Source organism: Pseudoliparis swirei, chromosome 3 (assembly GCF_029220125.1).
Source record: "Pseudoliparis swirei isolate HS2019 ecotype Mariana Trench chromosome 3, NWPU_hadal_v1, whole genome shotgun sequence".
Lineage (NCBI taxonomy): Eukaryota > Metazoa > Chordata > Actinopteri > Perciformes > Liparidae > Pseudoliparis > Pseudoliparis swirei.
The window spans coordinates 1,933,077-1,990,436 of NC_079390.1; the positions used below are offsets into that span (position 1 = coordinate 1,933,077).

The 57,360-nt window shown below is 41.7% G+C and overlaps 3 protein-coding genes across 7 annotated transcripts in view; 2 read left to right on the plus strand and 1 right to left on the minus strand.

Annotated features, from left to right (window-relative positions):
- LOC130191947 (neuronal migration protein doublecortin-like) overlaps positions 1 to 18 on the plus strand; it is a 21,579-nt gene extending 21,561 nt beyond the window's left edge. Inside the window, exon 7 of the mRNA XM_056411714.1 lies at positions 1 to 18. This exon is cut by the window's left edge and continues 2,343 nt beyond it. The gene's annotated coding sequence lies outside the window, so the exon portion shown is untranslated.
- A 3,166-nt stretch (positions 19 to 3,184) lies between these two features.
- On the plus strand, positions 3,185 to 18,894 carry LOC130191944 (calpain-5-like). Of its 2 annotated transcripts, none has more exons than XM_056411706.1 (14): positions 3,185 to 3,729; positions 7,441 to 7,629; positions 7,707 to 7,838; positions 9,733 to 9,941; positions 11,252 to 11,444; positions 11,534 to 11,724; positions 12,034 to 12,111; positions 12,197 to 12,392; positions 13,537 to 13,659; positions 15,778 to 15,872; positions 16,082 to 16,189; positions 17,124 to 17,245; positions 17,336 to 17,472; positions 18,120 to 18,894. In XM_056411706.1, exons 2-14 carry the CDS (start codon positions 7,465 to 7,467, stop codon positions 18,300 to 18,302), a joined length of 1,932 nt encoding a protein of 643 aa, XP_056267681.1. In that variant the 5' UTR covers positions 3,185 to 3,729; positions 7,441 to 7,464; the 3' UTR covers positions 18,303 to 18,894. The 2 variants fall into 2 exon arrangements, with proteins under 2 accessions (XP_056267681.1, XP_056267682.1); XM_056411707.1 differs by lacking the exon at positions 3,185 to 3,729 and adding an exon at positions 4,383 to 4,476.
- LOC130191945 (serine/threonine-protein kinase PAK 3) lies at positions 18,740 to 47,982 on the minus strand. Of its 4 annotated transcripts, XM_056411708.1 has the most exons (17): positions 47,791 to 47,982; positions 37,908 to 38,101; positions 37,716 to 37,816; positions 34,797 to 34,950; positions 34,670 to 34,707; positions 31,481 to 31,543; positions 30,560 to 30,628; positions 29,388 to 29,561; positions 29,129 to 29,300; positions 27,959 to 28,022; positions 26,231 to 26,279; positions 24,734 to 24,846; positions 23,798 to 23,915; positions 23,625 to 23,724; positions 22,361 to 22,557; positions 22,142 to 22,279; positions 18,740 to 21,802 (listed from the first exon to the last, which is right to left on the minus strand). In XM_056411708.1, the coding sequence occupies exons 2-17, from the start codon at positions 38,077 to 38,079 to the stop codon at positions 21,713 to 21,715; spliced, it is 1,812 nt and encodes a 603-aa protein (XP_056267683.1). In that variant the 5' UTR covers positions 38,080 to 38,101; positions 47,791 to 47,982; the 3' UTR covers positions 18,740 to 21,712. The 4 variants fall into 4 exon arrangements, with proteins under 4 accessions (XP_056267683.1, XP_056267685.1, XP_056267684.1 ...); XM_056411710.1 differs by lacking the exon at positions 30,560 to 30,628; XM_056411709.1 differs by lacking the exon at positions 30,560 to 30,628 and having other exon boundaries at positions 29,388 to 29,597.
- Between the last annotated feature and the right edge of the window lie 9,378 nt (positions 47,983 to 57,360).

Here is a 57,360-nt window from a genome sequence, read left to right on the forward strand (position 1 = left end):
TTCAGACATTGTGTTTCATCTCCTGGTCTCCAGATGTTTGTTTTTACATCTTCTGCTTCAATTTATTCACGTTTCAGTTTCTCACCGAGTCTGAAGTCTCTGCAACACCGACGCGCACCAGGCCGTCCAGTCCAGTGTGTGTGTGGGCATTGTGTGTGCGTGTGCGTGCGCACGTGTGCATATATTGAATGTGTGTTAGCTCATTGAATGTGTGTATTCAGTGTGTGCCCATATTCAACGTGTTCAGCCAATGTTGAGCTACAAATAGATGAAAGATTGAGTTAAAAATATCTTCGCGTTCGTGGAGATCATTACGTCACCGTCTCAGTCGCCATGGCAACAGGGACTCCAGCTCTCACACGGCCAGACATGACAAACTGTTGATACTTATTCATTAATCAGGACAACAATAATAAGACTGAAAGATGAGGATGAAATGTGCTTCACGCCCTTTTGTCTAATATTAAAGTTTCTAAGAATTAGCGAGAAAATTAAAATTACTTTTAAATTATTGAGGGATATAAGCAGTTATTAATAATTGACTAAATGATATGGATCATGTAAACGATGCTCCAGTAAATACAATATATTATTATTAAACAACTATTATTACCACATGGCAGAACACTTTTACAGCCTCCCAATTATCCATAAAAGTATCTTAAGATGTGGATATTAGAGTAAAGTTCATCTATAATCAAACATCCACATATACGTTAATAATAAGATAAATATGCAACACCTTAAATATAGATGTATGACGACATTATTTATTTATTAGTGTTTTATTTCTCTGTCGGCCTCTGCAGGGTTCATACGTTCACCTCACGGAGTGTGGCGCCATCTGGTGGCTGCGGTGTGTAAGTGCATGCTGTGACTTCTCCCTCATGAAAACAGTTGAGGGTGAAAATTATATATATTTTAGATCTGCTTCCTGCAGAAACATAAAAGAAAGAATCAAGAACTAAACGGAGTCACTATCACATGACGTAAATGCACAATGGACTGTACACCATACAAGGTCATGAAAGGTCAAACTGCTCCCAGATATTGGCTCATTATTACAGGAACAGGTTGAACGTGGCATTAATTAGATCTCATCTCTATCATCAACCAATAAGAATGAAGTATGTGTAGTTTGTCCCGCCCTGAGACGTCAATCAACTCGTCTTTACCAGATTAAATCACCTTTATTAGCCTTATTATCCTTTTATTTTTTTGTTTATTAGCCATTCTGCCCAAAATAATAATTTATGAGAAATATGACAGGAGAAAGGAACATTTCTAGAACATATAATACTTCTTATTTGTAATTCCCGAGGTATAGTTTAGTTATTAAAATTCCCCGAGCAGCTCATTTGACATTGTGGAATATTATTATTACATCATAGCCACATTTAGGGTTAAAGGTCACAATTGGCTTTGAGATAAATAGTTTTGTGTTCTCTAGTCGTTCATATTGTCTGCCGGGCTGGACGGGCGGTTCTGTTGGGCCTCGTCCTGATCCAGGATAAATAAAACACCATCATGCATCCCACAGGTTTGTCTCTTTAGGAAGATGACAAAGTAATAGTGTAACCATGGCGACGGGCCTCAGCTGCTGCTTCTCCAACAGCAACGTGACCCTGGAGTGGACAGCTCCGCCCTCTGGGTGGCGCTAGAGGGCGAGACGTGAGGTTACGGTCTCTGTGGGAAGCTTTCACAGTTTATGACATATTTTAAGTGTAATTTTGGCTTTAAAGAAATCAAATCCTCAAGGGAGAACGTTGTTGCATTTTGATTTATTTCATAAACATTTGGCAAGAAGACGATGAGACAGGAAGTCTGAAGTCAAATGAATGAATACACCATTATGAAATGAATAACCACATGAATATATTGTGTAAAACTCGAATTTAAAGTAACACAAATATTAAATTTGACCATTAATAACAGTGTTTTTATTGAATTATGTGTTTTATTTCATAATTTTCATCATGCAGTTTCTTTATTTCATAATCGTTATCAACATAACTGTGTTGTCACCAGGTAACGCTGACTCAGCATTTAACGATAAAAAAATACCCCCAAATTAAAAACAACAGAATACAATTGTTACTTGGAATAATGGTATTATGAAATATAAAATATAATATTTTATTAATATTTCATGTGATATTTTGCTGTATAAATAAATTGACGAGGGATTTAATGAACATCAGATAAATTGAAAGTTGTTTTTAAATATTTAGAATAAAGACAAATGTACATAATTTGCCCAACATGAGAGGGATTTAACTTTATTTTGTAATCGCCGTGACATTTTTTGTAAATATACACAGTGCCACAAGGAAGAGGCCTTTTGACCCTTGACCTCGTGGCCCTATCAGACCACACCTCTGTAACTACTCCATGTAATGTGCACCTTTAAAGGCCCTGCTGACCGTATTCTTCTTAAATAGTTTCATAAACTTTGTGATTGTTTATTTTCCTCCTCGCTCACAAGACTTCTCTCAGGAAGCCGTGATCTGAACCTTCCCACTGCTCCTCTCCCTCACATCGCAAATCCAAACGATTAACTTTAACCCCGTGACTTTCTTCGGTTTCTACTCCTTCTTTTCTACGTAGATCTCGCGTGGATCGACTTTATTACTGTTGGCTCCAAGCTTACATTCTTCTTCAGAGTTTCAAAGCTGGAATCATCTGGACGAGATTTGTCCTTCTGAAGGAGTCAAAGTGTCTCTCGTGCTCTTTCAAGGTGCGAGAGACCAGATGGCGAGCTAACAGCGCTAACTGTGCTAACAGCAGTAACTGTACTAATAGCAGTAACTTTGCTAACAGCGCTAACTGTGCTAACAGCAGTAATGGTGCTAATAGCAGTAACTGTGCTAACAGCGCTAACTGTTCTAACAGCGCGAACTGTGCTAACAGCCCTAGCTGTGAAAACAGCAACAGCTGCCCTAACAGAGCTAACTGTACTAACAGCGCTAACTGAACTAACAATTCTAACAGCGCTAACTGTGATAACAGCTCTAACTGTGAAAACAACGCTAACTGTTTAAACAGCGCTAACTGTGCTAACAGCGCTAACTGTACTAACAATTATAACAGCGCTAACTGTGAAAGCAGCGCTAACTGTGAAAACAGTGCTAACTATGGTAACATTGTTAACGGTGCTAACTGTGAAAACAGCGCTAACTATGCTAACAGCGGTGAAAGAGCTAAGGGGTTACATTAATGACCTGAGTACCACTATTTATTGACATAGTAAATATGTTTGCTGCTATAATAACATCCAGAATGTGAAATGCAGCCTTCAAACCGCGGAGCGCTGCCGGCCCGATCACCTCATCACTCAGTTTCCGGCTCATTCGGCGTGTTTGCTCAGTTTGACCTACGAACCGACCGAGAGCCAGATTTATTTTTGATGGGTGAGGCGAAGCGAATGATTTCACAAAACTCAACACGATGTGAATTCTGCGATGTGAGAAGAAGTGGAAAGAACAAGTCCCATCTCGTTCCACTCCGAGTGGCTGAGTGGAGTTTGATTTCAGCAGCTCCTGGTCGGACCCGTTTTCAGGCTGTCTGTGTTCAGCGTGTTGGAGGAAGCCCTCGGAGCCAGGAGGTCGAAACTAAAGAAGCTGCATTCTGGGTGAGAAGAGAAGCGTGTCGTCGTCGACGTGGACACATCGAACGGGACAAGACGACCGCGTTGAGCTCATCGCCGCAGAGGGAACCCGACACACACAGGTGAGCGTTGCCTTGACGTTGTGACACGTGCCGGTTTGTGCTCACGAGTTTCCACAGGTACCGACTCCTCTTCAAAATGTGAAATATTTAAACGTGGCCGCGGCCGGATGGTATCGTCTGAGCCGATCTGTTTGTCTTCTTGCTCTGACAGCACTGGAAAAAAAACCTTTAAATAAACGTTGCTGAACATCAGCACAGAGTGGCAGTGAAGGAATGTGACCTGCTGCGACCTCTCGATGGTCTCACACTCATTAGACCACAATCCTGTCCTTGAATGTCGTCGATGTAATAACCTGTCACACTTTACAATCCACGAAAAAAAGAGCGAATACCAAACCAAAAATAACCTGCCGGACCAGGATCTCGCAGACAGATAACACACACTCACAACCTCGTGCACGACACACTGAGTTACGCTCTCAATCACAATATAAGGCTTTTTCTTAGGACATCTTGAAAGTATCTCGCTGCTTCTGCCAAACGGCACGTTAAACAATAACACCGGCAGGAAGTAAAAGCCAATATTGCAGTGAGCAAACAGTCTGGGTGCGGCTGTCTCACAATGTGCATGTCATGCAGTAGCAGCGTGTGCATAGGAGGGCGATTACAGGTGAAGCATCTGAAAACTTCTTCATTGTGGAGCAACGAGGAACCGGACGGCTGACTGAGCGGTGCAGCAGTTACTCACTGTTCCTTCTTCTTCTTCTTCTTCTTCTTTATTATCGTGGACTTTGTGCTTCGTTTCAGGTGCAGACATTACATTTCCTCTCTGGTGATTTTTAATTATTTTGTACCACTAAATGGGACTTCTCAATATAAATATTTGTAAATATATATATATATATATAAATATATTTATTTATTTATATGTATATATATATTTATATATGTATATTTGTATAGATATATTTATATATATTTATGTGTATATATGTTATATTTATATATATATGTACTGTATATACAGGACTGTCTCAGAAAATTAGAATATTGTGATAAAGTTCTTTAATGCAATTTAAAAAACAAAAATGTCATGCATTCTGGATTCATTACAAATCAACTGAAATATTGCAAGCCTTTTATTCTTTTAATATTGCTGTATATTTACAGCTTAAATAACATCCTATCTCTAAATATTAGAATATCATGAAAAAGTATACTAGTAGGGTATTAAACAAATCACTTGAAACCCTGGAAACACATTTTCAAATGTTTGATTTTGTTTTGCTGTTATAAATCTTTTTTAACTTGGTCTGAGGAAATATTCAAATTTTATGAGATAGGATTTTAGAGTTTTCTTAAGCTGTAAGCCATAATCAGCAATATTAAAAGAATAAAAGGTTGCAATATTTCAGTTGATAATATCCAGAATTGACATTTTTGTTTTAATTGCATTACAGAAAATAAAGAACTTTATCACAATATTCTAATTTTCTGAGACAGTCCTGTATACATGCATATGTATATATATATGTTATATTTATATATATATATATATATTTATATATTTATTTATTTATATGTATATATTTATTTATATATGTATACAGGACTGTCTCAGAAAATTAGAATATTGTGATGAAGTTCTTTATTTTCTGTAATGCAATTAAAAAAACAAAAATGTCATGCATTCTGGATTCATTACAAATCAACTGAAATATTGCAAGCCTTTTATTCTGATTTATTGCTGATTATGGCTTACAGCTTAAGAAAACTCAAATATCCTATTTCTAAATATTAGAATATCATGAAAAAGTATACTAGTAGGGTATTAAACAAATCACTTGAATTGTCGAATTAACTCGAAACACCTGCAAGGGTTTCCTGAGCCTTGCAAACACTCAGCTGTTATAAATCTTTTTTTTACTTGGTCTGAGGAAATATTAAAATTTTATGAGATATGATTTTAGAGTTTTCTTAAGCTGTAAGCCATAATCAGCAATATAAAAAAAAATAAAAGGCTTGCAATATTTCAGTTGATTTGTAATGAATCCAGAATGCATGACATTTTTGTTTTTTAAATTGCATTACAGAAAATAAAGAACTTTATCAAAATATTCTAATTTTCTGAGACAGTCCTGTATATGTCTATATATATTTATATATATTTGTGTGTATATATATGTTATATTTATATATATATGTATATGTATATATATATTTATATATATTTATTTATATGTATATATATATATGTATATTTGTATATACAGGACTGTCTCAGAAAATTAGAATATTGTGATAAAGTTCTTTATTTTCTGTAATGCAATTAAAAAAACAAAAATGTCATGCATTCTGGATTCATTACAAATCAACTGAAATATTGCAAGCCTTTTATTCTTTTAATATTGCTGATTATGGCTTAAGAAAACTCTAAAATCCTATCTCATAAAATTTTAATATTTCCTCAGACCAAGTAAAAAAAGATTTATAACAGCTGAGTGTTTGTCAAGGCTCAGGAAACCCTTGCAGGTGTTTCGAGTTAATTAGACAATTCAAGTGATTTGTTTAATACCCTACTAGTATACTTTTTCATGATATTCTAATATTTAGAGATAGGATATTTGAGTTTTCTTAAGCTGTAAACCATAATCAGCAATAAATCAGAATAAAAGGCTTGCAATATTTCAGTTGATTTGTAATGAATCCAGAATGCATGACATTTTTGTTTTTTTAATTGCATTACAGAAAATAAAGAACTTCATCACAATATTCTAATTTTCTGAGACAGTCCTGTATATATATTTGTGTGTATATATATATATATGTATATATACATGGATATGTATATATGTTATATTTATATATATTTATTTATTTATATGTATATATATATTTATATATGTATATTTGTATATATATATTTATATATAATTGTGTGTATATATATATGTTATATTTATATGTATATGTATATATATGTTATATTTAGATATATATGTATATATATTTATATATATATATATATATTTATATATACATATATGTATATGTATTTATTTGTATATACATATATTTATATATATATGTTATATAAATATATTCATTCATATATATATATATATACATGTGGTTTTGGATCTTCATGTGAAGACCAATAACCTCTTCATTCTGTGTACTTTAATGTGTTATTCTTGGCAAATGTAAAATATCAAGATTACAGCAAAAAAGGATTATATTGGAGCGCATTGTCCAAATGCAGCCCCGAGGGGTCGGTGTGACCGTACGAAAAAGGTCACGAGTTAAAATATCGAAATCCTCTAGAGAACGCAGCTGTGTTATGTTAAAAAAAAGCGTCCGATTTTTTTTTTTGAGCCACAAAAACATCCTTTAAGTATATTCCTTGTTATTCTTGACAATTTATGTCAATGCCAATCATGCCGACTGTGACATGAACTAACCTTTACCCCACTGTCAGTCTTTATGGATAAAAAGAAAGAACAATTTAAAAAGACATCTCCCATCTGTGGGCTATTCATTGAGCTTTTTATTGCAGATATATTACATTTGATTGTTTCCATAAATGCTGTAACTATCTTTTTACGTGATTCTGCTCATCCTGTGGTCTCTCTGGAGAGACTCTGCCGTTGATGCGAGAATAATGAAGCAGTAAAGATCTCCACTGGCTGCACGTCAGCTCGCCCTAAATAAGTTTCCAGACAGACTCTATTTAAAGTCTGACGACCTCCGCCGTCTGTCGTCACGCTGCAGCTGTGAAGCTTCAGCATCTGGACCATGTTCTCCTCCGCTACCCCGTACAAGAACCAGCACTACTCCCAGCTGAAGAACGACCGCATCAACGACAAGACGCTCTTCGAGGACCCCGAGTTCCCGGCCACCGATGCCTCGCTGTACTTCAAGAGACCCCCTCCCGGAATGGTGGAGTGGAAACGACCGGCGGTGAGCGGCGATGAGAAGACGTGTTGCGTACTGCACCGGGTGGAATGTACAATTTAAATTCACCTTTTCTGTGGTAGGAGATAAGCAACGATCCCTATCTGTTCGTGAAGGGCATCAGCTCCCACGACCTGAACCAGGGAGTGGTGGGGAACTGCTGGTTCGTTGCCGCCTGCTCCTGCCTGGCTCTGAAGCCGGACCTCTGGAAGAAGGTGAGTCCATTTCGAATTATTGGTAATTAAATTTAAAAAAGGCTTAAAGCTCCATTACTGCAGTTATAGCAGCAAGGAGTTAAATGAGGTCAGTAAAACCAAAACAACCTATATGACACCTGTGTCTGTGCAGCTAGATCCCATCATCTGTCTTCCTTTGTTAATTACCTTTTTCTTGCCATTATAAGAGCAATAAACGACTTCCCGCAGAACAATACGGTCCACATGAAGCTTCAGAGGGTGTAGTAACAGTCTGTCACCACACGGCTTTATACAGTAATCAACTAAAGTCGAGACACCTGGAGGAGTCGTTAGCATCAACTTTCAAGGCTTCATTAACAGCTGCGAGTCGTTAACCCTTAATTACTTGTTCCCTGAAAAAAGCCTCCTGGTATAACTCTGAAATGTACATTATTTTTCAGTTTTTGGTAACCTAAACGTTTTTTTATAACCTCTGGCAGTTTGACGCTGATTTTTGTACCATATCAGGTTTTCACTTGAACTGCTTAAGTAAAAACTGGAAAAATTGGGGTGTTCTAAAACTTCTGACCAGTAGCGTCTGTATATTTAACATAACATATACTTATACTCTCAAGTCTCTTAAGGAAATGCCTTGTTGGACCCTCAAGCAGATAAACAGATGAGGAGGCAGCAGCAGGAAAAGTGATTGAACAAACTTAAAAAGGTCCAAATGGAACGAGGCAGGAAACAGGACATTAAAAAAAACAATGAGCGGCGAGCAAAGGGAGAACCAGGAAGAAAGGCTGGCGAAAAGGTGAACCAGGCTAGAGAATAAGGACTGATTGTGGAAGTGAGAACAATTTGGAGGAAAGGTGTGTGTGTGTGTGTGTGTGTGTGTGTGTGTGTGTGTGTGTGTGTGTGTGTGTGTGTGTGTGTGTGTGTGTGTGTGTGTGTGTGTGTGTGTGTGTGTGTGTGTGTGTGTGTGTGTGTGTGTGTGTGTGTGTGTGTGTGTGTGTGTGTGGGTGGGGCTCGATTGACTACGCAAATGCCTCGAAAGTCGTTTCCCCGGTTTGAATCTTGGCCGGCCGGACCGATCGCTGCATGTCACTCCCCCGCTGTCTTTTTCCCACATTTCTTCTCTCTCTCTCTCTCTCTATTAGCACTATCAAAAAGTTCAAAGGTCACCCCAAAAAAAGGGCCTAAGTGTGCAACACTTGTTTACAATAGGGTGAGCTTTAATAGGGGTCATACACATGTTGACCGATGGACTTCCAGGATTTTAAACAACATTTTCATGACTAAACATTTTGTGAAATCTCGGCGTATACACGAGTATAACCTTAAATGAGAGACAATAGTTTGATTCAAAGAATAAATATGTATATAAATGTTTATTCTTTTCGTCAAACTGCGTAATTAAACATATGAATATAACACATTTCCATGACTTTTCTAAGACTTTTGAAAACATATATTTCAAGGACTTTTCCAGGCCAGGAAATGACCATTTTAAAATTCCATGACTTTTCCAGGTTTTCCATGACCGTACGAACCCTGTTAAAGCAAGAACGTCTTCGATCCAGAGCTTTTAAAGCCATCGCTCCTGATTGGATTAACATTATTGACAATATTTTGATATCTGAACTGCAACAGGGAGTTTATGAAGTTGTATTGCGTAACAAAAGTACGTTGTTTCCCTTCCGTAACATCGGAAACATTTCATGGTAAAGGTTCTGATATTGGTGTTTTTCTGCTTTGCTCTACACTCAATACTTTGTCGTAAATAATGTGCAAAGATATAATGAAATAGCTTTCATTAACTTTATGACGTGTTTATTAGGGACCCTGTGGCACTTAACTGACCTGTAAAAACCACCGGAAAAAGGACTCTCATTAGCCAGACGGGTATTGGTTGCATTGTGTTTGTTTCCAGGTCATTCCCGATCACATGGCCCAGGAGTGGGATCACAAACACCCGGAGAAGTATGCTGGAATTTTCCACTTTCAGTTCTGGGTGTTTGGAGAGTGGGTGGACGTGGTGGTGGACGACCGGCTGCCGACAATCAACGGCGAACTCATCTACTGTCACTCGAAAGACAACAACGAATTCTGGAGCGCTCTGCTGGAGAAGGCCTACGCCAAGTCAGTGAACCGAGAGCTGCAGGGGCCAGTGCACAACAATAGACTCTCTTGTCTTGGTTTGAAATATAACTCGTTTACACACTTCAATGCGTGTGTTGCATCAACTCATCGACCTGGAGCGTGCACCTCCCTATGAGTGAATTGTATAAAACTGTCGCGCTGTGCATTATGGGTAAATTAGACTTCACCGAAGAGAACAACAGCGCCAACACGGAAAGAAATAAAATGTAAAATGCATAAATCTATCGGCACAAACAATTAAAGAACAGGCTACAAGAATACCCCCAACAATTGGACAGACAGTTGAAATAGTTAGGGAAAAGTAACGTTTATGTTAGCTAACAGTTGAAATACAATAGATATATAACGTTAGCTAAAATATGCTGAAAGTAATGGATAAATAGTTGAAATTGTTTGCTAAAACTTTTTAAAAGTATTTGTTTGCTCCAGTAAGCTAAAGTAACATTAATGTTAGTTAACAGTTGAAACACAATTTTTTCTCTAACGTTAGCTCAAATATGCTCAAAGTAATGGATAAATAGATGAAATTGTTTGCTAAAAAATAGTTTAACGTAATTAGGGTCAGTTAACAAATATTCAACTCTAGCTGTGGTTAAAAGTTAATTAATAGTAGTTTAAAGTAACGTTAATTTTAGCTAACAGTTGAAATACAATTGTTATCTAACGTTAGCTAAAATATGCTCAAAGTAATGGATACATAGTTGAAATTGTTTGCTAAAAATGTGTTAAACGTAATGGGTTATGTAATAGTAAGCTAAAAGGAATTGTTAAACAGCTAACTTTAAAAAGTAAAGGTTAACGTTAACACTAGAATAAAAAAACTTTAGTAATAACTTTTGTCATATAACATTACGTACACGTACATAAGCTCACGTTACATTAGATTTTACCCAACAACAACGTGGGGTGCACGACTCAAGTTCAGTACGAGCCGGGGGTCGATAACAGTAAACACTGAACCGCCAACCTCGTGGTTAAAGGATTAATCCGCAGCTTCTACGAATAGTTAACGAACACAAACTGGCCTTCACACATTGTCACCAAAGCTCTCGCTTCAGGGGGAGAGGTGGATTACTGTCATTGCGCAAATTAAGTCAGTCTTAATATTTATAGCAACAGAAAGGTCAGGTTTAATCAATTCGACAATCCAAGTACAAAACCAGTGTTTAACACATTCCATGCAACTGGCCCTGAAACATTGTGTTCAACTGCAGATACGTTACCATTTCTGAACCACGTCAAACCTCTGACTAAACGCTGGATTCCTTTGCACCTTTTTCCACCTTCAGGCTCTCCGGCTGCTACGAGTCTTTGGATGGGGGAAACACCGGAGACGCCGTGGTGGATTTCAGTGGCGCCGTGGCTGAAGCCATCGACCTGGAGAAAGAAGCTTACTACAAGGACCAGAAAAAACAAGACCAGCTGTTAGAGGATCTGCTCAAGGTCTACGACCGCGGAGGAATCATAAGCTGCTCAATTAAGGTCCGTGCTCGTCCTTCCTGCATGTGTGCTTCTTCTCGTTCTCTCTAGGCTTCAGAGAAACTCACCGCTCGTCTTTATAATCTCATCAGGCAAGTCCGAATGAGATTGAAATGGAGATGGCCAACGGGCTGGTGAAAGGCCACGCGTACTCTGTGACCGCGGTGAAGAAGGTGCGCGTGGGTCACGGGCTGCTGGCCTACGTCAAGAACGAAACCATTCCTCTGATCCGCATGAGGAACCCCTGGGGCAAGACCGAGTGGAAAGGGGCCTGGAGTGACAGGTGAGAAGTGCTTTTTGAGTCCATTTCTTCTCCACTGGTGTCGTCGTGACCAGAGAACGAGCAGAAAGCGAGAGCTGTGCAAACCGATCGCTCGAGGGTCACGTAGAAGGATCGCGACGGGAATTTGCCATATTTGGTCAATCTTCTCTTCTGTCGGGAGAAGTTGTCATATTCAAAATCTGATGTGACCTTTGTAACCTGACTGGAGGACCAACAACAATATGTCATGACTCAAAAAGGTGGATCTAAAAATATATATCTAGAAGTAATTCATAATCTACTTAATTTGCTCTGCTCGCTGTTCCTCAGCTCCGAGGAATGGTCGACGGTCGGCGACATGGAGAGGGCCAATCTCGGCATCACGGTGGAGGACGATGGGGAGTTCTGGTGAGCGAAGAAGTTCCTTGAATCGATGAGCTCATCTCATTCTCTCTCGTATAATGATTAATCTTTTCTCCATTTGTTTTGACAGGATGGAGTTCACGGACTGGTGCAAGTTGTTTTCGAACGCCGACATCTGCCGCCTCATCAACACGTCTGTGATCAGCGTCTACAAGACGTGGAACGAGGTCGTGCACTTTGGCAGCTGGACCAAGAACGCAGAGCCGCTCTTGAACCGCTGCGGCGGCTGTGCTAACCACAAGCTAACGTTCCTGCAGAACCCTCAGGTACCCTCAGAACCCTCAGGTACCATTAGGTACCCGTAGGTACCCTCAGAACCCTCAGTTACCCTTAGGTACCCTCAAGTACCATTAGGAACCCTCAGTTACCTGTAGGTACCCTCAGGTACCCTCAGAACCCTCAGTTACCCTTAGGTACCCATAGAACCCTCAGTTACCCTTAGGTACCCTCAGAACCCTCAGGTACACTTAGGTACCCTCAGAACCCTCAGATACCCTTAGGTACCCTCAAGTACCATTAGGAACCCTCAGTTACATGTAGGTACCCTCAGAACCCTCAGTTACCCTTAGGTACCCATAGAACCCTCAGTTACACTTAGGTACCCATAGAACCCTCAGTTACCCTTAGGTACCCTCAGAACCCTCAGTTACCCTTAGGTACCCATAGAACCCTCAGTTACACTTAGGTACCCTCAGAACCCTCAGATACCCTCAGGTACCTGCAGAACCCTCAGGTACCCTTAGGTACCCTCAGAACCCTCAGGTACACTTAGGTACCCTCAGAACCCTCAGTTACCCTTAGGTACCCTCAGTTACCCTCAGGTACCCTCAGTTACCCTTAGGTACCCTCAGTTACACTTAGGTAACCTCAGGTACCCTCAGAACCCTCAGATACCCTCAGGTACCTGCAGAACCCTCAGGTACCCTTAGGTACCCTCAGTTACCCGTAGGTACCCTTAGGTACCCTCAGAACCCTCAGTTACCTGTAGGTACCCTCAGGTACCCTCAGAACCCTCAGTTACCCTTAGGTACCCTCAGGTACCATTAGGTACCCTCAGAACCCTCAGTTACCCTTAGGTACCCATAGAACCCTCAGTTACCCTCAGGTACCCTCAGATACCCTCAGGTACCTGCAGAACCCTCAGGTACCCTTAGGTACACTTAGGTACCCTCAGGTACCTGCAGAACCCTCAGGTACCCTTAGGTACCCTCAGTTATCCATAGGTACCCTCAGAACCCTCAGGTACCCTCAGGTACACTTAGGTACCCTCAGGTACCCTCAGAACCCTCAGTTACCCGTAGGTACCCTCAGAACCCTCAGGTACCCTCAGGTACCCTCGGGCCTCTGAGCGGATAGCGTCACATCGTCTGCGTACGTGCGCATTATTTTCAACTTTTTCTCTTTTCGCAGTTCTTGTTCGATGTGACGAAGGAGGCCGACGAGGTCCTGATTTCTTTGCAACAGAAGGACATGAAGAGCCACAGGAAATATGGACGGGGGGAGAATCTCAGCATCGGCTTCGCTATCTTCAAGGTGACACTTCTACGTTATTCATCTCTTCGTCAACGGTTGATCGCTGATCCACGACTGCTCGTTTCAGGGTGAATCAGAGGTTAAGTAACATTCAAAGAAGTGACGGATTTGTGTCCAGCGATGAGTTCATTGCGGGGGAAACGGTGTTTGTCCAGACGTTCGTCAGAGGCCGGTTAATTCCGGGGGGAAACAGGCTCTTTCCATCAGAGTTTGGCTTTCGTTCTGCTCTCAGAATTTGGCATCTTTGTACTTTTCGACTCATTTGTTGCGCAAATAGTGAACAGTTGTTCTGGGATTTTAATGACAGGCAGACATGATTTTATAGGTTTATCAAAACCAAAACAGAGCTTTTCAACAAGATCCTAAATCATGATTAAACACAACAAATGACCGTTTCTTTGAGCTGATCGTCAAGTGGAGCCAAACACAGTTAGTGAACCTTTTCTTCCGAACTCCTGAGAGTTCGCTGCCATTTTAGAAAGCTCATGCATTACGGGTCACGTCTGGTTCTTGGCGCGTCACGATATATACTGTACCAAACCAAAACGTTGACTTTGTATGGAGAGCTCTAGAGATAATTATGTCGTAAACTTTTACAGAGACGTATAAAACTCAGCAGTGTGTTTCAGAGGAGTGTGAAACTGCAAAGTCGATGCCAAACTAGATTGTATATATACTGGGATAAGAGTGTCACGATTAAATGAGGTAATGTGACCGAAGGCAGCACATTACCCATAATACTTGTGAGAGACCTGGCTTAATTAAAACACACACACACACACACACACACTTATCACTCTGGCTGAAGTGTTCAGTCCTGGCCTGCAGTAAACGTCGGTGCCACTGGGAGCACGTGACGAAGAGAGAAAGCCGTGTGCATGAGGCCCGTTGAGCCTGAACCTGAAGGTGACCCTAAACATCTATGGTCATCATACCAGTGATGTGTCCTCCTCCTCCTCCTCCTCCTCTTCCTGCTCCTTCATCTGACGGAGTCCAGACACTGTTTCCACATTCTCTACTTTCTTTTAAGTTGTCGTCCAGAACACTTTGTGTTTCTCCTGTTTGAATGTCAGAGGTTGAAGAAGGACTTTCAGTCAGTTGTGAACCAGAATAAACATCAACATGCATTAGTGGTCATCTGAGGGCAACTCAGTGACGTGTGGAGTTAATGGCTGTTCACTCCTGAAAGAAAGAAAACATGCAGAATAGGCCTTTTTCATTCCTGCCTAATTGACACACCATGTATCTCACCAGTGGAATAATTACATTATTCTGTCCATAGAACACACACTTTTGTTAAATTCAAGTTGTATATGTTGTTCTACCACCAGGGGGCATAATCTGTGCAAGCATTTTATAATCACTCCTTCAGACACTGTTTAATCCATCCCATGCAAACCACTCATCCGATTGAGGGTCACTACAACCTGTTTAAAACATTCACAATTCATTTGACATCTATAAAGATTAGATCGACTTCAGTGAAAATGTGTCTTTGCTTCCCAAAATAAAACAAAGCGACACACAATGCACACAACACACACACACATGCAGAATGTAGCCGACAGTAATATACAATAAAGCAGATAAACAATAAAAAAAGAGCAATCCTATACAATGAGGTGTTCTCTCATACAGTCAAAGACTTCTTTACTCTGTATTACATATATACATATATATATGTATATATATATTTATATATGTATATATATACATATATATATATATATATGTATATATATACATATATATACATATATTTATATATATATGTATATACATATATACATATATGTATATATATATATGTGTGTATATATATACATATATATATATATATATATATACATATATATATATATATATTGTATATCATACTCACATTGCACACTACATTTTGGGAGTGTTCGGATGTGGTCCATAGTTTTTCATCTCCCTTACATCATGCAAACAGAATCAAAGTTTGCGATCATCATTGAGCCCCAGAGGATCCCTCAAAGACACGATCACAACCAGGATACCCTCCTCGCTGTGGATACGATCACGAGTCAGACTTCACATCCGATGAGTGAAGGAAACCATCCGCTCAGTGATTTTTCTTCTTCTTTCCTTTTCCAGGTGGAGCTGAACAGGAAGTATCGGATGCACGACATCCTGACCCAGGGCTGCGTGGAGACGTCCACCTACATCAACGCCCGCACGGTGTTCATGAGGTGAGAGTCTCTCGCATTCCCCTCCCCCTCTCCACAGATAGGGGGAGGGGAGACAGGCCACTCGCATACGAACTTTCAACACACTGACATGCATTCACTACCCCCCCCCCCCCCCATCCCACGCCTTCGCCTCCAATGTGTTGTACGGTGGCCTTGAGTGCCTTGAAAGGCGCCTTATAAAATAAATGTATTATCATTATTATTATTAGGTGCACGCTGCAGCAGGGCCGCTACGTCATCATCCCCACCACCTTCGAGCCGCTCACGCTGGGCGACTACATGATCCGAGTGTACACCGACGTGGACTCGGGCTGCAGGTATGGAGGACGGTGGAGGAGGTCAAGGGGTCGGGCCGGAGACAGCGGCACGGCTGCGTGTGTTCCATGTCGTCCGGACAGAAACGGGTGGATTGCGTCCAAGGAAAGCTCTCGACGCGAAGAGAATCTGTAATTGTGTTCTCAAAGTAACGCTCCGGCTGCTTTGCTTGGCCCGAGGATTTTGTTTTATCAGATTTGGACGCCGACGTTCTTGTCGGCAGATTTTAACACCAGATCACATTAACTCCAGAGGGATGATACTCCAACATGCTGCAGTGGTTATTGGTGTCAGAGGCACGGCTCTATTCAATTCAGCTCTGTACTTTATTCACACGAGGTCCCGGAGTTTGAGTTTTGACTATTTCTGTTGCTGCGTTTAAAAAAGTTTTTCACTTGATTTGTAATTCATGTTCATTTTGAAGACAAATTTACAACGTATTCAATATTCGTGATTGTCGTTTTCATTACATACGTACATTTGCATGTTGGAAACAGAACTTAAAATAAAGGTTCTTAAATGGTTCTTTGAAAGGCTTTGTGGTTTTACGAAAAACCATCACCGACTGAGGAACCATTTTGGAAATGGTGCCTTCAAGAACCATTTTCTGAAGGTTCTTTGAGACGCCGTTATAGGTTCTTTGAAGGACTCTTTAAGGAAATTGTTCTTTAAAGAACCCTGGTTTGAAAGGTTCTTTGAGGAACCACAAATGGGGCCTTAAAGAACCATGTTTTGAAGGTTCTTTGAGACACCTTTACAGGTTCTTTGAAGAACTCTTTAAGGAAATGGTTCGTTAGAGAACCCTGGTTTGAAAGGTTCTCTGTGGAACCAGATATGGTTCTTCTATGGCATCACTCTGGAGAACCATTTTCGGTTCCAGATGGCACCTCCATGTTTCTGTGTGTGGTCCCTATAAGTTCTCCTCCACCCTCGCAGGGAGCTGACGGAGGACAAGCCCAAAATCAACTGCTGGAGCTCCTTCGTCGGGTACCCACAAGCTGTGACTCACGTCTACGTCCACGGAGCCGAGGAGCTGCAGAACCAGGACCGCGCAGGAGGTCGGAGGACTCGACCCACATCGACTGGTCTGTGAGAGTCCACCAAGCTGTTTTTGCTGAGGTGGCTCTTTCCCCATGTGCTCCATGCAGGTGCCGACCCCTACGTCATCATTTCCTGTGAGGGCCGGTCCGTCCGGTCCACCGTCAAGACGGACACCCTGCAGCCCGAGTTCCTCACCAGCGCCATTTTCTACAGGAAGAAACCCAGGAAGCCCGTCACCGTGCAGGTAGGACGGCATTAATAATTAATTAATGTAATTAAGCTCAGCGACTGGCGGTGGAAGAAAGGCATTGTGGGTCACGGACTCACTCAGTTTACGCAATGATCGAATATGTTTGGAAGAGTTGGAGAATGTTGCTCAGCCTATTGAGAAACATGATCATTAAATGTATATAAGACATTTAAAATCATAAAATGTATATTAACAACCAACTAACTTGTTATTCTGCCCTTGATATACTTCTTAAAATCATATTTCAGTGTTTTTATATTGGAAAAATAAGATAATAATGGAGCTTTTGCAGGTCTTGTTGGTCCATATTTACACTGAAAAGCAAACAAACCCGACTTTTAATAAAGTTATTGTTATATGAACATATTAGTTTCAATGGTGTGGCAATGATTTCAAAATTGAATAAGAAAATCCCAGTTTCTCCATTTTTTCTCTCATTTTTTTTCATTTTCAAATATCTTTTCGGTGCTCACAAAGTATAATAAAAAAGAGAAAATAAACCGACTGAATCCGTGAACCAGAGAAGCCGACAGTGGTCAACCGATGATATAATATAGCAACTGATAAGAGTCACCGACTCCGCCCCCCCGTCGTCGTACCGTGTGATGTCGTCCGTGTGATGTCATCCGTTTCTTCCTCAGGTGTGGAACAGCAACGGCGTGAAGGACGAGTTCATGGGCCAGGTGGTGCTGTCCGGCTCGGTGAAGGACACCTACGAGCCGCAGCGGCTGCAGCTGAGGAAGCGAGGCCGGCAGTCGGCCGACGAGATGCCCGGCAGCATCAGCCTGAGGATCGCCACCTCCACTCAGCTGACCGCCATGTGACCTCTGACCTCGGCGAGGCCTCCATCACCTCCGAGGACCACGCGGCGAACGTCTTCGTCCGCGATTGTGACTCATTTTTTATCCTTTTCTAATGTTTACTTTTTATATATCATCGTGTAACTTGTAAAGTATTTTTATATATTGGCATTTTTTAAATTGCGTGTAAAGATATCATTCCTTTTTTTATTTTACACTCGATGCTGTGAGTGTAATTTGTCAAGTCTTAACATATACTTTATTATTTTATCTTTTATGTTCACCTTTTATGCAGAAAAAAAAACTCATCGAAGATGTAATAATGCGTTATATATTTCTTTTAATGCACCTTCTGCTCCTTCCATCATCATCGTGGTGTAAACTCGTGATTATTAAATGAAATGCAAAACACTAAATGGCATTTAAAGAAATTTAACCTAGAATCACAACTAACACACAACTCTGGTTTTCTTCCTCTTTTTTTAATTTCAGTCCAGTTCCCAAAACTGCAATATTTTGTTTGTTTTACAACTCAAGACACAGCCATGCACAATTCAAAGTTCAAAAAAGTCTATTGCTTCAACCACAATTAAAAATACTTTTATCCAAAACCCCATTTCCCCGTCTCTCCTTTGTCCTTTTTTTTCAAAGATGGGGGAGGGGAGGTCTGCTGAGGTACGCCCGATGGATCAGCAGGTTTACAAAGCTAGACAATAATAATAAGAGTAGTAATAATAATAATGATAATAATTTAAAAAGTAAAAATTTTCGTCTTTGTTCCATTCTCTTGATACATTTATAATAAGAGGAATTATTTTCACACCACGTGTACAGGTTCAGAAGAAAGGAATGAGCGACCGCAGCCACGGGGGCCGCAGAGTCCTCTTGGCCCACCTTTGTGCTCATGGACCTGTACATGGGGGCGGGGGGCGTCGTCCAGGGCCCCACCTCACCTACCGCGCAGGCACACACACACACACACACACACACACGTACGGACGCTCAGCAGTGGTACTCGGGGCGGGCTGTGTGGGCCGGCACACAGAGATGGAGGAGGGTCCAATAAAGTCCAGACTGGAGAGACGGATCCAGGAGAGACGGATCCAGGAGGGTGCTTTCGTTTTTTCCTTTTTTGTGTGTGTTGTTGTTGTTGATTTTTCAGGGTGCAAAACATTTATTGATACATACCATAGAGCAACCTGAATATCGTCATTTTAAGTTACATAATCCTGGGGATAAAGGGGTGTGGGGAGGAGGAGGGTGGTGGTTGGTGGGGGGGTCCCCGTCATATTTACATATGTACATATCCTAACGATCTTATAACCTATGACCTTTAATCTGAAGATGACAAACAGTGTATAGGTTTTTTTTTCTTTCATGCATGAATCCCGTCCGCCGCCGTCTTCTGTACAAATGGAGGTATGATACGACTCCAGCAGCTACCCGGCACACCTCAAGGTCAAAGGTCAAACACGAGTGAGGCGTCTTCTAGTGCAGATTGAGGTAACACACACACACACACACACACAGTCACATGACCTCCGTACAGGAACCAGTTTAAAACGCTAACCAGGCGTGGAAGGAATGTTAGCAGACAATGTGACCTCTGCCCACGGCACAGTCATTATTATGGAACCCCCCCCCCCCGATCGGCTCGCGACAAGACATACAGATCACATGAGACACATGAAGCGCCATTAAAAGGACACTGAAGCATGAATGAGGGGGGGGGTGTCCCATAATGCATTCTGCTATGTCCGATGGTTGAGACCACATGACTTGTGCTTTTTTTTAATACATTTTCTGTTATACTTTAATTATTTTAAGTCGCCACAAATAACTGATGAACTGATGAATGAAGTAGAAGATCTTACTGCAGCGCGTTACTGTGACTGGACAGTTTGGATTATAGATGTATATTTATATAAAGTGTACTTTGTGATTTGTATACTTCTTCTGGTAATGATCTTTCCTGCTTCAGGTTGAAGGTCAAATTATTAAATAATAAATGAATTACAAGATGAAGAAAAAGTCTTTTCACCACCGCATCTTGTTGCAGATCCTCAATTTGACTTATTTTGGATTATATATACATATATATATGCATATATAAATATATATAAATATTTGAATACATATATATGCATATATAAATATATAGCGTATTCTATGATTTGTATATTTGTTCTGCTTCGGGTTGAAGGTCACGGGGACGATGTGTGACAGTAGAGCGTGAACTCACTGCAGGTCAACACACACATGACCTGAGAGGTCGGTCCACTGTGTGCACCATCCATCCTTAAATATAGATATTCACGTATTCCTCTTTCTTTGTATTTGATACCTTATTGTCCGATGTGAAAACAACAATCAGTGAAGATGTTGTCTAAAGCCTGTGTGAGATGCTTGTACACAATGAATGCTCCAGGTCATGTTTATGTGTAAACATTAGCATTAGCAGGAAAGCAGCCACTGTTTTAGACCCTCTGGAGAAGATTGTTGAATACTAATGTTGCGCAACACTTTCCTCTGGAGATGTATATGAAGGTTTATGCATTATATATTTGGAATTACACATGTAATCTACAATTGTGAGTCTCATGTTGTGGTTAATTTAATACTTTGTGGGGGGAAGTTGTGCATTTTTTTGGGTTGTAATCTGATATTCAGCTAAAATATTAAGCGAATGAAGTTTGAAGGTGACCTGAAAGAAGTCTGGCTCAAATGAAATGCAGGAGTGTTTTCAAGCTGGCGTGTGAAACTAATCCTGACGTATTTCCCTCCACACACACTGACACACACACACACACACACTCACATAAATATCTGCCACCTTGAGACGTGACGATCTGCAGAGGAGCGGCGATGTTTTCTCTACAGAGTCCAGAGTCACGCGCTCACATCGGCCGCTGCAGGAGCAACGTGCGGCCTGTAGGGAGCCTGGAGTCTGAAGCCTGGAGTCTGAAGCCTGAATCCTGAAGCCTTGAGCCTGAAGCCTTGAGTCTTGAGCCTGAAGCCATGATGCAGGGAAGCAATCGCTCTTTAGTTTTGAGCGTCGCTTCTCTTCTCGACTGGAGTTTCCTCTTGAAAATGTTTTCTTGCTTCTGGGGAGCGACCGCTGCCTCACAAAGACACGACACACAGAGATGTGCACAGGTGACACACACACACACACACACACACTGTGTGATGGACTGCTCTACATGTACAGAGTGCTGGGGAAGTGAACAAGGAGGCGGGGCCTCTCCAGCAGCGCGGGGGCCGAGAGGCTGCGACGCCGTGTGTCCGTGAGGCCCGGGGGTCTTTTGTCCTTGTGTTTCACACAAACTCCCCCCCCCCCCCCCCTCACCCCCACTTCCCTGGGCTGCCACTGTCACGTCGTCAGCCACCAGCCGACCCCGCCCCCCCAGTGGGGGACAGAGGGACGCCGCCGCCTAGCGGCTGCTGTTCTTGATGGCTTCCTTGGCGGCGACAATCAGAGGCGTCAGGCTGGACAGCGGCTTCGCCAGCTTGAGGAACGAATGCTGCGGGAGGACAGAGAGGATAGAGAGAGGATAGAGAGAACAGAGAGGGGAGGAAGGACAGAGAGGATAGAGAGAACAGAGAGGGGAGGAAGGACAGAGAGGATAGAGAGAACAGAGAGGATAGAGAGAACAGAGAGGGGAGGAAGGACAGAGAGGATAGAGAGGGGAGGGAGGACAGAGAGGATAGAGAGAACAGAGAGGATAGAGAGAACAGAGAGGATAGAGAATGCACACATGTTATCATAAATGGTCGTAGTGATACTTGCTGACACCTGTAGGATGGGGACGTGTGTGCGTGAGGTTCTGGAGGTTCTGGGGGTTCTGGAGGTTCTGGTCTACCTGCAGCAGCTCCTTGGCGGAGCCCCGGCGGTCCACGTCCATCTCCAGGCAGCGGTTCAGGAAGTCTCTGAACATGGACGACAGCCGCTCCGGGTTCTGCAGCTCCGGCGTGCCGTTGGTGGCGATCAGGTAGAGCGCCTGGAGAGACGGGGGGGGGGGCAGAGCGGATCACACCAGGGGTCAACAACGCCATCCCGCGTGTGACCACTAGTGTCTCACCCGCAGCGGGTTCTCGTTCAGGTAGGGCGGTTCCCCCTCCACCATCTCGATGGCCATGATGCCCAGAGACCAGATGTCCACTTTGGGCCCGTAGGCCTTGCGGGTCACGACCTCGGGCGCCATCCAGTACGGCGTCCCCACCATCGTGCTGCGCTTGTTCTGCTCCGGGGTGATCTGGGCGCAGAAGCCGAAGTCGGCTGCAGGGAGGAGGAGAGGGATGGAGAGAGGGGGGGGGGGAGAGATAGAGGGGGGAGAGAGCGAGAGAGAGGGAGAGAGGGGGAGGGGAGGGAGAGAGGGAGGGGAGGGAGAGATAGAGGAGGGATGGAGAGAGGGGGGGGAGAGAAGAGCGAGAGAGGGAAGAGAGAGAAGAGGAGGGGGAGAGAGGGAGAGAAGAGCGAGAGAGATAGAGGAGGGATGGAGAGAGAGGGGGGAGAGAAGAGCGAGAGAGGGGGGGGAGAGAGATAGGGAGGAAGAGAGCGAGAGAAAGGGAGAGAGGGGGGAAGAGAGAGAAGAGGAGGGGGAGAGAGGGAGAGAAGAGCGAGAGAGGGAGAGGGGAGGGAGAGATAGAGGGGGGAGAGAGCGAGAGAGGGGGGGGAGAGAAGAGCTTGAGAGAGGGAGGGGAGGGAGAGAGGGGGAGGGGAGGGAGAGAGATAGGGAGGAAGAGAGAGAAGAGGAGGGGGAGAGAGAGAGAGGAGGAGGAGATGAGGAGGATGGAGAGAGATAGGGAGGAAGAGGCGAGAGAAAGGGAGAGGGGGGGAAAGAGAGAAAAGAGGAGGGGGAGAGGGGAGGGAGCGAGAGAGGGAGGGAGGGGAGGTATAGAGAGGGAGGGAGGGAAAAAGAGGGAGGGGGAGGGATGGGAGGTAGAGAGAGGAGGAGGAAAAGAGGGAGGAGAGAGGGAGGGGGATGGGAGGTAGAGAGGGAGGGAGAGAAGGAGAGAGGGAGGGAGGGGAGAGGGAGGGGGAGAGAGAGAGAGAGGGAGAGAGGGGGAGAGAGAATGAGAGAGGGAGGGAGGGGGGAGAGAAGAGCGAGAGATAGAGGGGGGAGAGAGGGAGGGGAGGGAGGGATGGGAGGTAGAGAGGAGAGAGGGAGGGAGAGAGACGTCGTGGTTCGTGTTGCATCTTGCTTCATGACATTAAATCCACAGTTCTTTTATTCTTGTTTTATTCTTTGATCTTGTTTTATTCTTTGATCTTGTATTCTTTCTCCCTCTCCTCCTCTCCTAAGTGTCCGGATGGTTCCACTGGGCGACGTGTCTGTGACTCACTGAGCTTGACGGAGCCGTCCATCCCCAGCAGGATGTTGTCGCTCTTGATGTCTCTGTGGATCACCTGGTTGGAGTGGAGGAAGTCCAGCGCCTGCAGACACTGCGGGGGGAAGCACACGTCAGCGTGGCGCTCGCGCTGCGGCCGCGCGGTGAAGTCTGAGCTCCGCCTCCACCTCTCTGCAGACGGCGGCGATCTGGCCCTCGTCCATGCACGTCTCCGTCACCACGTCGGTCAGCGAGCCGCCGGCCAGGTACTCCATCACCACCCACAGCTCGTCTCCCACCAGGTAGCTGCAGGCGGAGGGAGGGGCGGGGGTTCATCATCATCATCAGCAATTATTATTATCATCATCATCATCATCAGCAATTATTATTATTATTATTCAGTCATTTGATTCAATAATCTGGAGGAAACAAGGAGAACAACTCAGAGTGCAGAGTTCACACAGCAGGAGGAAGAGGAGGAGATCAAGATGAGAGAGAAGAAGAGAAAATGGGAGTGAAGGAGAGTGAAGAAGAGAGGACAGTGAAGGAGAGAGAAGGGGAGTGAAGGAGAGATAAGAATAGATAAGAAGAGATAAGGAAAGTGAAGGAGAGAGAAGAAGAGTGAAGAAGAGAGGAGAGGGAAGGAGAGAGAAGGCGAGAGAAGAAGAGTGAAGGAGAGAAGGAGAGTGAAGAAGAGAGAGAGAGAGAAGGAGAGTGAAGGAGAGAAAGAGAGTGAAGGAGAGTGAAGAAGAGTGAAGGAGGGAGAAGTGTGGTCAGATTCTTTTAAGGACAGCAGGGGGCAGTCATGCACCGAATGATGAATGCTGACCACCATTAAAAGGCAAAAAAAAGAGGAAGAAAAAGGAGAAGCAGAAGCAGAAGGAGAAGAAGAAGGAGGATCTAGGAAGAAGGCTCAGAGCATCAGTGTCATTGAAGACAACAACCGTATACAATTATTTAGGCCGTGACCTTTGACCTGTGTGACCTCTGACGCCGTGTGACCCCTGACCCTGTGTAACCTCACCCTGCGTCACCTATGGCCCTGCGTGACCTCTGACCCCATGTGACCCCTGCGTCACCTCTGGCCCTGCGTGACCTCTGACCCCGTGTGTGTGAACACCGACCTGTCCAGGTAGTTCACGATGTTGGAGTTCTTGTTTTCCCTCATCACCAGGATCTCATTGATGATCAGCTCCTTCTTGGGCTGCTGCTGCAGGTTCATCTGCTTGATGGCCACCTGACAACAGAGATTAATAGAGAGATTTTTAGACTATATATACACATATAAAAGCATTGAAAATACTGGATTAAAAACCTTTTAAGTATCATCATTGCTATATTTTAACCAAATACAACATGTTAAGTTTTAATAACTTTAGAAAATTCACTTCGGCCTGTTTGATTTACAAAGTACTAAATGGCCTAGCGCCACCCACCCTTAAAACCTTTATCAAACATAGATCTATTAACTCCACTCTGTCCACCAGAGCTGTCACAAACAGGGACTGTGAGGTCCCGTTTAGAAAAACCCTGTTTGGGCAAAATGTGCTGTCCTTCAAAGGATGCATGGTGTGGAACAGCCTACCTCCTTCTATAAGGGAAAGCCCCAGCCTGGTCACCTTCAAAGGCCACCTGAAGGCATGGCTCAGACTTAATCAGCCCTGTGACCATTAGAGTTAATCCGCACGGTATCCAAATGTCCTAAATGCACCTTTTTATTAATCTTCTTTTCTTCTTTTGTATTGCTGTACTGTTACGTGTGAAGTGATGTGTGCTTTCTATTTCACTCTGCTTGTATTCTTAAACTACATCAACCTGCCAAGGGACTACAGATGGAAACTAGCCTCCCGGCTATAATCTGTCATATTTACATGTACATTGTACTGTCTATCAATATGCACTGTCCCTTATTCTCTAAATAAATAAATAAATATATATATATATATATAGATTATATATACATATAAATATATACATACATACATATAGGTATACATAAATACACATAAATATATATATATTCACATATACACTACCGTTCAAAAGTTTGGGGTCACTTAGAAATGTCTTTATTTTTCAAAGAAAAGCACTGTTTTTTCAATAAAGATAACATTAATCATAAATACCCTCTCTACATTGTTAATGTGGTAAATGACTATTCTAGGTGGAAACGTCTGGTTTCTAATGAAATATCTCCATAGGTGTATAGAGGCCCATTTCCATCAACTATCACTCCAGTGTTCTAATGGTACATTGTGTTTGCTAATTGCCTTAGAAGACTAATATCTGATTAGAAAACCCTTGTGCAATTATGCTAGCACAGCTGAAAACAGTTATGCTGGTGATATAAGCTATAACTGGCCTTCCTTTGAGCTTGAAGTTTGTAGAACAAAATTAATACTTCAAATATTAATCATTATTTCTAACCTTGTCAATGTCTTGACTATATGTTCTATGAAATGTTCAATTCATTTGATAAATAAAAGTGTGAGTTTTCATGGAAGACACGAAATTGTCTAGGTGACCCCAAACTTTTGAACGGTAGTGTATATATTGATATCTATATATATATATATATATATGTACAGTGTGTGATTGTTGTATAATTGATCCCGACTCACCTCTTGGCCAGTTGCTATGTCGATGGCAGTGTACACTGTGCCGGACGCTCTGGTAGATAAAAATCACATTATTATCATAATAAAATGCGAATAAATAACAATCATTACATCCAAAATATTCACAAATCAACCAAAAGTAAATAATGCTGTTATCATCTGATTACTGGCAGCTTTGAAAAGTGAGTAAAAGACATCCTTTACTTCAACAAAGACCATTTATAAGCCGTAAGCGTCAGTCTTCCTGCAGTCCGACCGCAGCCCGTTAACTTCATTAAAGTTAAAGGGACAGTTCACCGCAGCGTTCATCACTCCAGCTGTCTAGTTATATAGAGATCGGCAGTAGAGACGTCTCCCTCTCTCACATAGAAGGGGAAGGAATGCAAAATAACAAAAAGAAAATGTCTTCCCAGAAATCCCGATAATCTGCAGACCTTCAGGTGAGAAGTTGAACGTAATAAAACCCACTGAGGACACAGCGACGTCTTTATTCCTGTGATATTACATCGTCACCAGCTACATTTAACTTGTACTGACGTCATATAAATATAAATATAATCTAGCACTCAGTCTAGGCTTCATCCCATGAATAAAGTGCATGTGACGGTGGTGAGCAGCGTGGTGGACGGCCTCCAACAGGAATGGAATGCGGCCGCGCGGAGCTCTCCATGCGCACAACCTTCCGCTGTGAGTTTAATCTTCCGGTCTTTCCACTTTTCTCGTGCCTGCGGCTACACACCTGTGCACTCAGACCAGGAGCTCCTTTCCTGAACAACAACAACGCACAGTTGAGTTCCTCCAGTTTAAAGATAGCCCGGAACAGAGTCAACTAGAACGGTAGAGCGCATACCTTCGCATATCACAAGATTGGGCATTGAATTATGAACATTTTGGCATTTGTTGCATGCCAATTGGATAAAAATTGACCGCGCTATGGTAAAAAGAAGATTTTGACCTTTTCATGACCTTGACCTTTGACCCAATCGATCCCAAAATCTAATCAAATGATCCCCGGATAATAACCAATCATCCCACCAAATTTCATGCGATTCGGTTTAATACTTTTTTAGTTATGCGAGTAACACGCATACAAATAAATAAATAAACTAGAACGGGCACTCGGTAGAGCGCATACCTTCGCATATCACAAGATTGGGCATTGAATTATGAACATTTTGGCATTAGTTGCATGCCAATTGGACACAAATGTATCGTGCTATGGTAAAAAAAAGATTTTGACCTTTCCATGACCTTGACCTTGACCTTTGACCCAATTGATCCCAAAATCTAATCAAATGGTCCCCGGATAATAACCAATCATCCCACCAAATTTCATGCGATTCGGTTCAATACTTTTTGAGTTCTGCGAATAACACGCATACAAATAAATAAATACACAGCGATCAAAACATAACCTTCCGCATTATCAATGCGAAGGTAATGAGATATCTGCTTTTTTTAGGAGCTTCCCGGTTAAATATGTAAATATAGAGCGCGTCGGAGCGGATAGCAGCGCGACGCCCGTTACCGTCTGCAGACGAGAGAGAGGGCGGCGCTCTGCCCTGCAGAGGCCGCATGAGGATACAGTTCTCATTTCCTCTCTACTTATGTCCTTCAGCCCTAAACCCTCTCATGGCCTCAAGCCTAAAGCCAACGCGGTCACTCCATCTCCATCTCTCGGCCCCGGAGACAGAGTTTCAGTAACCGTGACGACCGCGGATGAAAACTCACCCTTGTCCGATCTTCTCGAAGCGCGTGTACTTCTTCTTGGGATCCCCCACGCTCACGATGCTCCCTGAGTCACACAGGAAGCAGATGTTTGAGTTCATGAAGGCTTCTCACACAAAAACACGGAAGAACAACATCGGCGTGGATTTTTTTTTTCTTTTTCCCGACCCTTCTATTTCAGAAGTACCCTGAGCTTGTAGTCCCTAAATCACAGTGCATGCTGGGAGTTCGGGCTTAAGAGCGGTCTAGAGGAGACCAGTCGATGCTAAGAAGTTCTTCTTTGTTTGGATTTCATTACAGCTGTGTAACTTTGTTCTTTTGTCACGTCTTTTAAATACACAGAATCCTTGAAATAAGTACATTTAAATAATTAGATTAATAACCACCCGTCAGTAAATTATTCGACACTGAAGTCAAGTCCTCGGTGCTGTTTTTGGAAATGTAGATTTAAACTTAGTAAGAATTTACACTCTTTTTCAGATTTTTTAACTCTATTGTCTTCTATTTTTTTAACTCAATTTTTTAACTCTATTGTCTTCTATTTGTTTAACTCCATTTTTTAAACTCCATTCTATTCATTTTTAACTCCGTCTTCTTTTTTTACTCAATTTTTTAACTCTATTGTCTTCACTGCCTTGTGTATATATTTTGTTTCCTCTGTATATTTAGTATTTAGTATTGTTAGTGTTTTATTTTATATTAAAGCTCTAATGTGCTCCCGCTGCTGTGATCCTGAAATGTCCCCACTGTGGGACTAATAAAGGAATATCTTATCTTATCTTAACATATCTTATATTTAATGTCTTTATGCTTTATTGGCCGTGTGTGCGTGTGCACATACGTGGAACTTGACTCCGGTTACACGTGCACGCTCTCATCCTACATACATGTAATCTACAGATAGCAGGATGAATATAAAAACAGACATTGAAGACAACAGAATAGCGACATGTATGTAGAATATAAAAACAACGAATTGGGGATGTTAGTGCAGATGGAAGATTAAGATGAAAGAAATTAAAGAGATTTAGGATTTCTACACCGAAACAATCCAAATGTGTCGAAGATCATTTTTTCGGAGATCCATTTCACGACAAGACGTCTGAACTTCTGAACGTGTTTTATTTTTTTGTGGCTCCTGAAAAAGAATAAATTCCCCGAGGAGGTACGTACTGAGTCTCTCCAGAATCTCCTCGTCCGTCATCTTGGACTTCTTCCTCTGGCGGTCGGTGTGGCGGTACAGGGTGCTGGACGTGTTGTCCGGCTGCACCTGCGACTCGGGCGGAGTCAACACCTCCTTCACCGGGGTGGGGGCCTTGGGCTCCAGGACGGAGCGAGTGTAGATCTGAAGAGAGGAGTCAAGGGAATGAAGAGGGGGGGGGGAGGGGGGAAAGCAAGCGGGACCGATTTTGTACATCTACTCCAAACTCACCGATTTGGTGTGCTCGGGCCGAGGTGCGATGACCGGGGGCAGCTCGTCCTCCTCCTCCTCCTCCTCCTCCTCTTCTTCCTCCTCCTCCTCCTCCTCTTCTTCTTCCTCCTCGTCCTCCTCTTCGGACACGGGTGGAGCGATCGGGGGCTCCGTCGACGACGAGGTTTTGGCGCCCTGGAGGGGAGAGACGGAAGTGAGTCGGGGGGGCGCCTGGATGGAAAGAGTAGATCTCCACATTTATTTATCTATATATATAAATAAATATAATATATATACATATATAAATAATATATGTATATATATATATAAATATGTATATTTATATGATGAATGACAGTAAACATTGGACCACGGTGAACATCCTGCAGACCCAGCTGCAAGAGTTCTGTCCGGTTCTAAAGAACGTAGACAAGCTGGTTTTTAATATAAAAGACTAATTATACAAACTGTTGTGACATAAATTGCATAAAAATAACAAAATGCTCGTGTAAATCAATATGAACGGGGTTAAGTAGTTGAGTTAATAGTGAAGGAAGTGTTGCATTAAAGGGAGTGAGGAGCCAGTGTACGAGGAGTCGGGTCAGCAGCGATGAGAATGAAGTACCAAACGGCTGTATTTAAATATATATATTTAAATATATATATTTATATTTTAAACTGTGCTCGAGGAGAGAAGACACATTGCAGTAAATATGGTGATGAGCTGTAGACGTCCTCGTGATACCTTTTAACAAGTCGGATTAATGCGCCTAAGGCATATTTATTATGCCTAATGCTCAGCCTAGAGCCCCCCCCCCCCCCCCCCACACACACACACACACACCCTACCCCAAAAAAAAAAACTCTGCTATTGCCTTGGATGATCTTCCTCTTATGGAGTGGAAACATTTGCAGTCTGGTCATGCATAAATGAAGCAGTGCAGCTTAGTTGTGGTGATTAAAAGGGAAAAGGGGCTTGGCTGAACATCCCCGGTCCTTCAATCAGACACACTGGGCCTCCGGGCCGAGCCGGGCCGAGCCGGGCCGGGCCAACACTGCACTGCCTGTCTGCCTGTCAGCAGTGAGCAGAGCCACGTTATTTACTTTTTGTTTTGGAGCCATGCGGTAATGTCTACGATGGGAGATGGAGGCATATTATTTGGGGGGGGGGGGGATTGTAAAGAGTCTCATACATGCAGTTTGACATCCATCTCAACCCTCTGGGGCAGGTTGAGTCCCCGCCCCGCCGGGTCAGAGGCGCTCTATTTGAAAAAAGAAGATAAGAGGTGCTCTTGTGGAATATAACAAACATCAGTAACAACAAAAAGTGTTATTTATATATGTATTTATATATAAATAAATATATTTATATATATATATTAATAAATATATATTTATATATATATATATATTAATAAATATATATACAGGACTGTCTCAGAAAATTAGAATATTGTGATAAAGTTCTTTATTTTCTGTAATGCAATTAAAAAAACAAAAATGTCATGCATTCTGGATTCATTACAAATCAACTGAAATATTGCAAGCCTTTTATTCTTTTAATATTGCTGATTATGGCTTACAGCTTAAGAAAACTCTAAAATCCTATCTCATAAAATTTTAATATTTCCTCAGACCAAGTAAAAAAAAAGATTTATAACAGCTGAGTGTTTGTCAAGGCTCAGGAAACCCTTGCAGGTGTTTCGAGTTAATTAGACAATTCAAGTGATTTGTTTAATACCCTACTAGTATACTTTTTCATGATATTCTAATATTTAGAGATAGGATATTTGAGTTTTCTTAAGCTGTAAGCCATAATCAGCAATAAATCAGAATAAAAGGCTTGCAATATTTCAGTTGATTTGTAATGAATCCAGAATGCATGACATTTTTGTTTTTTTAATTGCATTACAGAAAATAAAGAACTTCATCACAATATTCTAATTTTCTGAGACAGTCCTGTATATATATACTCTCCCCCCATAAAATTTCACTGGTGGGTTTTTGTGTGCAGTTTTTTGAATATAGTCATCATTAGGAGATCCAATTTACCTTGGAAGCCAAATGTGCAAAGAGATAAATACATTCTGTGTACAGTAATAAGGAGGAGTTACCTTGTCGAATAACACGCTGCAGGTTCTAAGGCTGACGGGAGGCCCGGACGACAGCAGCCGGTTCTGAATGTGAAGGTTGAAAATTAGACATTTGTTCTTTAATTGTCCTCCCGGTCCTCCAGCATGAGGAGGGGACATGATGGAGGTGAATAATGGGTAATAGAATAAGGGAATAAGGGAAGAGACAAAAACATATTTTCAGATTTGTTGTGTAAAATGTTTAATTCAGCTTTTGTTTGATCACTATATATATATATATATATATGGATATTTATGTATATCTTCCACTTCTGTTCATGTTAAAATATTAATATATATATATATAATATTAATTAATTAATATTAAGTGGAAGAGATATATATATATATATATATATGTGTTCATGTTAAAATATTCCAGTGAAGAATTTAAAAACGTTGTATTACTGCATAATTATTTTGGATGCTAAAAGTTACTCCAACAGGAAAGAGATGTGGCTCGCCGACACTGCTACTCGTGATCCGACTGGACAAAAGCTGTTTCCTATTAAACATTCATGAGCGTCATAATTATGACTCTGCAATGAAGAAATATTGCGTCGCGTCCTGCAATTGTTATATCGACTTCTGCACGTCCATTAACTCGAGATTAACTGTCAACGTGGGGATTAAACCCGTCTGAGGATGACCGATGACGGACACTTGATCCGACACACGACGCCCAGCTGGATGATATCAACATTATTACTGTTGCAGATGCATGTTATTATTTTGCTTATATCGGCATTATTGAGTCTTGAAGGAATCCTGTGCCTTCATTTCCTGTCAGGCACAGGAAGTGAAGTCTTGGCGAGATCCTAGACACCTGAACCGTATATATATATACAGGACTGTCTCAGAAAATTAGAATATTGTGATAAAGTTCTTTATTTTCTGTAATGCAATTAAAAAAACAAAAATGTCATGCATTCTGGATTCATTACAAATCAACTGAAATATTGCAAGCCTTTTATTCTTTTAATATTGCTGATTATGGCTTACAGCTTAAGAAAACTCTAAAATCCTATCTCATAAAATTTTAATATTTCCTCAGACCAAGTAAAAAAAAAGATTTATAACAGCTGAGTGTTTGTCAAGGCTCAGGAAACCCTTGCAGGTGTTTCGAGTTAATTAGACAATTCAAGTGATTTGTTTAATACCCTACTAGTATACTTTTTCATGATATTCTAATATTTAGAGATAGGATATTTGAGTTGTCTTAAGCTGTAAGCCATAATCAGCAATATTAAAAGAATAAAAGGCTTGCAATATTTCAGTTGATTTGTAATGAATCCAGAATGCATGACGTTTTTGTTTTTTGAATTGCATTACAGAAAATAAAGAACTTCATCACAATATTCTAATTTTCTGAGACAGTCCTGTATATACAGAAGTTCTTTATTTTCTGTAATGCAATTAAAAAAACACATGCATTCTGGATTCATTACAAATCAACTGAAATATTGCAAGCCTTTTATTCTGATTTATTGCTGATTATGGTTTACAGCTTAAGAAAACTCAAATATCCTATCTCTAAATATTAGAATATCATGAAAAAGTATACTAGTAGGGTATTAAACAAATCACTTGAATTGTCTAATTAACTCGAAACACCTGCAAGGGTTTCCTGAGCCTTGACAAACACTCAGCTGTTATAAATCTTTTTTTTTACTTGGTCTGAGGAAATATTAAAATTTTATGAGATAGGATTTTAGAGTTTTCTTAAGCTGTAAAAAATAATCAGCAATATTAAAAGAATAAAAGGCTTGCAATATTTCAGTTGATTTGTAATGAATCCAGAATGCATGACATTTTTGTTTTTTAAATTGCATTACAGAAAATAAAGAACTTTATCACAATATTCTAATTTTCTGAGACAGTCCTGTATATACAAACCAAAGCTTGAGTTCTAATGCACCACATTGCACCCCCCCCCCCCCTCTCTCGCTGCATTATCCACAGGCTGAGCTAAAGTCAAGGCGAGGCTCTCCATCGACCTGCAACACCAACGACGGGTGCCAACCGACGCAGAGATATCCCTTTACGAGTGTGTATTTTGTGTTATTTTTCCTTCTTTAATCCCTTATGACGTGGCTAGAAAAACTGCAGGGTAGACGTGGACCGCAGCAGGCGAGACGAAGAGAGGCAACGCGCCAGCTCTCGAGACTTTTACCTGCATTGCAGGTCGGGAGAAGTAGCGGCTGTTGTTACTAAATAATCTGACGGGGAGCTCAGGTTGGGTTACCGTTCCTCTCTTTTAAAAAAAAGAAGAAGGAGAAAGCCGGTTCTACGGATCGTATATCGGCAGTTCTCCCGTGGTCCTGTCTGAGAGTCAGGAGGAGGAGGAGGAGGAGGAGGAGGTCTGTGGCATTAAGTGATCCCTGGGGGGGGGGGGGGTCCCACTGAACCGACTCGGTTTCCCCCCGGCTGAGCGCGAGTGCAGGGCTGAGGCATTCAAAAGCCTTAGATTACGCTGGTCAGAGCCTGGAATGAGGTCACCGCAGCGGGGAGTCCTTCTAGATGCGCTGGAGCCTTCCGGGTGAAAAGCTCGTCTGTCGGTATTTACAACAACAAAAAATCTGGTTGAGTAGATTTGGGGAAAATAAACAATGAGCAGTGGCGGCGGCGGATCTCGCAGTATGAAGAATTGGGGGCATTAGGCCGCATGGTGAGGGTCAGTGGGCCTCGAGAGGGGAGCAGGTTGCACCCAATGGAGGCAAACGAGAGAGAGACAGGAAGTAGAGGAACACACTCCATCACAGGAGAGGAGTGTGTGAGGTTAGAGTGTGTGAGGATTCACTGGGGTGTCGTTGGAGAGGCGTAATTACACTGAGGTTCAAGCCCATAACGGTGCAACTTACCTGTTTTTATTACATTGTTACATTCATATAAATCATAAAGGAAATAAATATTTGTGGTGAGAGATTTTCAAATAGTAAAAAAAAAAAAAGATTGGGTTGATTCGTATTTTATTTTAATAACCAGGGGTCAATATCTGCAGTCCAGCAATAAAAAAAACAACTTAAAGAGGAATTTTTATTATCATGATTCATTTATAATTAAATAGGTGGTAAAAACTGTCCAGATACTTACTGCATGGTGCTTTCTGTATTATTAATAATGCCTAATTTAGGTTGAGCCAAAGTACATTTAGATATTAAAATAACTCACCAGAGTGTTTGCTGCTATGTAGCCGTGTGCCGACTTGTCTGCAAACAGAAAGGGGAACGTTGTTGTCATATTTTTAATGATCCGTTAGAATCAATATGAAATGTCCGGTGGCTCCGGTGCCGTTTACCTCCCGAGGTGAAGCTCATGTATTTCTGGTTGTTGACGGTCTCTTTGGAGTCGTAGAACTTCAAGACGTCCAGGACGGCCTGCGGGTTCTTCTTCTGCTCCAGCTTGGTGATGTTGGAGGTCTGGAGGAGCCGTGCCCATTGCTCCGGGATGCCCTGCACAGATAGAGCACGTTGGTTGTTAATACTCCTTCAAACACTGGAACAAACTAATGTATAGATTCACACGCAGGCTTTATGGGAGCGTGAATCAGCTGTGAATCAACCCAACACGTCCCCAAACCTGCCGCTATTTAACCCTTAATACGCTTTATGTCTTAAATCCTACGTTTTCTGATGTTTTCTTACTATAATTCACAGTTTTCTCAAAGTTATTCTCTGAAAAGCCATAAACCAAATTGATCGTAAAGAAACGGTTCGACATTTTCAGAAATAAGCCGAGTCGCTCTCTTCTTTAGCTTACAGCCAGCCTAACCGCTAACATGTTGTTTTCGTATTTTAAGTTAAAGAAACAAGATTCAACATTTTAACACGTTCATTAATGAGCTTTGAGATGCTGGTCCACAGAACATTTAAACTTTGTTAACTTAACTATTAGAGCCAAGCTAGTTTCCCCCCTTGCTACTTGCTTGAATGCTAAGCTAACTAGCTTCATATTTAATGAAAATATGTGAGAGTAGTACAGAGCCTATCATCTAACTCTAAAATATTTCTCAAAATGATTTCCCACACTTTTTTTTTTAGCCTTTGTTTAGCATGTTTTAATGGTGGACTGTTTCAGAAATAAGCCGAGTCACTCTCTTCTTTAGCTAACAGCTAGCTTAACCGCTAACATGTTGTTTTTACGTTTCAGGTTAAACAAACAAAGATTTAACACGTTCATTAATGAGCTTTATAGATGGTGGTAGGCAGAACTTTTAAACTTTCTAAACCTAACTATTAGAGTCAAGCTAGTTGTTTTCACCCTGCTACTGGATTGAATGCTAAGCTAACTAGCTTCATATTTAATGGCCATATGTGAGAGTCGTACAAAGCTTCTCATATAACTCTAAAAGATTTCCCAAAATGTGAAACTATCTTTCTGAGCCTTTTTGTTGCATGTTTTAATGGGGGACAGTTTCAGAAATAAGCCGAGTCACTCTCTTCTTTAGCTAACAGCTAGCCTAACCGCGAACATGTTTTTTTCACATTTCAGGTTAAACAAACAAAGATTTAACAAGTTCATTAATGGTTGGCAGATCTCTTAAACGTTTTAACTTAACTTTTAGAGCCAAGCTAGTTGTTTCCCCCTGCTACTGGTTTCAATGCTAAGCTAAGCTAACTGGCTGTAGCTTCATAGGGGGAGCTGCGCTCATGTAATTGGTTGAAAATTAGATATATTTGTGATTGTTTATACAAATCGTAATTTATTTCTGTGTGCTTTGGAATGTACTTGTGAATCGTTCTGCGTGCATTTGTGAGTTTAAATTAGATTTAAATCCCTCTTTGTGCATTTTTAAACCGAATATATTTGTGAATTGTTCCGTACACATTTGTGAATCTGTGTGTTTGCATTCGGGAGTCTCTCTGTGGGCATTTCTAATTATTGAGACTGATCTGACCCCGTAGAACGTGGGCTGAGAATCGGTTTCATTCATTCTATCTGGTGGTTATTTTTACACTTTGAAGCAGCTGTTGAAAGAAATAATTGACTGTTCAATGGAGGCAGAACAATAGGATACTTTTATGATTCAAGGAGGATCAACAGCATCCTTTCCACCCGCAAAGAAGAAGTGGAATCAAAGTGATTTGGTTTAACGAGGGTCTGTGTGTGCATCATAAGGTCTCAGCTCATCCAATGAACAACGAGCTGCTTGTTCCTGATGTCATGGTCCGAGTGCTGGACACTAGGAAGTCAAACGGACCAGAACACGTGCTTTATTCCTGACTATTATTTATTTTATCTAAAAATATGACTACATGAGTATTCCTGGTGTTGGGAAACCATTTCATATTCCTGTATTACACATTACGGTTCCATTATAATGTAATTACATTAACGGTAACATCAGTTTCAGGGTTCTTTACAGCTGGATGTCGATGAGCATCACCTCAAGGATAGATGATATTATCATGAACCCTTTTACAATATAATGCAACATAACTGTCCCTTCAGTCTGTAGGATGAACACAATTAAAGGAACCATAGAGGAATATAAACGTAATACAAGAGCTGAATAAAACAACTCCGTGGAATGAAAAGAACTGTTTGTTTGTTTTGTTTTGGGGCTAAAACTGAACATTAAACAGCTTTATTTTGGAGCTAAAACTGAACATTAACAGCTTTGTTTTGGGGCTAAAACTGAACATTAAATAGATTTATTTTGGGACTAAAACTGAATTTTAACAGCTTTATTTTGGGGTTAATACTGAACATTAACAGCTTTGTTCTGGGGCTAAAACTGAACATTAACAGCTTTGTTTTAGGGCTTTTGCAATGAAGCACCTCACTAGATCTGGTCAAATAGATGAATATAGTGTCTAAGTGAAATTGTCTCAAATATATTATTATATCTGCAAGTGTTGGGGTTTGTTAGACCACAGATGCTCTCACTTTGGGAAAAACCCAAACAATTCAACTATTCCAGACCCTCTCTATGAATACTGTGACTGAAATAAATTATATTAAATTCAGTGAAATATGTAATAAACTGAGCAAATATAATAAAAACTGAGAAAATACTGTGTCATGATATTATAGTTCTAATAAAAAGGTCTCCCAGCTAAAAGAAGCACCGAGAGGGGAGAGTCTGTGATTGTTATTCAAGTCACCAACTTCATGGAAAAGATTTCATTTAGCTGACTCAGCATTGTGATTATATACGAACGCTTATTGCTTTCAGATGGGAGGATGATTTAAGAAGAGCGGAAGAGAAACTCACCGTGAACTCCCCCGTGATCGCATCGAAGCCGACGTGAATGGTGTGTTCAAAATCCGAAGGGAGGGAGATCTCGGGACGCTCCTTCTCCTTCTTCTTGTTGGCTGCAGGAGACGGAGGACAACAATGACCAGGTGAACTACATGAGGGGGGGGGGGGGTAGTGTGTGTGTGTGTGGGGGGGGGGGGCACTCACTCTTGTCTCCCCCGGGGAAGATGGAGCGCAGCCGGACCTTCTTGTTTTTCTCGTCGGGAGCCATCGGAAGCGGTTTGGAGGCGTGATTCAGCGACGAAGAGTCTCGGGAACTGCTGTTCATTCTCAAGGGGGGGGCCGGTGGTTTCTCTTCAATATCAACACTATCAGACATCTTTAGCAGCACTCACAATGTCCTAGAAGAGAGAGAGAGAGGGTCAGTATTTAAAAGAAGCTGGGTATCGAAATGTCACGACAACCTTGATTTTTGACTTGAGTGTCAAGGAAAGTCAATATAAATCCAATGTGATGCAGCTTTATTGGCTTGAAAGTGTCAGAAAAACAGTGCGACACATTAATATTCATCTGGACATGAATGCCAACACAACTTTACGATCATTATATAATAATTATACATATTCTGCATTTCAACAAACACATGTTATTTTGCTTTATCGAAACGGAGTACGCACATTTTTGTGTTTCTTTGGTTAGATGCATATTTAATAATAAATAATAATAAATGCTTAAATAAATGTATAAATAAATAAATACAGGAATAAATAAACGCTTTAAAAAATGTATAAATACAGGAATAAATAAATAAATGCTTAAATAAATGTTTAAATAAATAAATACAGGAATAAATAAATATAAGTTATACCTAAACAGGACATCATTAAATGAATCTATTTCTGTATTTCTTCATTTATTTATGTCTCTATTTATGTGTCCACACGTATTTCTTCATTTATTTATGCGTGACATTTATGTGTCCTTCTATGCAAATGAGCTGGGGCGGTCCGAACCCGTCTAAAGCATGATGGTATTTACTCCACGTGGACCTTAACCCTCTTCTGTTTCACTTCCTGCGTGAGTCCCACCAGCTCTGGTCATCTAGCTCCGCCCTGATTAGTTCCACCTGTCTCTCATTAGTCAGCTCACCTGTTCCCACTTCACCAATCAGCCATTGCTACCCATAGGGCCGGTTCCTTTGTGTGTGTGTGTGTGTCTCCTTCCTTCCTTCCTTCCTGTCTTCTTGGTTCTCCCCTTTAGTGTTCTCAGTGTTCCTCGTGTCACTTTTCCCCAGTGAGTCGTCTCTCAGGTTGTTCCTGTTACCTGCCTGCTGGACCTCTACCTGCTTCATTTGGACTATCTAAGATGTTTCCTTTAATAAATAACAATTCTGCTGTCAGGTTCACCTCTTTTATTTAATATCGCAACCATGACAACGCTAATTATATAAAATACTGAAAAGAAAAGCAGCTTAATTCACATGTTTAGAGCTGGGCGACTTCCAGCTGAGCGTCCGGACAAAAGGCCGCAAACAGGTTCTCAGGCTGGAGGTGGAGGCGTGTCGGAGAACCTCTGTTGACAGAGAAACGTCTCGCCGCCGCCGGCGTGGCGGAGGCTCCTCACGAGAATGGTTCTTCAAGAGGCTGTGTGGTTCTACGAAGAACCATCACCTACTGGAGAACCAGTCTTTCATTTGAGACACCTTTATAGGTTCTTTGAAAGTCTTTAAGGAAATGGTTCTTTAGGGAACCCTGATGTGAAAGGTTCTTTGTGGAACCGGAAATGGTGCCTTAAAGAACCCTATTTTACGGTTCTTTGAGACATCTTTGTTTGAAGAACTCTCTATAGAAATGGTTCTTTAAGTAACCCTGGTTTGAAAGGTTCTTTACGGAACCAAAAATGGTGCCCTAAAAAAACATGTTTTAAGGTTCTTTGAGACACCTTTGTTTGAAGAACTCTCTATGGAAATGGTTCTTGAAAGAACCCTGGTTTGAAAGGTTCTATGTGGAACCAGAAATTGTGCCTGAAAGAACAATTTTTTGAGGTTCTTTGAGACACCTTTATCTGAAGAACTCTCTAAGGAAATGGTTCTTTAGAGAACCCTGGTTTGAAAGGTTCTTTACGGAACCAAAAATGGTGCCCTAAAAAAAACATGTTTTAAGGTTCTTTGAGACACCTTTGTTTGAAGAACTCTCTATGGAAATGGTTCTTGAAAGAACCCTGGTTTGAAAGGTTCTATGTGGAACCAGAAATTGTGCCTGAAAGAACCATTTTTTTAGGTTCTTTGAGACACCTTTATCTGAAGAACTCTAAGGAAATGGTTCTTTAAAGAACCCTGGTTTGAAAGGTTCTTTAAAGAACCAGAAATGGTGCCTTAATGAACCATCTTTTAAGGTTCTTTGAGATACCTTTGTTTGAAGAACTCTCTAAGGACATGGTTCTTTAAAGAACCCTGATGTGAATGGTTCTTTGTGGAACCAGAAATGGTTCCCCTATGGCATCCCTCTGAAGAACCATTTCCGGTACCTCCATGGTTCTGTGTTTAGGATCTACTCAATAAATCTGGTCAGCAGAGGAAGAACAAAGACGAATCCTGCCGCATCATGGCCTCTGTGACGAGCTCTGAGGTTCTGACCCGCTCCAGCGTGGCGTTGACGATCGCTCGAGGTTTTTTCGGGTTTATTTCAATGCGACGCAGAACGCACGTCCATTAAAAAAAAAAGAAGAAACGTGGTGAATGAGAAGCGCACGCTCATCAATATGATCCGATTCAGACCCGACCGGCACCGGAGAGCGGTGATGAATTATGGAGCGAGAAGAAGAAGAAGAACCTCTTCAGTGTCTGACCGCGTGTCACTTCTCTATCGGGAAGCAGCAGCCAATCAAATGATCGTATATGATGCCCGAGCTGTCTAGCTAATCACCTGCAGCGGCTCCAAAGATTACAGATTGATGGAGGCCCAGACGTGACTCTGGTCAAACACAACGACCGACCGATTTACCGACAGGCAGTGAAACGGGCAGCTCCTCTTTCAGGCTGCCGTCTCCCGACATTAGACATCGACCGGGGACCAGGAAGTAGCCTTAGCTGCTGGATCGCTTTCTTTTGGGCGTAGGAAGTGTCGTGTTTTACAAACGCGCGAGTGTCTGTACAAAAAATAAATCACAGACGCACCGGCTGGACTCGGATGTTTCCACATTTCTCCTCCCATCAAATATTAATCAAATCCGCGATGAAGAGCAGACAATTTCCTCTGCTCGTCTCAGACATGAATGCAGAATTTGAATGGCTAACACATGGGGGGGGGGGGCTCTAATCGTGAGCCTGTGGCGGCCCAGTAATGCCCCCCCCCCCCCCCCCCCTCCATAAGATCTTCGTCCCTCTTGATTAGGGCTTCAGCTCTTGGCCGTGCCTCCTTTTTGAAGGATGCTGATGACACTTGGACGGGACGGATAGAGGTCATCCAGAGGATAAGGAGGCTAGGGAGGATGCTAAGGATGCTAGAGCTGCAGGACGCCATTGTTATCTCCTTCATCCTGGTCAGAGAAGTCCAACACGAGAGGCCACGAGCGCTCCTCTCTCACATGGTCGACCTCTCAAGGTCAGAATTCATCACATAACGGCACAGTGCAAATACCCCCCCCCCCCCACCACACACACACTTTAATTTGAAGGGGAGGTTGAGGTGGAGGAGTTTGGCATCAGAGTTCAATTCAGTAAGAAAAAAGGACACGAGTAGAAACAAGGAAATCATCCATGTAAAGATGTTTGACGGATCTTCTTTTGGCTGATTAGGCTCCGCCTCTTTGTTTTTTTGGTCCGCCCCCTCCCCCCCTATACAAAACTCTGCTTTGCATTCAGCTGCCAACGCTCGGCTCAAGAAAGGAACGCGTCGCAGCCGACAGGTGAGACAGGTGTGTGACAGGGGAGCGAGAATCTGGTCGGGTTCACTTTCAGTTGGCGTCTCATATTTCATGGAAGACACTTTATATATATATATAGAGAGAGAGTATATATATATACAGAGTAAATATATATTTTCTTAGATCTATATATATATATTTGTTTATATATATATATACAGAATATATATATATATATTTGGAAGTGTTGAACGACAATATCTTTAATCCCGTTAGTATAAAAAGGCTCATTATACCTAATCATGATATGCCAACTAGAGCGTGATTACGCAATATCAAACCTAAATGGATGAATTAGTGAATGTGTGTGTGTGTGTGTGTGTGTGTGTGTGTACAGACGCACCCAGTCAGATATACCTGTCGCGCTGGTTCTTTTCCTATAAACACGGCAGCGTGGTCTGAAGCCGCCCGCCGCGCGGCGTGTTGTGGCAGCTGAGGAGTCAGAGCGCCGCTCTTCAACGTGACTAATTGAGTCAGCTGGACTCCAGGACGTCACCCGGGTCCAATAAAGAAGGTTAAATACAAAAAACTAAAATGTGTTTTTAAAAACTACGGTGGCTCATTCTGTTAAGACGAAAAGCAACAACAACAACACCTTGTTTACACTCCTGGCCGTCTCGGTTTCTTCAAAGCTCATTTATTTAATTTATCTGAGACAGTTTGTCATATTATTATAACCTTTATGATAGCTTTGATATTATTAGACTGAACCAACGCTTCATCCAGAAATGTGTGTTTTGTAGTTTGTAGATATGTGTTTATTGTAACTGTTTGTGTTTATTGTGTTTATAACTATGTATTTGTTTTTTTTTGTAACTTTGTGTTTATAACTTTATTGTGTTTTTTTGTAACTGTTTGTTGTGTTTAACTGTCTTTATTGTCTTTATTGTGTTTTTAACTATGTGTTTATTGTGTTTTGTTGATAACTGTGTTTATTGTTTTTTTGCTTGTAACTACATGTTTAAGTTTTTTGTTTGTAACTATGTGTTTCTTATGTTTTTTGTTTGTAACTTTGTGTTTCTTATGTTTTTGGTTTATAAGTATGTGTTTATTTTGTTTTTTTGTTTGTAACTACGTGTTTCTTAGGTCGTTTTGTCCGGGTCACCCTCCAAAAAGGAAATGTGTTTCACCTGGTTAAATAAAGGTTTAATAAAATAAATAAACATGGATACACATTCCGGTCCGCTGTGAAGACCCGAGCTGGAAGCTTCAACATCAAACATCCTTTTGACGGCCCGTTGTCTTTATTTGACACGGCGGTTATAAACCTTGAACGCCTCGTCTACCATTTTGAAATTCCACCTAACCTTCAAATGTATCCCCCCCCCCCCCACACACACACACACACACACACGTACGTTGATTGATGAACACGTGAATCAGTTTTCAGGATGTCAAGCGAGACGCCGACGTCCTTCAATCTCACACTTTCTCTGCAATTTCAAATATACGGTCGGATTCAATTTGATATCTCTCTCTCCTTTGACCTTTGACCTCATCTCCTTCACTGGCCCGTCTTGAATCAATCTCTAGTGTGGCTTCTTCCTCCAACAGAGACGATGCCAGCTTCATTGGGTTCGTGGGCACTGAGCACAGGTATGGCTCCTATATCTCACTTTGGGGGGGGGGGGGTTGTTGTTGTTTGTTGCATTAATGGGCAGGAGGAAACCAAGCAGTGTGTGTGTGTGTGTGTGTGTGCAAGGTCAATTTACACTTTTTTTCCTCCTTTTTTTTATAGATTAAATGTAACAACCATCTGTGTGTCTCTATATCTAGACGGTCTGGCTCTGTATCATGTTCTACCACACACACACACACAACTTTCTACACACACACACACACACAGTATTGCAGCTGAGAAAGAGAAACTGAACTCCTCCTCCCGGTGTATTTGTGCACACAGTGTAGTGTGACAGCGTGGAGTCACCTTCTACCTGGAGACACAGATCGTGTCGTCACGGCAACAGCGTTGCTAGACAACTGTGCCCCAAATGTGTGGTTTTTTTCTTCAGTAATTCAGCTTCATTGTGGGAGATCATAACTATAATATCTGTATATTAAGGCCTCTCTCTCTCTCTCCTTCTCTCTCTCTCCCTCTGCAAACTTGACCCAGTGAAACTTGTTAATCTCTTAAACCTCCTGAACTTGTTTCCTCTTCTGCAACATTTCATCCTTTACTTCTTTACTTCCTTCCATCTGGATCCCCCATTGCATCATCTTACTGTGAAGGCCTGACTCTCTCTCTCTGTCTCACTTCCTGCAGCCTTCCATTTTCCTCACAAGACGTCGTCGCCCGACTTCCTCAAGACCACGTTAGCAGTTTGACACACACACACACACACACACACACACACACACACACACACACACACACACACACATTTTAAGTAGCAACAGACATCAAGTAGGGAGATTAAAGGAGTCAATGTGTCAGTGTGTCTCTCTTTCTTTCTCTCTCTCTCCCTGTCTCTCTCTATCCATCTCTCTCACTTACCCCCCCCAACACACACACACACTCTCACCCCCTCTCACCCCCCACCACCCTTTCCAAGAAAAAATGGCCAGATGGCCTTCCAATCCTACATGCTAATCCACAACATACACACAGACTGCAGCTCAGACACACCTACTACACACACACACACCTACTACACACACACACACTGACACACACGTATAAACCGTCAACACGAGTTCGGAGCGGTAACAATAGCAGCACAGCTCATCCTACGGGTCCTCAGCCCACTGGTGTGTGTGTGTGTTCGTGTGTGTGTGTGTGTGTGAGATCGGGTTACGGCCCAGTTGGCCCGCGCCAGGTTCCGTGTGCACGTCTTTTGTTAGCCGGGCCGCGGTAAGAGAAGCCGCGTGTGTTGGGTTACGGCGGCCGTGGAAAGCGAGGGGATGCCCGGCGCCGCCCGCGAATAACCGAGAGCAGAATGGAGATCAAAGTTCTGATGAATAGAACGCAGGAGAAGTTCTGCTGACATGTGGAGGACCGTTTTGTTAATATCGTTAAATATTGTTTGTTTTTGAGGTATGTACCCCCCCATTTGTTTCAGCAGAGTACCCCCTGACCAGTGCAAAGCATTGTGGGTAGAAAAAAGAGATGTAATATGCAGCATTTTTATATAATTCAGTTTATGAACTTACAATTATATTTTAATGAATATTTATTAAATGACTATTTTCAAAAGGCTTTTTTAATGGATGGTCATTTTAAATATTAAATGTGCCGGGATCTTTTTTTAGGGATGCACCTTATTGGAATTTTAAAAATATATACACCTGGGTGTAAAGTTGTAATGTTTTTTTATATATAAATAAGAAAGTCTATTTTGTTAATGAATATATAAGAAAGCTATGATAATCAATAAGGGATATTATGAAGAATATTCTGAGGAATGCATTATGGAAACATAGGTCACTGTCAATATATATATATAATTATTTTATAAATAATAATTTTTTTTACTTACAATGTATATATATACATTTTTATTTTACTTTTTTTTTATTATTAAATAAATATTATTATAGTATATATAGATATATTATTGTATTTTTTAAAGAACAATTTATATTTATATATAAATTGTTCTTTAAAATAACTTATTTATAAAATTATTATTATTAGTATAATATATATACATATATATAGATATTTATAGGTTTAAATATGATCAATGTATGAGTATTATTCTTGTAACTAATACTGAGTGTAAGATCCTTGGTTTTTGGGTATATCGGCTAATACCGAGTACCGATGAGATTCCGTTGTTAATAATCAATAAGCTGTATACACTACCGTTCAAAAGTTTGGGGTCATCCAGACAATTTCGTGTCTTCCATGAAAACTCACTTTTATTTATCAAATGAATTGAAAATTGAATAGAAAATATAGTCAAGACATTGACAAGGTTAGAAATAATGATTAATATTTGAAGTATTAATTTTGTTCTTCAAGCTCAAAGGAAGGCCAGTTATAGCTTATATCAACAGCATAACTGTTTTCAGCTGTGCTAACATAATTGCACAAGGGTTTTCTAATCAGACATTAGTCTTCTAAGGCGATTAGCAAACACAATGTACCATTAGAACACTGGAGTGATAGTTGATGGAAATGGGCCTCTATACACCTCTGGAGATATTTCATTAGAAACCAGACATTTCCACCTAGATTAGTCATTTACCACATTAACAATGTAGAGAGGGTATTTATGATCAATGTTATCTTTATTGAAAAAACAGTGCTTTTCTTTGAAAAATAAAGACATTTCTAAGTGATCCCAAACTTTTGAACGGTTGTGTATATTCATTCTTTAATGTGAAACATCTGGCTCGACTTAATCAAACATTGCTTAAACTAAATGTAACGCGCATAAATAAAAATGTACCGAATTGTCACTTATTAAAAAAATTATTGTCTCTGATTTGAGCCGATCTGGCTTATTATCACCGATACGGCATCCATCTTTTTAAATACGTATTGATCCGATATCTTTAATAATACTTTGCATTAATGAACATTTGCATGCGAAGCCCCTTTAAGCCTCGATCCCCGTTGACACTATAAACCGTCGTCGGGGAGCTTCTCGTCTATCTGTTAGTATCAGGTGCAGATTATGCCCCGAGCTTTGCTTTGCAGGTACAACAATGTGCACGCCTGTAACCTCGAACCTCACGCACACACAGCGGTGTCGATACAGGTGTGATGGGCATTGAAATGTGTGTGTGACCCCAGAGTGATGCATAAAAACACTCCAACACTCCGAGTGTGACGTCACTGCTGTGATACAGGTGGACAGCAGTCAACTCCCAAAGAAACAACAAGTTTAGATCCTCAAATTCTGTTATTGAACTGAGAAAAAAAAGGGGGAGGAGCCATCATGGTGGTTATAGGGACGCGTGATATTGAGAGAGAGAGAGAGAGAGCAGTGAAATGAGTCGTCATGGTGGTCGGGGCAGATGGCGGTGAGCGGAGGGGCGACCATCACGTCTCCGTCGACACCTTCGGCATCCCCATCCCCCACCTCCACGAGCGCCATCAGGACTCCCTCCATCCCTCCTTCACGCCAGACAACAGGTCTCACCATCGGGAGGCTGACTGCGCCCCCTTGGCGACGATCCCCCCCCCCCCCCACACACACACACACTCTGAAGCCACCACGATCTAAGTGATGGAGAGACAACACGTTCACTACTGTCGCCGATCGATTATTCCTCCCTTCACCGATGGCAGTGGAAGAATCCGAGGCAGAATATCCCCCCCCACTCTCCCCTCCCCGATGAAGTCAGGTGACCAGATGTGGTATATCTCCCTGTCACTATACAGACTCTGTGAAACTGCAACACACACCCACGTTAACGCCACAGCAGGCAGCGTGTGTGTGTGTGTGTGTGTGTGTGTGTATATGGAAATAAAAGACATGTCTTCATTAAGCCATAGGTGAGGCAGTGCAGAGATGACAAAAGAGCGCCTATCAGCACGTTAACCATCCATCACCCCCCCCCCCCCCATTCCACAGCACACACACACACACACACACACACACACAGCTCTGATCCATCCCCGTTAGCCTCTGTTCTACAGACCCCCAAAAATAGCACCGCTTCTTTTTGGTTCCAGCGTTGCCACTGCAGCTGCTGCGTTTCTCCAGAACACACACACACACACACACACACACACACACACACACACACACTCACACAGAGAGAGAGAGACACACACCACAAGGCCAGCACAGGCACCACCATTGATTCTTAACACCTCCCCATCAATAGAGATGCTATTTGCGAGGCACAGGGGAGTGCATACAGAGATGATGGGGGGGGGGGGGGGGAGTATGGGGTATATGGGGGAGTATGGGGTACATGGGGGGGGGGGGGGTATGATCACGTCTCCAGCCCATCTGATGCAGGCATCCATGTCCACCTCGCCCCTCTCGCGGACGGATGAAACAGCTGCCTCGACTGAAGGGTGGGGAGGAACCGAACGGCTACAAAGCACCCCTCCATACACAGCCTCACCCCTCCTCTCCTCTCCTCCCCTCCCCTCCTCTCCTCCTCTCCTCCCCTCCCCTCCTCTCCTCCCCTCCTCCCTTTCCACATCCCCTATTGCCATACACACACACACACACACACACACACACACCGAGAGGGACATTACCTGAAATACGTGTTCACATGGACTCGCTCGGTGTTTCTCCGTGGAGCCCGCAGCTCTGGTGGGTTCATCGTCCGCGCGCGCGGCCCTAGTGACGGCGGGAAGGCGCGCTGGACATCCCCTCGTCGGACCGGTTCCTTGACCCGAAAAGACGCTCGCGAGCTCGCTCGGCAGGCTTGATGCTCCACTGGCTGCTTTCGCTGTTCCCTAGCCCGTGACGTCATCCGCCCTGCGCCGCTCATTGGCCCGAGAGGCCGAATATTAATGCGGGAAGCGGTTCGGGGGGCGGAGTCAAGCCAACGGGCAGAGGGAGTTGGTTTTATGGTTCACAGGCGAAATGAGCTCAGGGAGAAGGCCAGGAGGGAGGGAGGCATTATATGTGCCTTTATTAAGGCGGTTTTTATGAGTATTATTAATAAACTGATTCCTCTCAAAGTCATAGTTTCACAATGTATAGACAATAAAAATAATACAATAAAGTCTGATCATCTGCTACAAAAATGCTCAGTTCAATAAGCAGTACGCAAATAATTATATAATAATTATAAAAAGAAGAAGAATATTATTAATAATAATAATAATAATAACAATATATACTTTATTGATCCCATCCTTAGTTATAAAGGAGCAATAGGCTGCTGTGAAGCGGCTAAGGGGGCAATATCCCAAAAATATTTGCTTCTTTAATTATATATAAGAATTTCTGAAATGTATCGCACCTCCCGATATTTATGTATCCAGTATATCTGCTGTAAATGGAATAATACAAACACTTTATATTTTGTGTCGGGAAGAAGGATTCTTTAATTGTATTGATCTTATTCCTTAAATAAATAGAGGTGATAAACAGTATAGTGTTATTTTTTACAGGTGGATTATGCTGGTATGTTTAAGAAACTACTTGTAATACTATCTACTTCTTAAATTTAAGATTTCACAATCCACTGAAGTAGTTCATGACATTATAACAAGTTTATGTATGTTTATATTAATATATATATATATATATATGTTTTGTCTTTTAAAATATGTAATACCAACATTTTAACCAGATTGTTGTTCCCCCTGAACGTCTCTATGGATTTCTGAGCAGGCGGAGACGACAACCAAAATCCTCGCTGCGTTTGCCCTAATTTGCCTATGATGTCATCTTTTCCCCCTATCTCACCTGTGATTGGCTGCCTGGCGCAGCATCTGCTCAGTCTCATGGAAAGTGCTCCGAGCCCAAGGTGGAGGCCTATCCGAGGCTCTGTGAATTATGTGCTGGTTGTCCTGGCAACCCCTGTAATGTCGACTCCTCGTCAGGGAGCAATATGGCGGTTCGGTGACAGCGGGTTGGAGAACCTGAATAATGGAGAACCTAAAACAGTGTTCACAATCGGAAAGGTGACTTTTTAAAACAGAAATTGCAAACCATATTTTCTGAGCTTTGAGATTATAGAAAACAATTAAAAAACATTTTTGTTGTGCTAACAAACATGAGACTTTCTGAAATCTTGGGGATTTTAAACATCGAGATTTTTTTTTTTTTTTTGACGGTACAAGTTTTTATCCATGCTTTGCAGGCACTCAGTTGAGACCTGATTAGAGCATAGACATAAAAGAAAAGATGCAAATGTGACTTGAGTTCAGCAGAGAGTGAGGCACAGCTGATGCAACAACAACAAAAGTGTACAAAATGCTCCTAAGCAACCACTAATTCATTAATGTCCCATGCTTGTGACTGTCGTGCATGTGACGCGGCGGGGCTACGACCCCAGAAGGCCGTTTGCTGATGTGGAAATATATGGTAGACAGGTGATCTCTCCAAAACGGGTCCAACAGGTGAGCTATCAGGGGTCACCATCAATGTGTAATTCACACGGTCGTTTGAGGAAACGTGCAGAATGCAATGCGAGGAACTCTGTGATCAATGTAAGTCAAATATCCACGTGTTTATGTGTGTGTGTGTGTGTGTGTGTTCATGTGTGTTTATGTGTGTTTATGCCATCAACGACATGGTGAAGGTCATAATGAGTTATAATATGCTGTTATAACCCGTCTGTTGCTGTACGAATTTAAAGTCAGCCAATCAACAGGGTCAGCTCTCACATTCATGGAGACCTGGTCACACACACACACGCACATTATTTAATAAATAATATATATTTTAAATAACAATTTATAGAAATATATTAATGTTATTTATTATTATTTATATATATATAGATAAATTAAATGTTTTCATAAAAATGTATATATATATATATATAAATTGTTATTTAAAAAATATTATTTTTTAAATTATTACAATTAATATTAGAATATATATATATATATATATAATTGTATATTTATATATATATTTTTTATTTATATATATGTTGTATATATATATATAGTAGGCCCTATAATAATATTACATTTTAATTGCAGGGTAACATATTACTGACAAGCAGAAACAAGTTATTTCTGAATATTCTAAATATTGTTTGACTAAGAAAAAATATATATTAGGGAAATTGTTGAGTCATGAGTAAAAACTCGAGCCAGATCATTTCCTCCAGCGTGGTGCTGACGGCTCGGATCAGGAGCTGCAGTGAGGAGGGGCATTGTTTACCCTCCATAGTCTGCTGAGTGATCAGGTTTATATAATATGCATCCTGTATCAATATATATATATATAGTGATATGGTTAATATAATGCATCCTATATAAATATATATAGTGATCAGGTTTATTAATGCATCCTATATAAATATCTATAGTGATCAGGTTTATTAATGCATCCTATATAAATATCTATAGTGATCAGGTTTATTAATGCATCCTATATAAATATATATAGTGATCAGGTTTATTAATGCATCCTATGTAAATATCCTGGGAAGCAGAGCACATCTCTGAGGGAACATAATGAAACAATTAGATGGATTATTATAAAGTTGTGTCCATATATTGACATTTACACACATGTGTGTGCAGGCACGTGCACAGATAGAGCCCTAGTGGTGCTCAAGCACCAGCCCTTTTGCCCTGGATGAGAAAAGTGCCCTTTTTGCTGGAGCCACTTTTTTTATTCATCAGTATTTAAGAATAAAAGTTACTCTTTCTGTCAAGTCCCCCCAAATGTGTTTTAATATCCGACGGGGCATTTATCTGAGAACTTCGCCCCGACATGCTCCGCGGCGCTCACGAGCTCACGTGCCCCCCCCCCCCCCGCCCCTCCCTCCTCCACTTCCTCCTCCGCGCAGTGCTCCTCGCGCCACCAAGCGGGTGCACCTCCTTCTCCTCTGACCCGCAGCACCAGACACACAGGTCCTGACGGTGTTTGTCCACTGACGTTGTTTTGTGATAAATCAACCACAACATTAGCGCTGCTGAAAACATGACGTCACAAGTACTGGTCCGACGTTTCCTAAACAAATAAACAAACAAAAACTCACGAAATCCTTGATTTCAAAGCCTTGCAGCTGTTTACTGACGTTAGTTATGTTTAGAGAATAGAGAGAGGGAGAGAGAGTGAAGAGAGAACAAAGAGAGAGAAGAAAGAGAGAGAAGAGAGAGAGTGCATTCTTATTCCGTTCTATTTAACGGGCTAGTCTAGGATTTGCGTGGCCAGACTGAAAAAAAATCATAAGGCCTCTCTGGTATTGTTCAGAGGGATGTCTGTTGATGTCTATCAATATCGCTCATTTTGAAAATGACGTCAGAGGGCAATACGGATCTGTATCTGACCAGCAAGGAGGGCAATACGTGGCTGGCATGACGACCCATTAGCCAATCAGAACGCTTGTACTGTTGTTGCTATATAATAATTCATCTTTATTCATAAAGAAAATGTAAGCGAGCAGTCTGATGCTGCCCAGAGGAAACGCAGGTCGAGGATGTATTGCATCATCAGTATATTGCTGCTTATGCTTCAACTCTGTCAGAATTTTTTTTTGGCATTGGGTGCCCTTTTTTTTGGTTTGAGCACCTGCCCCCCAAAATGTCTGTGCACGTGCCTGTGTGTGTGGAATATAAAGCACAAGATAAATCCTAAAATCCCTGATTGTGTGGATGAATGACAAGATATTCATATTTCCTGGATGACAAATGGTTTTAATTCGGAGGCTCCAGGTGATAGCCCGTCCCCGTCCGGTTCTTACCATATGTTTGCGGCCCTGTGGCCCCCTGGAATTGTCCTGTTATCGGCGTTTAAAAGACGCTCAGTGTCGCCCCTAGTGGCCGAACTTTATAACAGTATAACTCCTCCAGGAAACGTCCCAGAGACTCCAAACTTCGCACAGACGGTCTGAGCGGGGAAGAGCACGAGGTCATGGGGATGGATATTTTTATTTTATTTGATGGAATACAAAATATGGTCGAGCTATTTATGTATATGAGCGAAATCCCTCTGTTAGGCTCTGTGTGTGTTATAGTGTGTAATCTAATATTGTGAACACGACACCCGCGTGTTGTCATCGTGAGCCTATCAGGATGCTGCACGGTCACTCATAGTCATCATATGGGATCATCTGTGCACCTGCTATTGGTTATTTGTTTTTATTAAAATGTGGCGCACGCAAGTTTGATCTTGAACGCATCATTTTTTATTCGCAATATAAATAGTTCACGTCTTCTCGTGTGTGTAGTTTCCTCCGGGTCGTCTTTTCTCCGCATGTCGTTCTGCAAGATGTGAAGGCAGAACTTTAAGATGATGCGGTTCTGTGGTCCGGAATCAGATAATCTCATCGCTCTCGTCAGCCGCTGCCGTGTAAATTTATATCAGATTATGGTTTACGTGATCAGATTACGGCGCAGAGCCTTCGCAGGAAATGAAGATATACGAGGAGGAGATGAAGCGTGTGGGCGGAGCTATGAACTCACCTTTCTGCTCCAAGGCGACCAATAACATATCTCACCTGAGAAACACTTTATATCTTATGAGAACAACGCTGACATCAGCTAGAGGACGACTTTAGGGATGCGAGCAGCTCACCGGCTGTTTCTGTGGCTGAACTCAAGGACACGCGACCCTTTGACCCTCGTTTGACCTCCAGTGTGCTGGGATGAGTTAGCATGACTCAGCTTTTTTTAAAATCATTTTATTCAGTTTATTTTATACAGCCCAATATCATGACTGTGACTCAGAGGGCTTCACAGGCTAATACGACATCCCTGACCTTTGACCTCACATCGGATCACTTCTTCTTCTTCTTCTTCTTCTTCTTCTTCTTCTTCTTCTTCTTCTTCTTCTTCTTCTCTTTTTTCTTCTCCTCCCTTTTCTCCTTCTTCTTCTTCTCCTTCTGCTTCTTCTTCTTCTTCTCCTCCTCCTTCTTCTTCTCCTCCTTCTTCTCCTTAGTCTTTCTTATTCGTCTCCTTTTCCTTCTTCTTTTTCTTCTTCTTCTTCTTCTTCTTCTTCTTCTTCTTCTTCTCGTTCTTCTCCTTAGTCTTTCTTCTTTTTCCCGTTTTGCATAGACTAACCTCTGGATTGTGACATCATGGTAAATCCTTTTCTTTTAAAGAGATCAGAGGATTTTTTATCATCGTGTTATTTTAGTGCTTTTACATTTTACATGTAATCCCTTTGTTGTTACCAAGTTGTGAAACTAAGTTTGTTGGTAATATTAATTAAAAAACAATGTGTCAGGTCTTAAATATTAATCTCTTACCTCATCTAGAACGCTGTTTTACACACACACACACACACACACACACACACACACACACACACACACACACACACACACACACACACACACAGAGGTAATGACGACTAATAACTGAATCACACATGACGGTGCGCTGCCTGAAGGCCACAGTCGCATGTTTATAGTCAGGCGGACCAGGAACTGCTGATGCATCCAGAAATAACTGTCAGGAAACTACAGAACTAACACGCTGCGCTGTGATTGGTGGATCAGCAGCAGCTCAGAGTTTTAATGTAAAACAGGCCAACGAGCGTCCGCTGGGGGTCAAAGGTCATTTTATTACAAGTATTATGCAAATGACAAGCCGGTGTACATGACCGGAGTTCTCTGCTCCGGGAGAGAAACACGAGAGTCCTATCCATGACAACCGTGGTGTGGATAAGCCCCGCCCCCTGACAGCTGCTCCATTGTGTGTGTGGAGCCTCTCGAGCGGCCTCGCTTCCCCTCGCCCGGACGGGTCAATAACTCATCTCAGTGCAGCCGGCAGCGTGTCGCGGGCCGATGGAAAGTCATGATCGCCGTGTGAGTGTGTGTGTATGAGTGTGTGTGTGTGTGTGTGTGTGTGTGTGTGAGGTTATCTTGTCAGTTCACATGAGGATTCAGAGATGACTCAGAAAGGGAGCACGCTCTGCTTTCTGCCCTGTTGTTGTTTAATGTCTGTATTTATTGTACTTGTGTGATGTCATGACTGTGTTTACTGTGTAGAGTGATGCAGGTGTGTGTGTGTGTGTTTCTGTACATGTGTAGACGTCTGGTTCGGTGAAATGAGGTGACCTCTTTTTATTTATTTGTTATGTATTTATGTTTGTTCCTCTAGGTGTGTGTATCAGTGTGTGTGTGTGTGTGGGGGGGGGGGGGTTGTTGTCTGTTTGTATATGTCAACAAAACAAGATTAAAAACAATGTAAACATCAGTTGAAGTATGTTTACTGTGTTATGTACCCGTCAATATTTCCAAATAAAAAGGTGCATTAGAAACAGAAAGGCAGCGCACTGACCCAACGGACGCCTTCATCTTCATTCATCTTCATTCATCTTCATTCCAGCTGTTCACAATGCAGACGTCTCAGCAATCACATTATTATCATCATTGTGTCTAATTTCAACTTTTGAATATTCACCACGTTGATTTTTTTTTTTGCCATTCGGCCGCCGCAGAATAATTTGGTTTGTAATCAAGTATAAGTTACATCATCAAAAGGTTATCGCAGAAGACGCCTTCGCAATCATCCTCCCCGAGATTGCAAATGTCATTCTACCGCCCCCCCCACACACACACACACTTCAGAGTGATCCCGTAGAAGAACCATATCTGGTTCCATAAAGAACCTTTCAAACCAGGGTTCTTTAACCCTCCTGTTGCCTTCGGGTCATTTTGACCCGATTAAATATTAACCCTCCTGTTGGGGTCATTTTTTTTGATTCAATGTTTCACCCTCCTGCTACCTTTATATTTACTAACATATTTTACCCTTTGGGTTCAATTTGACGCCAGCAATTAAAACCTCCAGAAAATTATTAGAATTAATATTGTTTTCCAAGTTTAAGTGTGAGGCACTTTATGTTTGTTTGTTGACTACCGAAAGAACACCGACATTAAACATTGAATGGGGTCAAATTAATCCTAAGGCGACACGAGGGTGTATTGATTTGATTCAAAATTGACCAAGGGCAAACAAAGTTAAAGAACCATTTCCCTCAAAAGTTCTTCAAATAACCTATAACGGTGTCTCAAAGAACCCTAAAAATGGTTCTTTAAGGCACCATTTCTGGTTCCTCAAAGAACCTTTCCAACCAGGGTTCTTTAAAGAACCATTTCCTTAAATAGTTCTTCAAAGAACCTATAAAGGTGTCTCAAAGGGAGAAACGGTTCTTCAGTAGGTGATGGTTCTTCGTAGAACAACAAAGCTTTTTAAAGAACCTTTATTTTTCTGTGTATTTTTCCCTTCAGTGCTCAATATGAAGGATTGACATCATTGAGAGGATATCAACAGAACTTCTGTGTCCTATTACACTAATAACCCTTTTCTAAGTGTGTGGTGTGCTATTTAAAATAAGAATATAAAAGTATTTTATTGTGGCGGGACGTTAACATCACGTCTGCAGAGCGTGTTACCGACACGATGACATCACACGCAAGCTGAGCCACCGGGTGGATCCCGCTGCACACGCCCCCCCCCCCCCCCCCCTCCATCACATGTAGGCTAATGAACAGCCGGCGCGTGCTCTCGATGGAGGACGGGTCCTTCATGGCCACAGGAGCCGTGTGTGTTCGCCACTTTCTGCTTGGACACACGCAAACAATAGGACAACGTCTGGAGGGCCCGGGGCCCCCGGACCCCGAGGACGGGCAGATGGTGCCCCCGCCATTAACATGAGAAAAGAGAGGGATAGAGGCGGAGAGGGAAGGGAATAGAGATTAGAGTCGGGGTGACACATTTAACCAGGTCTTGGTGCTGATGTGGAACCCAGTTAGGACCCAAGCTGTCAACCCGACAGCAGGTCACGTGAAACGAGAGGATCCTATTGGACGCTCGGGTGTTTGAGAATATTTAATTTGTGCATGAGGAATATTAGTTTCCAAGAGGAAGTGACTCAACGCTGAATCTTTTTATTACGACATTGTGGGTGAGAACAATATATTTGACATTTTGTTTTGTGTGTGGTTACACACAAAACAAAATGTCAAATGAGTGATGCCAAAGAAGAACCATTTCTGGTTCCACAAAGAACCTTTCAAACCAGGGTTCTTTAAAGAACCATTTCCTGAAATATTCCTTCAAAGAACCTTAAAAGAATGGTTATTTAAGGCACCATTACTGGTTCCTTAAAGAACCTTTCATACCAGGGTTCTTTAAAGAACCATTTCCTTAAAGAGTTCTTCAAAGAACCTATAAATGTGTCTCAACGAACCTTAGAAACATGGTTCTTTAAGGCCCCATATATGGTTCCACAAATAACCTTTCAGACATGGGTTCTCTATAGAACCATTTCCTTAAAGAGTTCTTCAAATAAATGTGTCTCAAAGAACCTTAGAAACATGGTTCTTCAAGGCACCCTATCTGGTTCCACAAAGAAACTTTCAACCAGGGTTCTTTAACCAAACATTTCCTTAAAGAGTTCTTAAAAGAACCTATGAAGGTGTCTCAAGGAACCTTAAAAACATGGTTCTTTAAGACACCATTTCCAAAATGGTTCTTCAGTAGGTGATGGTTCTTCATCGAACCACAAAGCCTTTTAAAGAACCATGTAAGAACCTTTATTTTCTGTCTGTACAGTTTTATGGATTGTTTCATCTCTGAGTGAATAAGTCAAATGAAAGCTTGTTTTTCTCTCCACTCAATTCAATTTAAATTCCAGCAGGTGGTTGAATCTATAAAAATCTGCAGCTGGTCAAAGTAACTTTAAAAGATATTTACCACGAGAGTACGTACAGTTAATGGCTGTCAGATAACTTCTGGACCTGGTTAAGCATTTTCAATATTTCTCAGTGACATGATGAAACCTTTGATGATTTGGAGAAAGCTGGTGGAAAGTCTTCCCGCCTGTTGTGTCAACAGAGCAACAGGCCGGTAGTGTTTTCCTTTCTTCCTGCTGGAGACATCTTTTACCTAAAAACATAAACACTAGTGTTGCTGCAGCTGCATACTTCATAGTGCTGGAGTCTCTCTCTCTGGGTGGAATGGGATCCGCTCTATTGTTTTGACTCATTAATCATACACAATGGGAGAATTCTTTTATGGCCAAAAAATGACTTTCTTAAAATAAATATCTTCCATTTTTATTTTTAAAAATAAACAGAATTCTTCAGAAAGCTAAACTAGAATATTTTACTTTGCAGCAATGCAATTATTAAATCAATAGGATTTTTTTTAAATAATCAAATTGGAGTGATAGAG

What these genes read in the sequence shown, in the direction of transcription:
- LOC130191945 (XM_056411708.1), bottom strand. Translation starts at nt 38,079, where the DNA reads ATGTCTGATAGTGTTGATATTGAAGAGAAACCACCGGCCCCCCCCTTG. An exon ending in TTCGAGAAGATCGGACAAGG is followed by an intron (nt 26,280 to 27,958) that starts GTGAGTTTTCAT and finishes TTTATCTACCAG; the next exon opens with AGCGTCCGGCACAGTGTACA. An exon ending in TCGCCGCCGTCTGCAGAGAG is followed by an intron (nt 23,725 to 23,797) that starts GTGGAGGCGGAG and finishes TTCCCCCCGCAG; the next exon opens with TGTCTGCAGGCGCTGGACTT.
- LOC130191944 (XM_056411706.1), top strand. Translation starts at nt 7,465, where the DNA reads ATGTTCTCCTCCGCTACCCCGTACAAGAACCAGCACTACTCCCAGCTG. An exon ending in GAGGACGATGGGGAGTTCTG is followed by an intron (nt 12,112 to 12,196) that starts GTGAGCGAAGAA and finishes TTGTTTTGACAG; the next exon opens with GATGGAGTTCACGGACTGGT. An exon ending in GACGTGGACTCGGGCTGCAG is followed by an intron (nt 16,190 to 17,123) that starts GTATGGAGGACG and finishes CCACCCTCGCAG; the next exon opens with GGAGCTGACGGAGGACAAGC.